Source organism: Micrasema longulum, unplaced genomic scaffold (assembly GCF_059751315.1).
Source record: "Micrasema longulum isolate JH-2025_06_02 unplaced genomic scaffold, ASM5975131v1 h1tg000611l, whole genome shotgun sequence".
Lineage (NCBI taxonomy): Eukaryota > Metazoa > Arthropoda > Insecta > Trichoptera > Brachycentridae > Micrasema > Micrasema longulum.
In genome coordinates, this window is record NW_028277807.1 from 1,509,179 (window position 1) to 1,581,267 (window position 72,089).

Genomic DNA, 72,089 nt, shown 5'->3' on the forward strand with positions numbered 1-72,089 from the left:
AATTGCTTTTATTTTGATACCTAAAACGTAGGGGAAGGGTGTACAAAATGGCATAGATTTTTTGTAAAATAGAAAAAAAATTCATTGCTAACATATTTAGTAAAAAATCTCTTTGGTTCAAAATGTACACTATTTTTTAACATCTTAGCACTGTTGTTGTAGGAAAAAATACAAATCTATAAAATAAAATCTGCAAAAAACCGTTTTGCCCCACCGGGTGTACAAAATGACATACGATATAAACTTAGATGGGATGATTATTCAACACTTTCTAAAAACAGAATTGATAAGTTTTTTTATGAATGTTAAAGAATTAAAATATTAAATGCACACTTCACAAACAAAAATCATGCTTTTTTTTATTTAAACCAGCACATTTTGCATGAACCCAGTTTCCACACTTTATGCATTTTAACCATGTTTCGTCTGGCTTTGATCTCGTATATAACTTATTATAATAAATGCATGAGCAGTCATCTTCATCGTCTGTAAGTAGAAGGTCTTCAGTGTCTGAATCAATAATCAATTTTTTACATATACCTTGTTTACACTTTTCCAGGATATGTTTTTTGGAACCTTTAGCTTTAGCCTCTGATATATTTGGAGTCGAATTCAAATGTTTTATGCACATAATTGCGAAGCATTATTATTCTTCTAAAGAAATAAAAGTATTAAGTGGGGAAAATGACATAGTATGTCATTTTACCCTACCGGTACATATGTTGTTTTGCCCCACTGCGTGAGTTTTAAAAACATCAAAAAATATCACATTGCACTTGCGTAAATTTTAACAAAATTATAGTTTTACATGAAGATTAACAATGACACAACATATCCGTTCAGTTTGTGTTGTAGAATAATACAAATAAAATAATAATAATACCTTCGGTGTCCGTGCAACAAATAAATTGATCTACTTCACAAAGTAACCCGCAACACGTCCTACTCGGGCGGTCGCCATAAGCGTCTTAAATATTGGTGAGTATTTATGTGTCGTACCAGTGCTCATTCTTGTGCAGGTTCAAACATGACCAAGAGTTTGGTTTCTGAGATATGATTACTATGTCATTTTACCCGCCTATGCCATTTTGTACACCTTTCCCCTACTTAATGTATAGCTTACATCACTGTGGAAAATTTATATCAACTGTTTTCACAATTTTAGTTAAATATATTCTTATTTTCTGTATGCATATATGTAAAAACTGTTGTTTTTTTCTTAAATAAATAAATGGACAGAACAAATTTTCGAGAAGTTTACTTTAATGTTGAAAAACTATAAAATATAGCACAGTGCACACACTTAAAATTCACAACACCACTATTTAAATTTAGTAGGTGCGCTTACGTTAGTAACATTGCATGGATTGTTCATACCTAATCGACTCAGTCAATTAAGTCACGATATTTGACGGTTGGACCGCTGTTCACCATATCCCACTGTAGCCCACCCTCCCCTACATGAGTCATCGACGTTAAAATATTTTAAATCAATATTTAAAAAGAATAAATTTATTTTGTATTTTTTTTTATCTAAACAAAAATCAATACAAAATAAGATTTTTAAAAGAGAGAAAACAAACGAAATAAAAATATAACTATTTAAAATGAATTTTTACTTCATTCCGATGAATCGATTCGTATATTTTACGAATAATGTATAAAATGTCAGCTAAATGACGTAGGTACTCATATAATCAAACGCCTGTGTAATTATATGAATATGTCATTAAAAATGTATATTCATGGTTATGTTTTGTACCTTCTTCAATATTTTTACATAACTTGTTTTTTTTTCTTATTTTTAAAATATGTTTATAAATGTACTTATTTATTATTATCAATATTTTATTTTTTTTACTTTTATTTAATTTATTATTATTATTCATTATATATGCATATTTGATTTGCAGTTTCTGAATGACTAACATTTCTTTATTATTAAATCAATTAAATTTTTATTAGGTTATTATAAATTACGTAGCTGTGGAAAATGATTTTCGACTTTTTTTACAATTTGAGTTTCGATGTACCCTTATCTTCTACATTCTACATGAATTATAGGTAAAAACTGTTGTTTTTTTTCCCCAAACTAATAAATAAATCAGTGTGTAATAAATACAAAATTACAAATAGAAAAACAAAATAGGACTCGAACAGAAAACCAAAAAAATACCAATTACATAAATTTATATCATCAAAAGTTACTAATTTATTAAAATGGAAAGTCACATTGAATTAAATAATATAAAGGTACCTACTGACTACCAACCTCGTGTTAAGTTTTAATTTTTATTAATAATATTAAAAATCATAAATTACATGCTAAGTTTTTTTTATGCTCATTAAACTCCAAAAAACATATTTTTAACCTAAAATGATAACAACAAAGACGGAAAAAAATCCAAGAGAAATATGGCAGACTAGGCATTTACAGGGCATATAACATGTCATTGGCCGCGAAAATAAATATCCCAGTCACTACAATTGTAGACAGATAAGTATTTAGGTACTTATTAAAGTGGAAAAAACGCTTAAAAATAAGAAGAATATGCATTAAAAAAAATATAACAATGACAAACCCCTTTATATGGTCCGTCTCCTGTAATATAAGCGCACAGCAAATTTTAGTCAAATTAGAGGTATCCTTTATTTTATACAGATTGCCATGAAATAATAAAACATCGCATTCACAATTATTTGATGCACTCAAAAGTTTTATGTTGGTCAAAATAGAGGTATTATAATTATTACTGTTTAAAATAAAGCATGTAACTAAGTAAATATGTACATTGTACGTACATTAATTTTTTAAAACTGAATAGTAATAACAATGATGCTCAATAATTGAAGTATAAAGTTTTTTATAAATTGGTTTAGTATATCAAATTGAATTATAGAATTATTAAAGAATTAAATTACAAATTTTAGTTACGTGAACTGAATATTGCTACAGTACTGTATTATTAAATTACTTAGTTACATTATGTTTTGACAATTTTTTTTAATGATTTTTTTATGTTGATGTGTGTTTTAAAACATTGATCTATGTAAATTTTTGACTTTCATGTCCCGACTTGCTTGAAAGTTCCGTGCTATCTCGGAAAGTTAATAATTGTGTAATAATGAAATTATATTTAATAATATTTGAATGGAAAAAGTACGTTTTATTACGGTTAAAAACACAATTGTAATTGCGTCACTCCAAAAAAATAAGTCCTGCAAACGGATTAACTTCAACGTTCGGAATATTGCGAGTATTCATATTTTAAAAGATATTTATTAGTCACTAGTGCTAGACTATGGCTAACAGTAGAGATGATGCATGGTATGATGATGTGGTGACTGGTGACTGACAATAGTAGCAATAATTGATGACGATACGGTGATGGCCTCTTGCGGTGTCACCGATTACGATTATTTCAAATTTCGACTTCAAAACACGATTGGAATTACTTCACGCTTTTCGGTAAAGAACATACCAGAATCGGCGGTCATCCAGTTCTCCTTCCCCCTCTGAACAATGTTGGCGAAGAGAGATGGAAGTATGACGCGATGACCTCCGGAACAGTTAGCTGATGTCAAGCGGCCGGTATTTTATTATGGTAGGCGGCGCCCAGCGGCCAGTTTGATTCTAACTCGCGAGAAGGACGGATTGTGCCGTGTTATTTTCGATACATTTGGATCAGGAATAACTTCATCTAATCAACATGACCACCATAAGTAAGTACACAATTTAACATTTCGTATTATAGAGATTATAACTATATTCGACAATAATTAATAAATATTAAATTCACAATATTTTTTGGTTGATATATTTCTACCCGCGCTTCAATAAAGTTGTTATTTTGTATTATTTTTCGCTCCATGTAAATGTTTCATTATTAAAAATACGCATCGCCACATACACTACAATATTCTTGACGCATGTTCTGCAAATACCGGCATCGGGTCTTTGGAATCCCGCCAAACTGAGGCGTGGTAGATGTGGGTACTAGATACACTAGAGTAGAAGCAAGAAGCACTAGCGGTAGTAGAACTACGAGAAAATACATTCCCGAAATAATCAAATATCAAATATTTTCCTCCGCTCATTTCCGCCTTGAGAACGCCCAATACGGACATTGATTTTTCACGACCTTGTTTTTCGATTCCTAGATTATACAACAGACGCAATATTTGGGCTATTAGTTCCCGAAAAGGCTCATCACAATGTGATCGGTTAATATCTAACATCACTCGTTTCAATAAAACTTCATTCTTAACTCGATACAAAATAATAACTTACAACATTTACACAATTTTTTTTTCTACAATATTTTTTACTTACGAACTTTGTTCAATTAGGTTCAGCTCGCATTAAAAAAATGTATCTCATCTATTTCGTCACCTATTTAAAATATCATTCAAATTGCTCTAAACAAAAAAGCTAATGTTTATTCAAATTTATGAGTCAGCACTGCTCTAACAAGAACACGTTAAAAGCGTTTCAACGATTTAGCAAAAATACCGTGTAAGTAGGAAGGTAGGTATGTGTGAAAAATTGACACAATAATATGCTGATTTATACTGATGAAATGAAATTCCATTAGTGAAATAAAAATTTCTACTATTTGCAATAAAAATAATTATAGTTATTTTGCGTCTTTTTGTTTATTCCTGTCATTATAATATAAAAATGTAAATAATATTGTTTGGGATTCCCCGATAAAAATCAAAGAGCGGGAGATAATAACAATTATATATATCTGGCGTTTCAGGGTCACACGTGACATGTTTTACATGGCTCCACTTCCCATGCGGTTTTTTAAATCCACTCGCGCCTTTTGAATAGCCTATTCAATTTGTACAATTATCGTAATCAAGTTGAATTCCTTTAACTAATTAGACTTTTATGGATTAAGATCCTCGGCGAACGAAAGAAGTGTTTATTTTCTTTGATAGTACTACCCATACAGAATAAAAATAACGCTAATGGCGCCCGAAGCCCTGAGGCTAATGATTTAGTGTTATGAGGAATGTCGGTAAATACTGCGTAGATATTTAAAAAATGTTTTTAGGCCGTATAGAGTACCCAGTAGGTACGTACACTGAAAAAGTTTTATTAGAGATCGGGGTGATATTATTTTTGTTATTCTCAATTTAGGTATACATGTGTTCTTTAAACCCTGTCTCATCCGAAACCGCGATGATCAGTATGGGCAAGAAGACATATAAGCATATTAAAAAAAATATTTAGAACAAAGAAAATTTAAAAAAATAAAATACTAAAAAAAAACAAATGGTTGCACATTCACATCCGAAACCGCGATGATCAGTATGGGCAAGAAGACATATAAGCATATTAAAAAAAATATTTAGAACAAAGAAAATTTAAAAAAATAAAATACTAAAAAAAAACAAATGGTTGCACATTCACATCCGAAACCGCGATGATCAGTATGGGCAAGAAGACATATAAGCATATTTAAAAAAATATTTAGAACAAAGAAAATTTTAAAAAATAAAATATTTAAAAAAACAAATAGTTGCTTACTTCTGCAGGGGAGAAGTGAGGGGAGCGCGGCGCAGTATCAGACTCCCCTCTTTCCCCTTCTCGTTTTACCCCTGCAGAAGTAAACAACCGTTTGCTTTTTATGATATTTAATTTTTAATAATTTTATTCGTTCTAAAAACATATTTTAATGTGCCAATATGTCTTCTTGCTCATACTGATCATCGTGGTTTCGGATGTGACAGGGTTTAATGAACACCGTGTACATTTCTTTATTTGGGATTAAAAATGTTTTCCACTTCTGTTATGAATGTCTGTCTAGTTAGTCTAGTAGTCCCAAACTTATATTTTATTACGCGGAGTCTCATCGTTAGGAATTCCAGGCTGGACCTTCAGCCATTGTAAATTACGCCTCATTTTTCATCCAAACAACAAAAACAAAACATCGTTATTTTGCCGTCCATGGCCATATACAAAGTTTTATAAGATTTATTACTTCGTGAGTACTCAATGAGTAAGTTATAATTTTAGATGTTACATAATTATTTATTGCCATTGTATTATTATTGATAATAATGATATCAGCAGCTGGGGCCTTTTAAAAATAAAACTCGTATTAATTTAAATTATTAGTCAAATGAAATGCCACTCTTCGGATTATTCAGGGTAAAAATTCAGTACCGGATCTCAGGAACCTAGAAATATCGTCCCTTTGGGCCTCACGATTTATTTTTTGTTGTTCGGAGTAATCTATTTTTATTTTTATTTTTTTAAAATTTTAACCAATCTAAATGTAATATTACATGTATATGAATCTGTCGCTCAGAATATTGCTTCCAAAACCACACAAATTTATAGATATAATATATTGAATATCTACGCAAAAGTTTGATTAGTAAGCGATTAACATTACATTGACAAAATAACAATATAAAAATAGTTAACCTTATTAATTGAATTGTCTTTTTTTATGGTTTTAATCTCCAGAATTGGTGTGCAGCAAACATTCGCATCTTCTATTCATTTCTGTCCTTAGAGGACTTTTTTAAAAACGTTAAACTGGCCACCGAATAGTGTAATAATAATCCAAAACAATAGTTTTCTTTGAAAAATTCTAGTTTTTATTAATTTGGTATTTATTATTTATTATTAGCTAACTGCCCAAATTGTACCAAAAACACAGCAGCTTCATTAGGTTCCATTGAAAATTGATTGCCTACTGTTTTTTATTTAGTAGGTTGATTTGGAGGCCTTTCACACCTGTCACTCGATCGTAAGTGCAGTCTACATTCATAATCTTCGATAGAATATGCAGTAGGCGTCTCGCAATGAATGCTGATTCAGCCCGTGGACTTGCGTACTCCGTATGGAGGCTATGAAATCAGACTCGCAAACGGCGATGACATCATGGGTCAGCCATATTTCTATCCAGGGGTTAGGAACACGAGAACCGTGACATAATCTTACTTCTTACTGCACCCAATAAGCGATACCCACTAACAACTGACAGTTTGTTTTCAATCGTCGCCGAAATCCAAATATAGTAGTAGGTACTTACTTATTTATTCTATAGTTGAAAGATAAACGCGTACACTGAAATAAATTAAGTGCAGTAGTGCAATGTTTCAAAAATAAATCGCATTGATTGTATTTTTGTTCACGTTTTTTATCGACTTCACAGCAATGTTTTTATAATTATTTACCTAAAAAATATTTAACATGTAAATCGCTTACTAACCAACTTACGACATATATTTTTACCTCGTGTCATCATTTTCTGTTTCAATTTAAATAAGGGCCAACTAAACTTTTCTTATAGATTATCAGGATTTTTTTATAGTGTATCTTTTGAGATGATCATTTTTTATTTAATTTTATTTAACTTTTTGTATATAATGTTATTTATACATTGGCGAGCTTATTGGCAAATGGCAATTTCTTCCAACCAACCAAAAAAATAAAAGTTTAATTTTTATAATTAAACTTACAGAACATATTCAATAGAAAAAAAAAAAAACTAAAATAGAAATAAACGTATTTGTTTATAAATCACATCAAATCAAAACTATTACTCAATGAGAAATAGGAAAAAAGAGGAAAAAGGAAAGGAGGAGAGATTAAGGAAGAGAAAGGAGATGTTTCTTCAGACGTGATTTAAACAAAGATAATGTAGTAATATCTTTGATGGTGGATGGGAGATGATTCCACAGTCGAGCCGTATGACACTATATGAGTTAGAGAAGAAATAGGAATTGTGGATGGGTATTTAAATAGTGCCTTGAGAATTAGAACGAAGAGGTACACCATGAACTGATAAGCGTTGAAATTTTTCACGCAGGTATATAGAAGCGTCAGGACTATGAAGTACATTGAAAAGAAGTGAGAGGGATCATCATTATCATTAAATAGACAATGTACTTTTCATATGATTTAAAAAATATCCGCATAAATCGGATTTAGCTTTTTGATAGGAATTCAATAAATATGTTTTTTTAATACTCAGCAGGTGTGCTTTTTGTAGAAGTATCGCAGTCTGCTTTGAAATAAAAGTAAGAATAAATTGATTTACTGAGTACCTAATAAACTAGAGTTTAAAACCAATTAAATTCGTTCAAACCTTAAATCTTTTTGCAATAATTATTTCGTCACTCTCAGGCCATTGTTTTAATCTTTTCGACCAGCATCATCAGTTGTTGTAACTGACACTTTTGAAACTGTTGTGATCTCACGGAAGTCGGTGTAAATAGATCACGCTTCTATCGACAAAATGTTAAACATCTTTGAAACAGAAACATGACGACTTACTGTGGTAGATGAGTCATAGATGTGAATTTTTTGTTCAAACTATCAATAACGTCTTTTGCATATAAAATTATGACAGTTCGCTCAAGGCTCATGTTATTATTTATTATATTGGAACAATTAAAGCATAGATGACGTAATGCGATGAGATTCTACTAGTGAAAATATACAATTAGGAAACTTCCATTTTTCTGATAGAAATCAAAATAATATATTTGATTTTATTGATTGTCAGGAGTTGCTATACCCTGTTGTAGAATAGTATGTAGGTAAGTTATTATTGTACCGTCACAGCCATTGCACACGCCTTGAATCACAATTACCCACATCTACTCTATGTATATTAGTGGGAGTAAATGTGAACAACATTTTTCAACTCACCGAAGACTTTACTGTATCAATTTCATGTTTATTTGGCAGTAACAATGCATTGAAATGCATTTGCGCCAATTAAGTATGTACAGTTATAAGTTATCGTGGTTTGTAACTGAAAATTGTGACCGAAACAAAACTGTAAATAATCAACGGATTAGAAAAACTTAGATTGTTCGATTAATTGAATTTAGTCGGAATTCAATCAGATATTTTATTATATTTATTTTATTTTATTAATTTTTCACGCCCATAAGGCTTTTACATACATGAAAGTTGTATAAAATATGAGTATATAAACAACATTATTAAAAAAATATAATATAAAGCAACAAAAGATAGAATAGTGTTTAGAAGTAAAGTTGGTATATAAAAATTAGATGAGTATATAAACAACATAAATTTAAAAAAAATACAATATAAATTGATAAAATATAGAACTGTATTTAGAAGTTAAGTTGGTTAAAAAAAAAAGCTAAAGAAATGCAGTTAAAGGTTTAACGCAGCTAGGTACATAATGTTATAAAATACAATATGAACAGAATATTAAGTTCTATTTGATATGGAACATGTACATTGATATTTAAAATTTACAAGATATGTAGATACTTATACCCGTATGCATAGACAAACCTCAAGGTGAGGAAAATTCATTCTATTGTCTTCACCTTCGGGTTATTCTCTGCATTTCAGATTATAATGTACTTTCCTCACCTTAAGTGTTGTCTGTGCATACGGGTATTAGTTATTTTGCGTGGATTTTAAACGTGGGTAGTTTATAACTTATTTTATTGCAAAAATATTTTCGGCTAAGCATGTTAAAATTTGCATTTTATAATAAGTTTTCTTTAATTGTTGAGAACGAAATTCGCCAAAATATTATTTTTGTTAGAAAAATGAATCTTTATTTTATTGAACACCTATGAGAGCGTCGAAAGAGCAAAGTTTGAATTCTACAATTAAGTACTAACGCGCAGTACGTAGGTGTAGATCAATAATGTTTTATACAAACTTTGGGCCCTCTACACCTTATTCTTACAAAGATTATAAATTACGACATCAAGATACGATCTCATTGCCAAGGGACATTAGGCGTAGTTCGCTCAATACTATGATTCGCGTTTCGTGTGTTACAATAACATATGAACGTTCCTTCCCACAAAAATCTTAGTAGTTATGAGTAGGTAGTAGGTGCCTAGATTACTTAGTAGGTAGTACAATCTAGATAATCCCTTTGCGTTTTAAACGAGAAGGCGATATTTGGATTTCAGCGTTGATAATCAATTTTTGTAGTAGATGTTGACAGCGGCATAATTTTAGAATCTCAATAGAATTTCGTTTGAAAATCTTTTAGCCGGACGCTCTGTAAGTTTTTAAATACCTCACATCCTCTTGAGAAACGACTTGCACTAAAAATACGATAAGATTAATGATTTTATTATAATCTCCGGCAGAGTGATGAACTGCTTAGAATTTTCAGTAAAAGTGAGGTTTTTGATGTTCGTTCACCTCAAGCAACTTTGGGAGCTAACACCTAACACTCCCAAGCCGTGCTAATTAACTTTTCGATCGTACAGAGAACAATGGTATCATTACGGGAAGTTTTTATAGACATAAAATTGTTTTTGCAAAAAATGCATGTTGTCCTTTCTAACGAAAAAAGCAGTCTAGGTTTCTAGTACCTACATAGCTAGTAAAAAATACAATATAATAATTTTTGATAAAATGAGGAATCGCCGCATTTAATAAATTAAACATTTGTTAATTTACAAAATTAAAATAAACTTCTCTGCAGAAGTTTTCTCTGTGGTTTTCTACACTAACCGAACTAAAATGACGCATTTTTACAAGATATAAACAAAGCTTAAAAGGATAGGCGGTGGCCTATCCTTTTGAAATTTTGGTAAATTCATATTTCAACGTTGTTTTTCTGTCACTCTCTAGCAAATGACTCCCCGATACTGTGCGGAAAACACAACTGCACGTCGGACTGATTATGTCTGAAACAAATTGACAAAATCTACGTTTCACTGTCCCGTTTTCCGCACCCCAAAACTGAACCGATTTGGTTGTATTTTTTTAAGAAAGTTTTTCAAAATTAGTTATTTGCATACCGTACGTCCAAAGACGGCAGATAAAACGACGCTTTTAAGGGTTTTTGTACGGTCCTACCTCCCATAAGAAACAATTTATCGAAAAAATAAAACGACAAGAACACGCTAATGGTAAACATGTATAGCGTGTAAATCACTGCTCTAGTACCAAAATACAGGGAGAAAAAACGGAAATACGTCTGTATGAAGAAAAATCTGACCGCGCGTGCAGTAAAAATGTATTTGAAGGAGTAACTTCACTAATAATTATTTAAAAAGGTGCTTCTCAAATATTCTTGCGGACTGTATATATGATTTATCTGTATTTTTTTTCCTCTTGAGCATAGGTAAAATTTTCTTGAAATTAAGAGTAATATTAAAAATACATTTTATTAAATATAGTACTGCATTTTTAAGGTTTTGCTTCTCGGATGATCAGTCCATTAAGCTAAACTTACGTAATTATAATCCGAGGCTTGGAATTCAAAGCAAACAGGAAACAATTATAATGCACTTTATTTCCATAATAATTTTTACTTAATTGTAGAAAATTGCAATCTTAGAATGTTAAGTGACTTCAAAGTGATGCTATTATTTGACCCTGTGTCAATATAGTTAGTGATAAATTAATTTTCATTCGAATCATTGTATAGTTCTCTATAATACCAATAATCTAGATTTGATTTCGTCTGTCCTTTATATTCGCCCACAGGAATTTGAGCTTTATTATCGTGGTATCAACGCTAAATCAGGGTAATTTTTGACTGTTAAAATTTAATGTAACAGTCGGTCACAGCTGACTATTCTATTTAAATGTTTCCTTTCTTCTTCTTTTTTAATTTTACTCGCTTACAACCAATATTTTTACGTAGATTATAAACTATTTCTGTAAATTTTGTGTGGTTTTTGTAGCATTAGGGATTATGTTTTACTACATTTCTATTACTCCGAACAATAAAAAAGGTGAGGCTCATAGGGACGATACTTCTGGTGACCGAGATCCTATTTAACAGAGGCGCGAAAAGCCGAAAACTGAGGCCCGTATGGCCGATTACGTGATGCCTGAAGGACCGAATTCACTTGCAGGTAACAGTCTGTTGCCTTCTAGTAATAATTTATTCCAGTATAAAAGGTGACTGGTGCAAGGCGCGCGGGGCCAATTTTGATAGTTAAAAATACGCAATACGTTCATTATCAATAAAAATAATCAACTTAAACGATATAAGCAATTTGGCAGAAAAATAATATTCACGTAATTGAATAAAAGTAAGAAAGTACATGCACAATTTTGTATTTTTAATCCACGTATTTGTCGGTGTGCAGCGTAACGTAACTTGTTTTTTGTGTGTTTATGTTTGTACATGCAAGTAGCAAGCGTACGCGAGTTTCACATCTCTAGAATAGTCCACAAGGTGGCTTGTTATTTTTCTCTCGTGTTTGCTAATGGACCTGTTGTTTTCTCGTTTGTAGATCTGTCCACTGAGGATGACCTCAAGTACACCTTCTACCCTGTGACGTCAGGCTGTGTCAACTTCAAGGTCAGAGCTGCAAATGATGCTCACATAGCCCTGACATCTGGGCCCGAGGAGACTTCCCCCATGGTAGAGGTAAGCTGGTATTTTAAAAATATTTTTTTATGCCATCTCGGAAGTGATCAAACTTAATGTAGTAAAAAAATATAACACCTCAAGTTTTTTTTTATTTGACGGTGAGGAAGTTCAGTGGTTTTTTTATATTTTTTAATAGACTATTAAACTAAGCCAAATTATAAATAAAATATGTATCCTATTATCGGCGCTATGATTTTTTAAAGTTTTGTATTTCTGAAATTACTCCGCATGTGACACTTATCAGTTCTTGGTCAGTTCTTCCGATTGGTATGTGACGGTAAGTATACCTGATATCTTTTACAGCTCTCATATCATTGGTTGATTCATATGACCTAGTGACGTCATTCAATGTAGTTCGTTTTGATTATTTTTTTCTTACGTTTTCAAGAAATTTTGCCTTACAATTGAATGCTCTTATTTTTACCGCGCGCGAGAAAGCATTTTTTTATCCCATTTTCCGTAGGGCTGAAGTTCCTTATTGTAGTTTGCATTAATTAACGGGTTGTTTAACCCGTCGTGTAATGCAATCTGTAAATATAAGTTAGACGCTAATGAATAGAAAGCAGATAGCTGCTAAACTGTCGATATGTACAGAAAAATAGAGCTACATATACTTGAATACTTTCAGCAAGAGAGTTGCCCTGTTATTAAATAAATTCTGACTTGCATTGGTACGGCTTCTGGGTACGTAAAACAGTGCATGAGATCTCGCTCTAGTATAATTATTGGGAATATACAAACTGACCTCTTTCAGCTTTTAGAAATGTTTCCTATGAAAATTTTGGCGACAAGATTCGAGGGTATTGTAATCCAGCATCCCTGCTAGGAATAATGATGGATACAATAATAGATCATTATTAGTTTCTTTTCAAGATACTAGTATCTCAAAAATCGCCTTTGAGGGACAGCATATGTCTAACGCATACCGAGGTTCCTCTCCCTAACATGGTGGTGGTCCCAATAAGGGGATTCAGTAAATAAGCTAGTCTTTAAAATATATTACAGGTTAAAAAATATCTAACATGACGGATATTATTCATAAGAGAGGGGGAGAGAATTTGAAAGTTTAGGCATTTGCAATTGTGACCTACGCTTATGCCTTATTGGTTGGTTTAAATGATTACTTTAGAACATTCACTTCATTCACGTTGAAAACATTTGATTTGCCAAGTACGAGAAATAATTCACCTTCTTCTTATTCTCCTTCTTCACCAGCCTTGTTCTCTCCACTGCTGGATAAAGGCCTCTTCCAAACGTCTCCATTCCTTCCTATCACCCGCTTTTATCATCTATGTTTTTCCACTATCGAGACAATGTCATCGACACACCTTTTTGTGGACTTTCATCGCTTCTTGTGTTTGCCTATGGTCTCCACTTAATTATTCTGGGTGTCAACCTGCCATCATTTTGCCTCGCCAAGTGTTCTATCCACTGCCATTTTAATTTTGCTGCACGATCCATGCTATCTACGACTCCGATTGTGCGCCTTATTTCTTCATTTCTTATTCTGTCTCTTAGACATACACCGAGCATCTGTGGCCTCCGTGGTGTAGTGGTCAAGTCGCTTGACACACGCACGGAAGGCTCCGGGTTCGATTCCCGGTGAGAACACAAAAAAATAAAATGTGATTTTTCTCAAGCTTGGGTGCTCTGTGATGTAATTCACCACTGTAATTAGGCCTCCTGGCCTGTTGTGGTGCAAAAAAAAAAACTGTTATTTATTTAAATTTAAACTGTCTTTCCATGGATCGTTACATGCATTTTAGTTTCTGGTTATTTTTCCGTGTCACAGGCATGGTTCCTAGTGCGTATGTCGTCACTGGCAATATACACGATTCATAGATTTGTCTTGTTAAGTATACTGAGACTTGTTTATTTAAAAAATATATCCTTTAGCTTGCAGAAAGTAGCCCAACTAAGCCCTATTCTTCTTGAAAACTCCGTTGTCTGGTTATCTTTACCAAGTTTGACTTTGTATCTTAGGTATATGTATTAATCAACCACATCGATTTTATTATTGTTAATGAAAATGTCTTTCCTTGTTGGACTCATAATCTTTGTTTTATGAATATTCATTTCCAAACCACCCACGTTAATAATAATTTTGTAAGCTCTTTTACTTTACAAAAATCGACAGATGTATAAATTGTAGAAATATGGATTCCGAAACACTGTGCAAAATGGTTTCTTTTATTCAGTATTTAAAGGTATTGCCTAAACCAGACAATGATAAGGTAAGTCTTGCCTCGACATCCATAAACCCATCTCATATATTTTTATCAAAACTCCTACTTGCTATTCTTGACAGCCCCCCCAGATAGATAAATGCAGCATTTGTCTAGAAATATTTATTTATATTAAACATATTGTAGATATCTGTCAGATATAAAAGTCTATAGAGGATTATAAATGTATTTAGTTTACAGAAACAAATAGTCGACAATGATATAATAACACAAAAAGATACGGTTTAAAGACAGACCAGCGAAGTTTCTAAATAAAAGTTATATATATAAATTGTGGTACAACAAAGTAATGTGTTTATGTGTATTTGTATGAGAGTAAGTGTAGAGATGTGTTTGTCTGTATTTGTGTGGAAGTAAGTGTTTTGGTGTGTGTTAGTGTGAACATAATTAAATAGCAAGTGAGATCGTATCGCAGCCAGAAAGAATGTGTCTTAATTTATTTTAAAATAAATTAAGGGGCGTGTTAAATATATCAATAGATGAAGAAAAAAGCATTATAGTGAGAGCAAGAACGATAGAGGAAAGGGTGTTGTGCATAGTTAGTGCTACAGATTGGCAGATGGAATAAATACTTATTTCTTGTCACGCGACCCCTTTCGCGTACGACATTAAGATTAATTTTGGAGAGTAGGTTAAAAGAGTCTACTTTATTATTTAATAATTGATATAAATAGCATAATTCAGATATAGTGCGTCTATTTTCAAGGGTAAAAATTCATTTTGTTTAGCAGATTGACTGTAAGTGCAAAGCGTTTTATTGTTTTTATAATCTAGGTGTTTAAAAAAATTTCGTTGAACATTTTTAATCCTTTCTATGTTTATTATGTATTGTGGGCTCCACACAACGGAATCAAACTCCAAGTTACTGCGTACAAAAGTGTTGCATACAGTTTTTAATGTGTTTGTGTTTGGTTTAATGCATCACTATTTAGATGCTGATGAGGGTACGAACGATAATATATAAAATCGCGTAGGGTGTTTGTGTCCTAGATCCCGAAAATCCACTCATGTTAGGAAATCGATGGTAGTTAACATTTGCATGTCTACAAATAGTTAATGTCAGGGTGAGTTTGACCTAGTTTTGAACCCAACCCGAAATTCCATTTTGATACATATCACTACAATTTTATCATGATTGAAGAGATTTTAAATATAAAAATAAAATTACAAATTAGGTAAGAAACTAATAAATTTGGGAAAATAAACATTAAAAAAATCGTCCAATGTGTTACCCGTAAACAATAAATTATTTGATAATGCCACATAAAAAATACGATTTTTCATTCGACTCCGCAAGATAGAGTAAGGTGACATTCAAATCGAGTTTTTTGTCTTACAGCAACACAAATTCTAGTGGACAGGGTGTTTTAAAATGTTGGTGGCGTAATTTTCAGATGGCAAAATTAAAAATAGCGTAAATTTGATACTCTGTCTCTGATAGATGTTGCTTCAATACTTGAAATTTATTTGGTGGGTTCCAATTTATAAAATATCTTATGTGATGATATGATAGAAAAAAATATTTTTAAATGTGTCTCTCTCGAAGCTGATGATTCCTGGGTGCTGTACTCATATTCTTTCACTGATTAATTATTTAAAATAGATGCTTACCCGCAAAGCTTATCTGTCAACTCTTTGAATTTTAAGCCGTCGCATTTTTTGTAAACTCTGTACAGTGTCCAATAATAAACTAGCTCATTTAATAAGTAATCACCAATCTACGAAAATTTCTACATAGTTAAAAGTTATTCTCGCACATGAGGTGTTATTTTTTGTCGAGTACATAGTTGAATATAGATTGATAGTTCCAATTTAAATATAATATTTTAACTAAAATAAAATATTTAAATAATGGTTGAATATGGGGTGTTTTTAAGCAACAAAAAAACACATGAACATAGAAATTAGACTTATGGATTAAATTGGAAAATAAAGACCAAATTTTTAGTGTTTTTTTATGAGATAATATTCTAATCAAGTTATTGATGTAATCAAGATATATAACATAAAATGTAATTGTATTTCAGGTCTTCCTCGGAGGATGGAAGAACACCAAGAGCGTCATCAGGCGTAACCGAGAGAAGCCTGACAAGGTGGAGGTCGAAACTGGTGGCATTCTGAACGGCGACGAGTTCCGTTCCTTCTGGGTTCGCTGGAGCGACGGTGTCATCATGGCCGGCCGCGAGGGAGAAGCTGCCCCCATCTTGTCTTGGGAAGACCCAGAACCATTCCCAATCAACCACGTCGGTGTCTCCACAGGATGGGGAGCCAGTGGAACCTGGATTATCGAAGGTTGTCAATTGAATATTATCTAACTAAAATGTACCCAAATGCTTAAAACATATTTTTATTTAACAGTCTAATCTTATAGTCAATGTGCGTTCGAGTCGAGCGTAAATCTTGGGCACTACCTACTACCTACTCCTCGCATTATTCTAAAAGCATTTTGTGTTTTTTATTTACCTAGATGAATTAGAAAGTAATATGAGAAATGCGCGTATCGGGACATTCGCCGCTTGGTTGTAGCGTAGTCGCTTGCTTGGTTGACACCCAACTCGATCGTACGACACACTTCATGACCAAAATACATTAAATGCACATTAGAATTGCGCACTCGCTTCAGGCTTTCCGACACAGTTTCATTATTCAAAATTTATAGACCGCGAGGAAATCGCCACCGAGGATGATCTCGTATACAAGTTTCACCCCGTAATATCCGGAGACCTGGAGTTTGAGTTCATGGGTCCATCCAACTGTCACGTCGCTCTGACGATGGATAGAGCCGAGACAGATCCCATGTATGAAATCATCCTGGGAGGCTGGGACAACTCCAAGTCCGTCATCCGACATCGGCGCCAGAAGCCTGACAAGGTACGGCGCAGTTCTATATGGAAGATTAAAATAGTCGGAATATGGAGCGGGAGCTAATCGGGTATTGTTGTTGCCGAAGGTGGTCGTGGACACCAGCGGTATCGTGAGTCCCGGGGAGCACAGGAAGTTCCTGGTGCAGTGGCGGGCGGGCAGGATCGTCGTGAGGTCCGGCTCGGGCGCTGGGGACGTCATCATGGAGTGGACCGACGAGTCGCCTTTCCCCGTGTCCCACTTCGGTGTCCGCACCGCGTGGGGCGCTTCCGGCCATTGGAGGGTGAAGGCTAGTGCGGCGTGCCAGAGAGGTTAGCCTTAGCCGCCCGCTATACTTCCTCCGCATCTCCCCGGCGCAGTGCGCCGCGCAGCGGGGCGTACTAGAGGATCAGCTATCTGCGAATACTCATTCTCGCGAGAATCTTAATTAAGCGCATGTCTAATTTATAATCAGTAACAAATAAACATGTTTTGCTAAAATCACGATCTTAGAAACCACCACATTTTTTGAATGCTGAATTCAATTACGAATAAATGAATAATATTAATACGTAATTTTATATTATTTGCAATCACGTCAAAATTAATTGAGTATATTATAAAAGCTTTACCTATTAATACACAATTTTTGAAAGTGTACTTTGTAATTAAATGCATGTTAAAACCTTTGAAAATGGGTATATTGTAACTACTAACTGACATAATTATATTTTAATTGTGAAAAAACAATAAATTTCCGTTTTGTTTTTGGTTTATTTTGACTTATTTTAATTTCGTCTCCTGGAGATGCTTTATAAAGCGGCTGATTTTGGAATGAATAACAGTTGTTCATTTTCTGTATATTGTATCATACATTAACACTTTTTTTTAAAAAATTAAACAAAGGTACCTAATTAAAATACAGTCAAAAAAGATGTCGCCACAACTATTTCAATATTATATATTCCCAACTACCGAGGCTTACAATCTGCACAGAAGATTTGGATTGAAGAATAAGTAATATTTTATATTTGAAAGCTAAAAACATATAAAAATAACCAAAAAGCACGCTTGAACTTCCGCTTATTTGACCAGAGACGTAATTTATTAAATAAAAATTCATCGCTCTATCATAATAATTTTATTACCTACACAAACAATATGCGTAGTTAGTGTAATCATGTAGTTATTGTCTTATGTGTATAGGTGCTACTTCTTTTGCTATCTATACATAAATAAATTATAATTATTTCATTATATTTACGTCTTCGTATTCATTCTACAGCAAAGCTTAGAACGTACCGTCAACTGTGGCAACTTTGCCCATTTATAGTAACAAGAAAATAATTGTAAAATAAATAAATTAAAAATAAAGAAAACTGATAAGCTGAGGTTTTGAAATGTTAATTTTTAATAAATTGATCAAATGGGCAAAGTAAGATTGACGGTTAAAGTTGACGGTTGCTAAAATTCGCTATTCAACCGCTTATTTCACAAAGTATCTGGGTACATTTTTTGCGCTTTTCTTGAATACTGCATTTTTGGGGGTTGATTTTAATTGTTTTTTCTGTGCGTAGCTTCTCCGAGTCACGCGGTGTCGGCTCCGCTCGTCATGGGGGGAGGGGGCAGCGGCGCGGGAGCGTGGGTGGCCGCCCAGGGGGGCGAGGTCCCAGCGGGGGCCGTGGTGGGGGGCCAGGACGGGGAGACGCAGTACGTGGGCCGTGCCCACCACGAGGGGGCCCTGATCCCCGGCAAGATGATCCAGTCCCACGGAGTGTGCTACGTCGCGTGGGGTGGAGCTGAACATGGAAAAGCCGAATACGAGGTGATTATTATTTTTAACGAGGAGGCGATTATTCATGATTTTTATCACCATCACATAACCCAGCAAGCTCCCCTTTTTAATTGTTTTTCTTTTTCAAAATACTATCAATAGTCATTAGTCTTAGAAAATAATAATCAGTCTTTGGAATCGACTCACACCTGTCACATAGGACAAAGCGACGCATCAGTAGTACCCACTTGTCTACAACTCATGATTTTTTTATCGTACATTGAAAACTAACGCATATGAATAATACACAAGACCTAATTAAGGGACCTAAATAATTTGCAATTAAAATTAATTAATGACTATTATGTCTCAAAAAACCAGCTTTTTGTAGGCAGCTGATAGTGGAATATAATTGACTTACAATCACATTTATATGTAAAATAAATACTAATGTAATGAAAAAAATAATTCTGCCTGCGCACTGCGCATCTCATAATATTATAATGATTAGGAGTGAGTGAACAGACACAATAATTCGATGTTATTTTTCTTAAATTTATCTACGCTGAAATTTACAAGTCAAGTGTTACGCGTCTCCTGGCTCGTTTATCGCCATAATTCTCTAATAAAACCAGATGGCGTATAGGGCACTGCATTTGTAATCCGATCACGGTGTATCTTGTTCATTATTTGAGTAAGAGTAATCGCCTTACATTCCTTACACGCCCTACATTCGTGTACACAGAGTGTGAAATAACTCACTGTGATGCTACTTGGGAAAACCTGTAATTGGCTTATTTGTTATTTGTTTTGTATTATATATAAAAGATAATTATAGCTGTTTGGTTATCCAAATAAATAAAATAAAATATTGCGGTGCACTATATACGGTGTATAAATACTATAATAATATAAATAATCATATCGAGACTGTATAAAGTAAAATCCATTTAAATATACGAAAATGTATTCGTTTGTGTAAAAAATTATAACATCTTCGTCGCTTACCTGTAATTGAACATGTTTAGAAAAAAAAGTTCTGATTTTATACAGAAAACTTAATTTTACTCTGTAGATAATATTGAAGATAAATATTAACTTCACATTGTTATCCGGGCCCTGGCATAATGAAATAATGCAGTGTACAAATAATCATCATTAAAATCAATATTTCATGTCCACCCTGCCAGGAATTTAACCTCAAACGTAGTGGGTGAATACGTAAACAACTACACAACGAAACAGAATTATCTCTAGTCAATTTCCTTTTTCATAGTTTTTACCCGAATAGTCGAAAACTCTGTCTAAGGTTCTGGTTCAATTTCGCACTCATAACTATGTTATTTATCCGCCCGGACACATTACAACATATTAAATCTTAATTTCTACATACAATAAAAATACAAATCGGATCATATTATGTAAAGGCATATAAAATTTAACACATATGGTCCATTCAAATCTAATAAACTTTCTTGTGCGTGCGTGACGGAACGTTTTTAAACAAAATACCTTAATATAGTGTGTTCACTAACAAAAACTAAATTTGTATTTTTACTTGGATCACCAACAGGCACTAACAAATAACAATATTACAGGCTTATGAAACATTCGAAAGCACTTTATCGAGTCTATACTGACAGAATGCATTAAGTCTTTACGGGAGGCGTCTTTTAAAAATACATAATATCGAGGCTATACTGACAGAATGCATAGTTAACAGTCTTTATATATTTAAAATATTTGAAAATAAAGGTGCAAGAAGTTGATTAACAAATTTATACTATGCATAGAATGAAGATTACTCTTTTAAAATTAAAAAAAAATTGTAGGAGAAATAATGCGATGAAAAAATAAAAAAGCTTTTAATATCGGAACTTGTTTTAATGACTTAATGCATTCTGTCAGTAAAGCTTCTTATATGTAATATTTACTTTTTAATATTAAAAAAAACAGAATTCCCGGGTTAATAAAGACAGCGTACGTAACTACCACAACCCCCCTCTCCTTCTGTATTCATAATAAATTAATGTGAAATCTGTAATTAGTCTTACTTTTTAAATTCTTTTCTCTCATCTGAGTTTGTTAAAAAGATTATGATTTCCATTATAAATAAATGAGGCAGGGTCAAATGGGAAACAGTGAAACAAATTTTTTAAATTTAATTTGCGAAAAATCTGTATTTATTTTTCAATAAACACTTTTCGAGCAGTAAATTAATTACTAAATGTTTGACCACAAAGATAATCCTTTAATTATTAATAATAGTAAATAAACAGTTTATTCTTTGGCATGACTTCGCTAAAAATAAACAACACTGTACCCCGGATCTAGAGGGCCCCAGAAAGCACGAATCAAAATGCTTTGCTTTCAATTTCAATTAATTAAGAGATTTGATTATATAGGAAATATATTTACTCACCAATGCTTAACTATTTCAGAATAGCAAAGAAGTTACCTTTTTTTTTAAATCGTTACTTCACATTTTTAAAAACAATATTTTGCAATTACTAAAAAATCATAAAGACTCTTATCAAATTAGCTGTGTATTAAATTATGAATGTTTAATTATCATTGTTGTAGAAAAAACAGTGTTGCAAGGAGGAAAAGTATAGGAAATACCCGAAAGGGTATACCCCGTGTCACACTGTTACCCACCTGACCCTACTTTTTTCGTCTAAACGTATTGTAATTTCTTTAAACGTATTTTTAGGTTCTCGTTGGTGGTCCAGCTAAGTGGGTGCCCACAAGCGGCGCAGCCATGCCGGACGGTGCCTTCCCTGCCGGGGAATCAGAAGACGGAGAACCTCTTTTCGTCGGACGCGTCAACCACGAGGGATCCCTCACAGTCGGCAAGATTCAGGCCTCCCACGGGGTCTGCTACATCGCCTACGGAGGCCAAGAACTCGGCTTCCAAGACTACGAGGTCCTTGTCATGTAATCGAGCCGATAAACCAACGGAGACGGTTCAAAACGCTTTAATTTCAACCGGATAAACCCGCTCGCTCTTGTAACAACATAGCTGCAATGGTTAACAAATATACCGTACAAAGGGAGGGGGTACTTTGCACCATCGGGGGTAACATTGCATTAAATTATTATATTTAAAAATATTTTGAAGACATAATATGTTATTGTTGCTATTAACTATAACTCTATGTTTTTACAAATATTTAATAAATTTCATTTTTTCTCTAGTTTGTGTTGATTTTCAATTCAATATGCTGCTATAATGCTAACACCGAGCAATCATCAGTCTGGGTAGGTCGTGCAGTTTTTTTTTAAATCTTAAAATAAATTTGTTCACATCTTCAATAATTTACATCATTCTAAAATTAGTCATGTGGTTTTACATGTTGAATTAAATTATGTAATGATGGCTTTGGAAGATGTCCGAAAGCTCGGGTTACTTCATATGTACATGCGGTATCTATATAGAAAACTACGAAATACTTAAGACCACAGTATTCATAATTATTTTTAATCTTCTCAAAAAAATCTAATTTTAATGAAAAGTTACTAAAAAGTAAAACAATTCAACCCCAGTTTACGGTACATGTTTTTTAAAACATAGATGAAAGGGTAGCTGTGAAATTAAAAACTCCCGATGAAAACTTACAATGCATAACATCAGCATGCATTAATGGTCGTGAATAAAACCTATATTCACTGCGTAATTTACTGATTTTTTTAACAAAAAAAAAATAGTTACGAGCTTAACATTATTTTATTGAAGCTTTCAAGAAAGCTTAGGAATGTAGATGCAAAATATATTATATATTATCATAAAACGATATATTTTTATGTATTTGCACTCTGTTGAATGTGTCCATTGCAATGTATAACTTTAAATTGTATGTTCGTACATTTGATGTGCCTTTAAGGTGCCTATTTAGTATGGCGCTGATCACTGGTGGATCCTCTGCCTGAGTGGTTTAAGTTCAAAAGACTGTCACAAATTATAAAGATTAAGTGAAAAAACACAATTTTTAATTTTTCGTTTGTTTATTTCTTGCATTTTAGCATTTTGTTTTACACAAAAGTATTGTAAAAGCAATGAAATAAAATTATATTAATTTATACACTTTGCTTGTTTTTTGCTAATATTGCAAATAAATGTTAACGTACAAGAAATTGGTTATTTTATTTTATTTCCCATTCGTTATATATTATATGGAATTTCATTATTGTTTGTTTTTAAATAAGAAAAATAATTCGGAGTTTTCTTTTTGCATATAAATATAAACGTAAAAGAAAATGTAAGAGTTTTAAAACGCGCATTCGAAAATTTATATACACACCTGCCTAGTATGTGATTATATTACGTCCCCATAAAAACTAGTCGGCAACAAAAGTGTCCCAGTATGTTTCTCAAATAAGATTTATTTCCAATCATTAACTAATATCAGTGTTCAAAGGAAAGTGAAGTATTAAAAAAAAGAAAAACAATTCATGATGTACTCGTATGTCCATTTGTTCAATGGGTGTGGATCCGAAGAGAGAAAAGTGTTCGCAAAGGTTTTTTAAGTCTAATATTATAGTGTTAATTCAGTTTTGGGTAATTACGTTAGGCTTACAATTTTACATCGATTTTACTCGAGTGCCTCTTACATCTTTTAATTGTCATTTTTTTGTTCATCTTTAAGATATTTTATACTAAAAAGAGCGAAATGAATCATTCTAGTCAAGGAATAATTTAAATGTATTATTGTGATGTGCAAATACAGACATTTAAATTGTACAAGATGAAAAGGTTGCAATCGCTTTGATAATTTATAATTTACGTAAAGCTCACTTGAACAATGGATGTAGTTAACTTATTTTTTTTTCAAGCTGGTTGCTATAATTATTAAAACATTAAAATAATTCTGCCCTAAATTACATCGTGCCTTTGGCGTTTCTTATATGTCGGACATGGGTCTATTATGTATATTTAGTATGAATATCATATTTATTGATAAGGTAAATCTTAGAAAACATTTACGCAAGTATGTGGTAATGGGAGATCATTCTCAAAAGAAGAAAAAAAACCTCTTCATGATGGCTGGTAAATTTATTTACAAATAATATGGCACAGTTTTATTATATAAATGAGGTGAAACGCCTACATAAGTAAACTTATATTAGAAGTCAAACACTGATTTGAGTCTACTGAACACTTTATTTTATTTTTACAAATTACAAAAGTTTCTCCTTCTTAGGGCATTTTAAAACGTATGTTTCATTCACACATTCGTTTGAAAATGCCCTAACAAGGAGAAACAATTGTCACGAAATTTTTGTTTTTATATTTTCTATATTATATTTATATATTAGTAAAGACAAAATAAAGTGTTCAGTAGACTCAAATCAGTGTTTGATTTCTAATATTATAAGTTTAAATATGGAGTTCTACAAAATAAACACCAAATCAATCAATCAATATCTACATAAGTATCTGAAAGCAATACGAACAAAAAAATGTAATTCATACATATTTTTAAAAACTCACGTAACAGTACTTTAGGTACACGTAAAATGTAAAGCATAGTCCGTTTTAATTTTTGACACACCTTATCAAGCCTCGTTTTATAATTCGTGTTCTTGGTTAGTTTTCCTATATTTCATAAATTTTTTTAAAATTTTATTTTTTGGATTTCTAACGAAGTAAATAAACGCAAACGGTTTAATGGTTGAGGCGAAAAAATGAAAGAAACTTAGAGTAAAGGAAACAAATGGTGGAGCGTGCGAATTGTTTAAAGGAGGAGTTTTAAAGCGGTTCCAGTCCTCTTCTTCTCCCGCGAGAAGGAGGTGGGTACACGCCAAGATGGAGCGAGGTGCACTCAGCACCAAATATAGGCAGCACAGAAATAGAGACAGTCGAAGAACAGACATCGAGTCATTGCAGTCTTCCTTCGTCGCAATTATTCGACGAAGTTTATACATTATCAGCAAGCCGCACACCGTAAACACCACAACGGGTATCAGAACTTGAAAGATGGAAAGCAATATTCGCATGCTTGTCAAGTAGTCACTATCGGCGAATGCGCAGATACTAAGACCCGATCTCGTGTCAATCGTTGTAGACAGAGCGAATTCTGGAACGCTCAGCGACGCGGACAAGATCCAAACGAGAATGGCGGGAATTATTACAGGAATCTTCGGCGACTCGTTCCCTCCAGCATCAGCGGACTTCGTGGGCGACGAAGACTCACTCCTCGATACGAGGCTGTGCCTCGAAGACTTCATCTCCGTAATATCTTCCAACAACTCTTCTTCCCCGTCTCTCTTTCCCGTCCTCAGCGCGAGGTTGGCGCTGGCGATGGAGTGGAAACAGAGGATGATGAGGAAATAGACGGCCAGAGTTCCGGCGAACACCTCGAACCCCAGGTAAACGGAACACATTTCAGAGCCGAAGACCCAGGATGAGAAGTTGTTGGTCAGCATCTCGGGGACTGACACGATGGTCAGTAACAGTATATCAGATGTTGCCATCTGCACCAGCAAGGAGCTAAGACCTGAAAAATAACAGTAAAATCAAAAACATATTGTATTATAAATTTCGTTTTTATAAAAAGTTTTTTGAGAATGTAAGTTAAGAATGAAACAATCATCTATGTCAAACAAGGGTTCAGTTACTTTCATCATCAGTGGCGCTATCGCTCTAATGTCACTTTCCACATTATCCAGCCATCTTAATTTTGGCCTGCCTCTGCTTCGTCTGCCTTCCGAAGTGGTATTATAAAGAATCTTTTTTGGGGTGCGGTTATCATTCATTCTGTACACATGGCCCAACCATTGTAATCTTCTTATGTTGAAGAATTGTGCAATGTTTGGTTTGCCATACAGTGCCTCTAATTCACGATTAAACCGTCTCCTCCACACTCCGTTTTGGTTGACAGCACCAAATATCCATCAGTTACTTTACAACGGATAAAATAATTGAAGAAATATGGATGTTTAAACAGGCAGAATGGTGAATGTTATACAGCCGGTAAAGTGGTTTAAACCAGCCAATGACAGGTTATTTTGATTTAAATTTTATTTGTTTTACACGAATATTACAAAATAGAAAATCTTAATTCAAATATATACAAATAATTTAAAAAAACCAATAGAATTAGGTATATATATAAATAGCACAAAGGTATACATTATATCCATATAATATTATTTTAAAGTAAAAGAACAGTGTAACGAAAAAATTCCTCAATGACGTGAAAAATATCAATGTTCAAAGCAATGTTTTCCAACATAGATGTAGTACCGCCAACAGGCATAACCATTGGCAGGTTGGTCCTGTGTATTGGAATGTGGAACGGTCGATGTTGACTCTGTCTAAGGTAATTATCCTGAACGTAGAAGCTAATAATTAGTTTCAGGGTTGTCGACAGTACCGTGCAACAATCGAAAGAAATGCGTAGTTAGATACACATCCCTTGTGGTATTTAAAGTGCTGTAACCAAGCATACCCTGGAGAAACTCAATGGAATAAAGCAATGGATAATATCCGCACGAAAGAAAGAAAGAAAAGAAATCGAAGATTTTTTTTCTGAACCCTCTCCACCATAATGGTCCCCAAATCGAGCCACTCTCAAGTCTACTTCGCACCGAATTCTCAGTACTTTTGTACTACCAAGAACCCTGGCAGTACGCAGGACGAATTCTAACATATTTAAACTACTGCGATCTATTACGATCTGATTATGAAATGTCAGAAAACTCACAAAAGTAATGCCCAGATCTTTAACCTTCGAAGTTTGCATAAGATTCTCGCCATTCATTTTGCAGCGGAAAAAAACATTTTTTCATATTATCTTCTCAATTTTTTTTTGTTGATAAAATCATTAATGGTTCCGTTATCCACACCCAATTGTGCATGGTCACAATGGCACTTCAATCACATTGTATCAGCGGTCATTGGTATTGTAAGGTACATAAAGGTAAAATAATCAGTTTCACTTTTCAGACGCCAGTCCAAGGACTATAAAATGTCGCAGTCAAAAGCCATATTTCGTTTGATCCCGCTGGGAATCGAACCCGGACCCAAGGCATGGTTGGCAAATATATTAACCTAACCATGAGACGGACTAATCTCCACTCGATTTTCCTCTCGAGGATTTTTAACTGATAGTCTCCGTCGAGTCGGAAACACTATCTGGGCCCCGACTACAATTGAAAGTTAACATTTATCTTCAATTTTATCTACAAAGTAAAATCAAGTTTTCTGTATGAAAAGCAGAATATGCATACATTTTTTTTTTTCTAAACATGTTTAATTATAGGTTACCGACGAAGATACTTTAAATGTTCATGCAAATATACTAATTTCCGTACACAAATATCGGTTTTTCTTTATAGACAGTCGAAGATAACTCTGTTTACTTCCCATTGTAATCGGGACCCTGGTTACATACAGAATTGTATTTTTTTTTTATAATTACTCTGACTTTACACGAGAAAAACACAGGTACAAAAAAACAATGTCAATCTAGAGTTATTGAGTTATAGTTGTATACATATTTTTTTATTTTTTTTTAAATAAATATTTGCGTTCTTATAATTTACACAAATATTTAATTTTCAAGGCCATTTTCAACGAGTTGTAAATAACTCACTATTAGAAAATGGGAATCAAGTTGGGGTAGATTGGGATTCGAACCACGGATCCGTGAGTCCGAGACACTAGCCACGGGACCACAACCCAATTCTATATTTGGCTTATTAAAGAATAATAATAAATGATAAATTGAGTAATTATACTAACCTAATGAGTCGAAATGTGCAAAAAAATATATTTACAATGAAGTTCACTTTAACGTTCAATCGAAATATCGATTGAAAATTCAAATGACTTTTTGTATCATAAATTATTCATGGAAAAGGGATAAAAACGTAGGAAATAATATTATGTAAAATATAGGTATAGGTTGCTATTAGGTATTATTGTATGTTATTTCCTAAAATTATATTTATTAAAAAAATCTTACCGCTGGCATTTTTTTTCAGAAAACTCTCGATAACAAACAAATTAGACACTACACCAATTCCGTTTACGCATATTAAATATGAAATAAGAGCTTTAGTTGGAACTTGCGGAAATCCGGTGGGAGAAAGCTCTATGTGAAAATCCGTAACGTTTAAACCCAAGTCACTTTTGTTATATTCGGAAAAAGTACCGAGTAATACCTCGTCGGAATTCGGAGAAGAAAAGTTAGCGATCGAAGATTGATTAAGGGTATCCATAATTAGGATTGTAATTTAGATACATTGTGCCATGGCGCGGGACTCGTGATGAATGTAGAGGTATCGAGACTAGTGACACACCAAGAACATGACTTTGTCAGACTGTCTGAGGAGTACCTCTCCCCCTCTGCCTCTCCTGCCATCCTTTACCAGCACATGGTCATGTTTCGTTTCTTCCTTTTTTATATCACTCCTCTCTCCCGTTTCGGCAGCAGCTGTAGACGCCATAAATCCGGGAACACTTTATACACGTTATCGGACATAAAGGGTGTTTACACAGCTGATTGTTACTATCATTCTCTTGTGAGAGAATGCGATACACTGGCTCTGGCATCTTGTAGAAGATTATTGCCCCCATTCTCAGTTCAGAGGAATATTTCTGATTCACACGCGTTATAAATGGAATATATTGCGACCAGCATTGACCGTAGGTACTGCTTGCTCATTTTACAACATACATGTACGCATAAAAAAAATAATTATGAATTTTTCATACGAAATTCCACAAAGGATATTTTGAAATAAATATTTATTTTAAAGTGAAGAACCGTCTATACACTGCAAACTTGTTCATATAAAAAACTGTTTACTTCTTGGAGAGAAAATTCAAGATCAGAAGACAATCAGAAAACTTTTCTAGTCATTTCTAAGTACCTTTACATTGACTAAAATAAATTATTTTTACGTATTTTTATATTTGTTTATATATTACAAAAGTACAAAGAACAGAAAAAATAGTAACATATTCCGAACTCCTTGAGACCAAAAGTCCGGTGTTAAGTTGAAATTCAACATAACGGAAAGTAGAAGCATACATATTATTTTAAAACAAAAATTATAAAATAAATACTAATTTCATATAACGATCTGTACAACCCGCAGCATTTTGCGGAAACCATATTATGATTGATGATAAATAAATAAATTTATGTAATGTCTCGCTAATGTTTAAAATACTATTCTTAACTCTTTGGTTTAAATAAATCTGTAGCTCCAATTCATATAGTAAAATTATACCGAGTATTTTTTTAAATCCAACAATCTGGACAGTGAAATGGAATTAGATGATTTTTCATTCAAATTTGCCATGTTGTAACATATCTATATATTTAGGAATGGCATTAGACACGAAATAAAATAATATTATAATCAATTCATATTTTCACTCTCCTGAAAACTACAAAAATCAAGTAACGCCCCAATGCCTCTGACCCAAAGAAATATTGGCAATAACTCTTCTGTATTTTGTTACAAACATTACAACAACCGTGCATGTGGCTGTAAAACACGATGTATAATAATAATAAATAAAATAAAACAAATTGTGGGCGTCGTTTAAACGTCTACTTGTAACTATGGCACTCTTTTGATATTGTATACTCTAATCTCGTGTCTATACGCTACATGTATAGCTAACTACAGTGTAAAAGGAATTCAACGAGAATCATTCAACAAGCGTCTCAAAACTCAAAGAAGATTAAAAGTTTACCGACGGTTATTTTGGTATTCATACATCACACCGAGTACATATTCCTTCAAGACTATCTACAAGCTACCTTGGTACTTGGTAGGAACACTTGAGAATATTTTAAATTGTCATATTGTACGCATAGAGATAAAAATTGAAACAACCCACGGTAACGGCCATACCGACGAACTATGTTTTAAATTATAATGAGTTTTTTTAAAAACTGACATATTTTACCATGAAATACCGTAAAAACATAAACCGTAATAGCGGAAAAAATGAAATGTTTTATCGTGTGACAATGATAGTAAAATCATAGTGAAGTAGGTAGGTATATTATAATATGTGCATTCTAAATAGTAGTATTATTAATAAAAGTAGATAATACTACTACTGTACTTTGATAACCGTGTATCAGTGGCGAATGGTGATTTTATTTACAGGTAAGCTATAAAAAAATAATATATTTGTACCTACATGGAAGGTACATAATATAATGAAAGTAATATATACTATAAACTGATATTTTTCTGTGGTTCTGTGTGATACAACAACTCTCATCCATAAAATCAACTCAAACGAGGTAACTATGTCATAAATTATATTATATAGATATATGATCCATTACTTTCATATATAACTCATTAAAAAATAATAGAACTATGAATTCAGTCGATATTAGGTATTCAATTGAAATGTCAACTGGCCGGCTAAAAACGGCCGCTTCGAGCGCCATATGTCCTGCAATATGACGCATAAAAGTAATTATGGTCTTATGTCAAAAGTACCATCTCAAAGAAAAATAGCCTTTCTGAAATAATGTTTGAAATACTATTTTCTAAATCAAAAGTAATCTGTAAGTTTTATCTAGGAGAAAAAACCCGCACTGGGAAAAAATAAACTGGAATAATTGGCTAGTTTCTTGGCTCACCGCAGGCGCTGGGCGCGCTTTCTTAATATTAATATTTATATTAGGATAAAAATACAAACGGTGTAAATGATTAAAAATAAATGGTAATTATTTATTTGTTTTTCTGTAAATAAAGTAACAGTAAAACATTATTATGGTTAGTCAAATACAATGGTAAGCTGCGCATAATCGCTTCTATACACAGTTCGCCCTTGCCGTGTATATGGTTAGTGGAATATATTATTATGTATTTGTGGGGTTGTGGTTTAGTGACTGGTGTCGCGAACTCACGGATTAGGTCCAAAGTTCCAACCCCGCTTAACCAACTTGATGATTATTTTTTAATAGTGATATTTACAACTCGTTGATTATTTTTTAATAGTGATATTTACAACTCGTTGAAAATGCCCCCCAAAATTTAAATATATTGGTAAATTATATGAAGGCAGAAATTTATTTAAAAACAAAATATACGTATTACAAATTATACATAAATAACTCATCATTTTGCCAAATTTGTTTTCGCCACTATGTGCCATTGAACTGGTTTGAAACTGATTTCTTTTCACCTTAGAAAATCGTGGGAACTGATAAAGAAACTTTCGAATATCCCCAAATAACACTCGAGTAACGTTAATATAATCAGTTACCTAAATCTTAATACTTCTACATTCGCGCACAATCGAGTGCGTGCTGCGTGAGGAAAATGTTATAGGCATCAAGATATTACTTATTTAAAACAATATTCATAATTGCTGCCCATTGTTTTATTATGAAGTATTTATTGTTTGACGAAAGGTGTCCAGTATTTTAAATAAAATGTATTGACAAGTCACGTCCTTAAATACAATGTTCATACCTAACTGACAAATTTAGTGACTTCAAATATAGGTAGGTACTATGAAAAAAAATAAAACAAGTACATACTTGCATCAAAAAGTTGATTTTTAATATTCCTGAAATAAAATATAATATACTAGCTGACCCGACATACGTTGTCCTGCCTGAACGTTGGCTTGCCTTGGAAAAATACTTTTTATTGATAAGTAGGTACCTAGGTACTTATTTAAGTTGTTTGTGATTAAATTCAAAAACTAAAAAATGCTGATATTCAAATATTAAATTTAAGGAGGTACTTGTTTATTATTGAATTCCAAAACATTAAATAAATATTTTTTCAAATATGGCATTCTTTTTGTAAACGTCCAACTCCGGTCTTCTCACCCACAGAGGGGTGTACTTATGTAGGAATACGATTTTTAAAAATGTATTGAATTTAATATTATAAAAAATCCAGTAAACATAAATAAATGGGTATAAATTATAAGGAATTTAAGGAAAGAATCTGATTGAGATCCATAAAAAACAAATGCTGTTTTAAACATTCAAAAACAAACTTTTTTTATACGCAAAAAAACAAAATCTTTCCATTTTTTTGTCAATGCATTCTCCTCGATACAACCCTGGTAGGTCGATGAATAAAACATTTATGCTCTTTACTTATTTTTTACACATTAGATTGAAGATTTTAATATCAGCGCAAAGATTTATATTTTTCTGAAAACAGCACGTAAATCGGTTAAGCCGTTAAGGAGGAGTACGGTGACATCACACGTCTAGAGGAATTATATATATAAAGATAGCCTATAATAAATAAGTTACATAATACTACAGTTAAATAAATATATAACAATTTATTTTCTACACATCTTTTAGGAATGATTTGAGACATAAGACATTACATACTTGTATACCCGTATTATAGATTGGAAGTTGTAATGTTTTATTCGTATGTATTTCATAAAACTTTGACCATGAATCGCAATTAAAGTTTTAACAATGAATTAATATAATTGTACCAATTAAAACTAGGACAACATGCCCAAAAAATCGTGCAGTGTTTAGAAAATAACCATCATCATTTCATTTCCGCACCTAATGGTGCATAGAGCACTGCATTGGTACACCAATCGCAGTGTATATTGATCATTTTTGCTACATGAAGGTAAGATGATCAATCTTACGCTTCAGGTACTAGTCCAGGGACTATGAAATGTTCTATTGTGAAAACACACTTTTAAGTAAATATTTCATATCAACCATGTCGAACCCGAGACCTCTGGCATGGTAGGCAAACGCGCTGACCATTACACCACGAGACCGACAGTTATTTTTTTCTAAAACGCTACGAAAAGTTTTAGCCGATGTATAAAAAACTGTCACGGAAATACTATTATTAAAATTTATCTAATTATTTATTACGGCCTGTATTGCTGTAATCTGTAGTTAACTTTATGGTCAATAAATAAAAATATAGTGGCTTTTCAGGTTATTACTTTAAGATAAATAAATATATTTATATTTTTTTTCTTTATGTTCAATTTATATGTTAAAGGTAATTTATGCAGTTTTTGTAAAATATATAAATTTAAATAAAATGCCTCATTATTTCAACTGTCTTTTTTCCTCACTTAGCATCCAAAAAATTCTCATGATCCGAACGGGGGGACCAAACGACCCCAGCGCCTACTTGTATATGGCGTCAGGAGAATAAAACGTTGGAATTGTTTATGACCGTGCAATAATTTATTCATGTTTTCGCGTACACATATTTTACTCATTCATGTATTTTATTCATTTTTGTTAGTTTACCAAATGCAAATGTACATAAAGTGAAATTGACCCTTTTTTAATTTACGTATTTTTTTTGTTTTAATATTTTAAAAATAAACTATTTTAAAATTTCCAAACAAAAACATGAAAATGCTTCTTTCTATTATTTTCACGATTACAAAAAATATAGGGCAAATAGCATTAAAAATACTCGAGTTATCGAATTAAAATCGTTCTATGGGGGATTCGAATCCCCCCTTCGGTCCGGCTAGGTTAAATAAACATGACTTATATTAAAGAGACTGGGAACGCCAATTATTTGAATAGGGAAACATGACGTTTTTTTCCAATTTTAAATTAATAAGGGTCTATAAAATACTGTCGAGTAAAAAAATAATATTTTTTACAATAAAAAAAATGTAATATACATGAAGGTAGATGTAGGTAGCAGTAAATTTTGAACTATGTTTGTGACAGTTTAAATTTAAGTAGAACGTCGTCACAAATCTTGACGTCACAAAAGCCATACATGTCGCGTATTTGTAGGGACATATTTTTTAATAATTTATTTTTCAATGTTATGTATGAAAACATTTCTCCACAATTTCCATATTGATTTTAAAAACACAATTAATATTTCTTAATTCATTTAATATATTTTTATCGGTATTCGTCGTATGTGATATTTAACTATAAGTGTGTGATAGGAAGGAATGGAGACGTTTGGAAGAGGCCTTTATCCAGCAGTGGAGAGAATAAGGCCGAAGAAGAAGATATTCCTTATTTCAGATTTTGAACAAATCTGAAAAAAATTAAAAAATTTAAACAAATTAAAAAAACAGTTTCAAACAATTTTGAACAAATTTTTGATTTGAACATTTCATTTTTGTATGTTATTCGAAATGATTTTATTTCACTGCCACTTTGTGGTTATAGCTCGGGTATCGACCCGAAATACATACACCTACCGAAATGAAAAATGCGAATAATTTAGTGTTATCATGTACTGTCATTATTTTTTATGTGAATGTTAAGTAATTGAAGTCACTTACCTAAATATGAGGGCTCAATAAACTAACCATTTTGTTTTTAGATATTAATACAATATTTATCTTCCGACACAAGGTATGAATATGCATTAAAATAGACGAAAACATATAATTTAAAACGGTGGAGCAAAATAGAAATACCCACAAAAAAACTCTGTTAGTATACCTCAATGGTTATTTTGATGTGAATAAAGCATAGGTAATCCGTTTTTGGTTTCAATTGTTTTTATTCGCATTATTTTACTAGTGCAGTTAGAAAAAAACCATCGGAAAAATTATCGTTACCATAATTATTATTTTATCCGGAAACAATGGTACATAGGGCACTGCATTAGTTCTCCGATTGCATTTGTAATGCATTTATTTTTAAATAATTAAATAAAGTTGTAGAAAAAAAATTTGAACACCTAGTTATGACTTAATTAATAAACAACATACTCGTATATACAAAAATAATTTCAAAATCTAAATATTGTTGTAAAACCCGCTTTCCGATGACACTCTATTTACCTATATGGATGTTTGTTTTTAACAAAAACCATCCCCACGAAACGATGCGATAGACCCAGCATCCCTAATCTCTTTTATCAATTCATTAAGGGAGAGTGGCCTACGAAATTCTAAAATGTGATATTTTGATGGAATATTTAAGTAGTAGTAATATGTAGTAGTCCTGGCCAAATTTAAAAAATATTTCGTCAAAATTTGAAAAACTTTTTTTTAGGGCTCAGTATCTTTTGTTTTTTTATTCTTATCTTGCAAGTTAGTGGAAAATATTCTCAAAGATCATGAAACGGTCAATATTTAAATAGATATTTAACGTATTTGTATATATGGTACGGCCTTATTTTTTAAGTTATCGTAATGCTTAAATCTTCTTCTAAGTCTCAATATCTCGTTTTTTTTAATAATACGTTTTGTTGAATCATTATATCGTATAAACTGTCGCCATTTTAAAGGTGTAAAAATCCTATACGAATCTTCATACAAAAAAGCCAGCCAAAAAGTGACCGTATTTACATTTATGACATTTATCGTATTTACATGATTTATTTTACTCGTATTTACATGAGTAAAATAAATCATGTAAATACGATACCCAAATTCCATTTGAATTATGCATTAAAATGAAAAATGCGTTGAAAAATCTCCATGTGCTTAAATAGCAATAGGAAAATTGAAAACGAGTCAATCTTTAACTGAATCTATGTATGATTTTATTTTGAAAAATACACACATTAAAAAAAATAAATGTGAAAACTCGATAAAGAACGAGCATGGAATTTAAATTTCGAACGTATAAGTATTTAAATTATTTGGGTAATTCAATTTTATTCTGAGTTAGAAATGATTCATTTGCCAGGTATCTATGCGACCCTCGGTGCAACGTGAAACTGTGTGTTCAAAAATTGCAATTGTATGCGTTAGTAGTCTGGAACCATTTTGACGAAATTTATTCTCCGCCCGGGCTATGTCCTTTGGCTGACATCTTAAGTCCTTTACGATTCAGATTATTATGAGTTGCCTGAAATCTTGTTTTGGGGAGTCTAAAACCTTCACCTCTCGTTGTGGGATAGCGATGAATTTAGTTATTACGCTGAACGTTACTGAGCATTTTTTCGGGGAACGATTTTTTAAAAATTTAAATATTAATACTCATGTATTTAAAATTACTCTTTGCTTCACCGAAAGCAAATTTAGTACCGTCAACATAATTATGTTGAATTTTTGTTTATCTGTCACATCTCAATATCGTCCTCATTCCCCCATTCTGAGGTTTCTGCATGACATTATACTGATTTGTAATATACCTGAAGGTAAGTTGATTAGTTTTACGGTTTAGGCATCGGTTTAGGGACTATGAAACATTGCAGTGGAAACCATAGCCATCTAGTCGAAAACAGTTATCCAAAGTTCTGGTTCTATTTCACACACAGAACTGTATTCTTCATCCGCCCAGACATGGAAGTTACTGTTCGTTGATTTCGTAAAATGTGTTTAGTGTAGATTTTGTTAACGGCTTGAAATAATTTATTTACGATTCTTACCTATTGTACATGTATGATAAATAGATTCTCCCCTATGGTCCGCTTAAACTGTAAATTATTGTAATAACCTGCATAAAGTGTATCATATTATCATTAGCATGCACTAAGTGGCAATGTCTGACTACAGTTTCCAGCTCCTATATAAATTACAAGGTTGGCGATTTAGAGTTCAGTCTCAAGTTCGGTCACCTTTTTAGTTGTTCTTCCCCAGGATTAACTTTTAGCGACATTTTCGACAATTTTGTGATCTTTTTCTTACTGGATAATGTTGACGTCTTTAAATTTAATCTTAGTGATTTACGTAGTTTTTAATAGTTATGAAGTTCAAGGATACTATTCCAAACCACAGGTATTATTTACTGGCTGACGTTTTTTTTATTTATTTTTTTATTAATAAATTTTATTAAAGGTGCATGTTATTTTAAAATTCTATACAGATCTACTTTATACATCTAGTAAATGTTATCACTGTAATTCTCCAAAAATAGAGACTTAATCTTGTGCTTGGAAGGTGACTTACACTGTTGTAGTTGTTTATTTATAAAAGTTTATATAATTTTAAATATACGAGTACACGAGAAACAAAATAAAAACATAGGATATATAAAGAAAAACATAAAACAATAATACATTCATACTAATTAAAATTTAATGCAGTTTTTACACGTGTTCAAGAAATTTCTTTAGATTTACTTTAAATTTATTTATGGATTTATTATTTTTAATAGTTTTTAGTTCATTGGGGAGATTATTATAATTTTTTACACCTAAAGGTCAATTGAAAATAAAAAATATTAAAAAATAAAAAAAACTCTTAAAATATTTTTTGCAGGAGAGCAGTTTTACCCACACCCGCACACTGTTGGTAAATTCAATTTCATTCGCAAAAACAAAGGCACAACTTAAAGTTTACTAACTAGTGCAATCTATTTTTAAATGTTTTCAGAAATAACAATGCCATAACGATCATTGTGTTTAATTAAATTGATTTTAAATTAAAAAATAAAACAGTAAACATTGTCATTTTATATTTTTCAATGTATTCAGGAACATTTCTGCATACTCAACTTAAAAAAAAACTACAATTTTGGTATTGTGCCATTATCGGCTCGGGTGCGAAATATTTAGAAAAAAATATGAACAAAATGATAGCAAAAGGGAGGCATTTACAAATAAGGATTTATGGCAACAATAATTGAAAAATCGTTCTCTCGAAAACGCTTGAGGAGTCTCCAAAGATTAAGTTTTGTAAAATAAATTTGATATTATTTTTTTATTAAATATTTTTATTCATTTGCTTGTAAAGCAATTCGTTACCTCAAAAAATTACAATAACCATGTTTCTCGTAGTGTCTTTGTGTAACTTATACTGTCTACATATGCGTGATAGAGGGTTGTAATATATATTTTTTAAAATTAAATCGATCTACAGGTTATTAAATAAACCCTTATGGATTGGTATATAAACAGTTCATTAAATTAAGATATAAAAAGTATGTTGAAAATGACATAAGTTACATGTTGTAAACAACATAATATAAGAAAAAATATACAAAGCTCTTATTATTATTTTGGAAAGAGAAGAGGCAAGACATTGCCTTGTCTGCAAGTTTCATCTTTCGAAAAGTGAGTCGATAATTAATATTTTATAAAACTTTATTTGCTGTAGGAATACATAACCGAGCTGTTTTTCGACACTCCATTGTAAAGCCTAAGTATTCTTGCTACATTAGAAGAGAAATGCTGAATATTATTATATCTGCATTACGTAGTCGCAAGTTAGCGTGTATAAATATTATTAATAAGAGTAGTTAATCATTTTATATAACTAGGTAAGGTCTATTCATGATGAGAATGGACAAAGTAAGGTCCATCTTCAAGACTATATAGTTTGAAGAAAGTTAAACGACCTTTTTAGTTCCCCAGGCCTGTAGGATAGTATTAGTATGCAAAATAAATATGTACGATAAGTACCATTCGGTAAAATGAATTAATTAATTTTATCGTAAACATATGGTTTAAAATTCTTAATGTACCATTCGCGTAAATGCATTTTTACTATCAATTATATCTATTGTATATTCGTACATCTTCTGATTTTTCTGGTGCCTGTCGGGTCCCCCCAACGTTGGCGATCACTGCAGCGAAAGCATTTCTGTCCTGCGCTACTTTTATATTCCGCAGCCAGGACGACTGCTTATTGATGTATTCGCTGTCGTAATTTCTGGGAAAATATGACCAGAGTGATTTTTCATTGCCTTTTCTGGTGGATTTTTCTGTCGGGGTTATCTTTCCTTAGCCGGTTGGTTCTGGTTTGGAGGCGGCAGAAACTCGCCTTTCATCCTCTCATCATCTGATGTGATCAAAGCGTTATGAGTGTGATCCCATTGCCCAGGGCTCGCGACGTGTTCGCTAACGAGTTGGACCAGTCAGTAGTGTTGCCGGTGGAATGCAACTGGGCATTTGCAGCATTTTATAGAATCACACCCTCCAGCAAGATGTGACTCACTGTGACCCTACTAACAATTCGAACCCCAATTCGTACATAAAAATACAAAATAATTTAAATCGGGTTGTAGTCCCGCTGTAGTGTCGTAGACTTAGAATATAGGTCTGAGGTTCGCTCCTAGCCGTATTGAAAAGTAGGAAAGTAGGAAAAAGAACGTAAATATGTCTTTTTTGTAAAATACGTGTTGTTATTATCCAATACGGATTATTATATAACGTTTCTACATTCCATTTTTCGACATGTATAAATTTTTATTATTTATATTTTGTATATTTTTCTATTATTATTTTGTAAATTGTTTTGATTATTTGGCATATTGTTTTGATTATTTTGCATATTGTTTTGATTACCTGTATATTGTTTTGATATGTAAATAAATATTTTTGATTTATATATCGAAGAGTCCCGACTTAACACGGAATTTTCTAACAAGTCGGGACATAAAAAACATATAATTGTGTCTATGTAAATTTGTGTATTTTGTGCATTAAATAAAAAAAATAATACACTTTTAATACTAAATTATAAAAATACATTTTTACCTAAACTTTCGATTTTGTAATAAAGAAAATTAAAGTTACATTTTTAATGTCTAACTATGTATTTACCTATTTAATAAACATTTTAATTTCCAATACTTCTTGTTACCGTGTGTTTAAGAATATCCACGAATTCATGACAGTCCCGGAGTTGGGATTTTATTTTGGGACAGCGAACAGAGGAGATGTATCAGAGTACCAGGTAGTTTATATGCCAACGCTGATGGTGAAATCTCCACAGACTGATGAGGAAAGGTATTCAGGTGGCCGTGGTGAAGAGCCAGTGCCATACGGGTTTAATGCTTTTGGAAGGTAAGTAAAATAGAGGTATGAGCGAACCTTATCGAAATGAGTTAACAAATTACAACAGAGATGGAGAACATTTAAGAGAAGGGAATATTGAAGTCCAGGCATTTACAGAGCTTATGACCTGTCATTGGCTAGTTTAGGTGGCCACTTTACACATCGTGTAACATTCACCATTTTGCTTTTGCCTTTGTTTGAACTATTGAAAATGATTAAACGTAAAAATAATACTTTTGCTTTGAAAGTTTGATGATTTTGACATAGTATTCTTGAAAATTGATATCTTAGTATTGTATATATTTTGCTTTAAAAAACGGATGTCTCTCTTTTAAAAAAATATTGCTAAATTTTAATATTTTATTTCTTCAAAAACGTTTTTAGGCAAGTACATTTAAGACTTTCTCCAAACAAGAACCTCGTAGCTCCAAACTTTAAACTCCATAGACGGGTGTCTGAAAATGGAGAACCTGAGGAGTTGAGATTTGATAGTGGCTTGGACTGTCACTACCTTCATAGGGAAGCAGATTCCGTAGCTGCTATTTCACTATGCCAAGATAAAATCATTGTAAGTAGGATTGGTTTTCTGAATTGATTAGTACCCAAGAATAAAGTATTCTTTTCCACAAATAAAGTTTACGAATTAACATGGTAATTTTTTTTTTAGCATGGGTTAGTATTTCTGGAAAATTCAACGTTAGAAATAAGACCCCTCAGCTCTCGTCTCAAGTCATTTGTCAAAATGCAAGAAGCTTTGGAAGATGACACTCCCGACGGGACAGTAAGAGTACTCGAAGGAGTTCCTCACATCGTTCGGAGAGCAGCATTAAACCCTGACACATTTGCTGATGATTTTTTACTCTTTCCAAGCGAATTAAATTCTTTTGTAAACACGCAGAAGCGAAGGAAGCGAGATGAAAGTAATGAGTTTGGTGCTTATGAAGAAGAGCTGTTCCTTAACGGGCGATCACCCCAAAATTCTAAATTTACAGTAGAACTTTCAATGTTTTTTGATGAAGCTGGATACAATATTTTCGCTCCGTATTTAAACAACAATGATAAAGAAATGCGAGACATGCTTTTGGCTTATATGAATGGGGTAAGTAATAAAACTGTAATAAATATTCTTATCTTTATTTTGGTACAATATTTTAAAAGTATTTTTTTTTCAACAGGTTCAAGCGTTGTATCATCACCCGAGCCTTGGTACGTCAGTAGAATTAACTTTAGTCAGACTAGACCTACTGAAGAAGCAGCCGTCGGATCTTCCCCATTATAACGGAGAAAGAGGATCACTTTTAGACTCTTTTTGTGCTTATCAGAAGAAAATTAATCCTCCGGGAGACTCGAATCCTAATCATTGGGACATGTCTTTATATGTTTCTGGGTGAGTTTATTTCTGAATTAAAAGCTCTTTAAATAGCTAAGTATACAGTTTTAGACACCTCTTTTGAAAAATACAAAAAACTCTTTGTTTAACAAATTACAACAGGGATGGAATCTTAAAGAAGGGAATATGGAAGTCTAGGCATTTACATAGCTTATGGCATTATTTACAGAGCATTTACCATCTTGCCTATGTTTGAATATCCATATTTCTTCAATTCTTCCATTTGTTGATGTTTGTGAAGTTAAAGAGCTGAAACCTTTATTGTTGAGAAGAAATTCATCTGACTCTCGAGGGGGTTAAATCCAGTCTTTTGTCTACAAACTCAAATATTGTAACTCTTTGTTTGTTGTCATAAAGTTGCACTTATTTTTTGTTGTCTTTAAATTCTGTAGTCCCACGTTTTCTTTAATTGCTTTTGTATGCGTCAATACTTATAAATACTTGGGAACGCAGAATAGTACAATAACACCATTATATCATGCTCCCATGGTATTATGGTGTTTTGTTTCGTTCATTTTTGAAGAATCCAATAATATCCGGTGTTGGCGACGCGACATTCCCAAATAATGTGAATGGGTACAGTATAAATAGAAGTAAATAAACATGAAGTATTAAATATTTTCGCATAAAGTAAGTATACTTCCTTATACATGACTGTTGTTTCCTACAGCTACAATATTTAGATACAGATTTTTTGATACTTTTTCAAGTTGGCAGTAATATTTTTGATCTCCAATACGAAAATTAAATTTGAATTGTTAAAGTTGTCAAGCTTAAAATACTTGCTTTTGAAATAGTACTAAACTTATTTATTTGTTTTTTTTTTGCGAATTCTATTATTATACTATTCACATAAAAATCGCACACTTCATCAATTTTTTTTAAAATTTGCAGACTTGATTTTTATGCTGTTGAAAATGGACGTAAAAGTGGTGTGACAATGGGGTTAGCTACAGTCGGAGGAGTCTGTATTGACGAGTATGCTTGTGTTATTGCTGAACTTGGAACAACCAACACTTTTGGAAAACCATATCCTTCAGCTGGATTTACATCCGTTTATATATTAGCCCACGAAATCGGACACAAGTGAGATTATCTTAACAATATGGATCTCTGCTAACAGTATTCACAAATAAGTAATCATAATATTTTTGATTTTCAGTTTAGGAATGCATCACGACAGTAGTGGTAACTCCTGCCCAAAGGATGGTTTTATTATGTCGCCATCAAGGGGCACAAATGGAGAAACTATTTGGTCAAGTTGTAGTGCTGACGTTATGAACAAACTTAGGTAAATACAATGCAATATTACCACTAATTTATGCTACCCTTTAGTATTTTTATGATAAAATGAATTAATTTAATGTTGCAGTTCATACAAGTGCCTTTTGGATAAACCTAGCAGTCACTCGAAGGAATTAGATCATAATCAATTTAAAGATTCTCCTGGACAGATATGGGGAGCTAAACGACAGTGCGAGGTTCTACTCAGGGACAAGGACGCTAGGGTAAGCCTAGCAGGAGGAACACTGGCTGATATCTGCAGGCAGCTGGACTGTAAAACTCCTCACAGAAGTGGATACTATCAAGCAGGACCAGCGTTGGAAGGAACCGACTGTGGAAAGGGATTGGTAATTGATTATAATCATTCTTCAAATACCTACATCCTACACACCTACCTGCACATTTTAGTTCATACGGCAGTCTTCTTTTAGTGGTGCCAAGGCGGAAGATGTGAGAAGATGATGATTAAGAAGCCGAGTATGGTTCAAGGAGGTTGGAGCAAATGGGAAATTAGTGAATGTAATTCAGGATGTACTCTAAAGGGTCAGGGTTACCAGACTCGAAGAAGAACTTGTGATAACCCGAAACCAGTAAACACGGATGACGGCTGCGAAGGAGCCTCTTACCAGGTCAATCTTTGCAAGGATGAAAGGGTAAAAATGTTTTTTTATAAATGCCGTTAAATTTATCACGAAACGATAATAAGCATGGAAGTTTTTTTTGTAGATGTGTAGGAAGAAGAAAAGGATTTCTGTAGGCGACTATGCAACTAACAAGTGTAAAGAATTTAGTAAAAGATTGCCGGAACTTGACCCTAATGGATCTGGTCTTCAAGCTCCACACGAAGAATGTATGTAGATACGGGACGCCAGTGTTTTTCTTACACTAAAGAGTAATTGTGAATATCGTCTTGACCACACCATTACATTGCAGCTCGTCTCTGGATGGCTTGCGCTATTTTCTGCAAACGAGCGGACACTGGAAGTTACTATACCCCACGTATAGACCTTAATGATCTTGGAGTGGATCCTTACTTCCCCGATGGCACGTGGTGTCACAATGACAAGAAGGAAAATTACTACTGTTTACAACATCATTGCCTGCCCGAAGTAAGTAAACTGAAAAAGGTTCTTCGTTCCCTTGACAGTACATTGGATTGTTTATTTTTAAAATGCTTATTATCTACACAATTCACATGTTATTTGATCTCGTAATTTATACATTATTTGCTTTCTAATTTCATACTTAAAAATAATATGGTTGTAGTATGTACGTATTTTATTTGAATGTGCGAGTAAATTAAGCTATATTATACTATTACAAATAGGTACTTAGTTTTATACTCAGAGTAATAATGCGCGACTCGCTTATAGAGATGCTATATTACGAGGGTTGCTACTTAAGTTTTGAGATATGGCAACACCAGTGTGAATATGTTAAATCTGACATTGTCATTGTAAAGTTTGCCATTTTTAATGGTAAACGCACTCAGAACGTTATGTCATACGCGTGATATTTGTGTTGTTTACAGTTACTTGAAAAATTAATTTGTTAAAAAAATGGAACAAAATCGTGAATATTTTCGTTTGATTTTCTACGTGGATTAAACCAACAACAGTTTGCCGATCAACTCGCTGCGACTTTTAGTGATGAAACACCATCTTGAACCACCGTGTTTCGCTGGTTTTCTGAATTAAATCGTAGTCGTAGTTCGTTACAGGACGAATTTCGTGAAGGTCGTCCAAAATCGGATGTTGTGTCAGAAAAGATCGATGCTTTGCGTGAACTGATATTGGAAGATCGTCATGTGACATACCGTGAGAATGAGGCATGCTTGAGCATTAGTTCCACTCGCATACATTCAATATTGCATGAACATTTGGTCGTCAAAAAGATTTGTTCGCGTTTGGTACCGCATAATTTGACAATCGCTCAAAAAAAGGCTCGTGTCGATGAGTGCAAACAAATGTTTAAAAAATTCGATCGCGGTGCTTTAAAAGACGTCTATAAGATCGTGACAGACGACGAATCATGGATATATGCATATGAACCCGAACTAAACAACAATCGACTGTATGGGTGTATCAAGACGTGTCAAATCCAACAAAAGTTGTTCGCGCACGAAGCACTTCGAAGCAAATGGTCACCTGTTTTTTCGGAATAACTGGACATGTCGCCACCGGAGCGGTGAGCCATTGAGCAACGTAGAGCGGTCAATTCTGAATGGTACGCCACTATTTCTTTGCCAGAAGTGTTCGGAAAAATAAGGGAAACCAATTGCAGAAGACGAATCATTCTCCACCACGACAATGCAAGCTGTCACACATCAGCTCAAACTAGTGAATTTTTGAGCATTCAAAACATCGAATTGATGGGTATTTCGCCGTACAGCCCTGATTTGGTCCCCAATGATTTTTTCTTATTCCCGCATATTTAAAATAAATTGCGAGGTCAACGTTTTTCGACGCCTGAAGAAGCGGTTGATACGTTCAAATCACATGTTTTGGGGGTACCTCAATCGGACTGGAAAAGGTGCTTCGAAAATTGGTTCAAACGCATGCAAAAGTGTATTGATCTTCGAGGAGGATATTTTGAAAAACAATAAAGCCATTTTCGATTATAAATATTTGTTTTTACTTGTATATCTCAAAACTTAAGTAGCAACTATCGTATTGCATTTCGTTCTATCGCATGAAACAAAGGCGCTGTTTTTTGTTTGTTTGGTTTTTAGTTTAACAACAGATGTGAAACGGACGGTTTCGTCGCAGTGCTTGAAATTCTCGACCTGATTACCTGCGGCCCATTGTTTTGCTGCAAACTGTAGCTAACTTCGTGATTGATAATCCTAGAATGTTTTTTGTCCGTTTGGGCGGTTAAGGCGGCTCTATAACCGATAGAGCGTTATTACTCCGAGGTTTTATAAGTAAATGGCAATCTGCAAAATTAATTAGACGAAACTGATTTGAAAACGATTTTATACGTAAAAACTAAAATAAAAAATAATATAAAAATAATATGCATCCATACCTAGCGTGGAATCAAAACCTTATTAACATTGACAACCTTTTTGTTGTATGTTTATAAATAAATTTATGTGAAATATTTTTTTGATCCATAGTTCATTTATATCGCACACAAAATTAAGTATTTTTTGTAATTTTACCGAGAATCGAACTAGGAATCTCTGTTGCTCGAGGCAAACGTCGGCGTCGTGGCGATTAGACTACGGGAGGCGTCTTTTAAAAATACATAATATCGAGGGTATACTGACAGAATGCATTAAGTCAACAGTCTTTATATATTTTTAAATATAGGTGCAAGATGTTGATTTTAAATTATTTGCTTTGCCTAGAATAAAGATTACTCTTTCAAAGCTTTAAAATAAAAGAAAATTGTGGGAGAAATTATAAAAAAGCTTTAAATGCGATTATCTCGGAACTTGTTTCAATTACTTATAGTATTCTATCAACAAAGCCTCGAGATATATGCATAACGTCTTGAAACAACTGTTCTTATATCCAATTTTTCCCGCTGCCCTCGCCAACGACCATACCATGTTGAACACACCGGTTCTCGTCCGATCACCGAAGTTAAGCAACATTGGGCGCGGTCAGTACTTGGATGGGTGACCGCTTGGGAACACCGCGTGCCGTTGGCCCCTTTTTTTCATACACCGTAAAATTATGAAATACTTTTATTTTAATAAATTATACCGTACACTTACTCATTTATTATTTATACGTAAAAATAAGTAGAGTTTGTGTTGTCAACAAATTGTTATTATTATAATCTCTAGCGGTGATTCTAAACGAAAATATGAAATTAATTGTTCGGCTTTTATCATGTATTATTGAAAAATGTAATTTTTACGTTTATTATCAATGGAATATAACTTACCTTATTTTTTGTTTTGTGCACCATTTTGTGAAAAGGACCTTAATTGTAATTTTATGGTATTTGTTACAATCAAATTAGTGTAAAGTTTCCGCAAACCAAGTTTTGTAAAATTTCCATTGAAAATAAACGTAAAAATGGTATTTTTCAATAAACAATTATTATAGCGCCATCTATGAAAATCGAGTTTAATATTTTCGTTTAAAAGGCCAATGTCGTAAATCCCAACATTTCGGCAGAGTAATTTTACAGTTATTTTGTGACGTTATAATAAACTGTTTAAGGCATTTGAAACTATTTTCAATAAAAACCCAGTACCACAGATGTATGAGTTATAAGTATACAAAAAAAAAAAATACGTGTATTTTTTAATTGACATCACCACTCGACAAAATGTTGGCAAGAAAAAAATTAAATCCGACATTGGCCCTTTTAGTTAGACCCAAGATATAGAAACAGGTATTTGAATATATATATTTAAAAAAATAAATTATTTTATTTTTATTTATTCGGAAGTTCAACAAGAATACATAAAATACATACATTTTTAAAGTAAGCATTACTAACGTTCTTTATATATATTCTCAATTATAGAACTCCACCATCTTTCATAAATTATATAAAATAAGTGTGTAAAATCAATTTAAGAAATAAAAAAGATTTTGCGCTACGAATGGTAACAGAGATGTTTTTGGCAAAAAGTTATTAACAATTCTGAGCGTTTGTTGATTTGTAAAAGACGTATAACAAAGTAGGTGAAAAAGGAATTGTGGGGCGGGTTTGAAAAGTACGGAGTGAACAATAAACTTACCACCATGGTTTGAGATCTCAAATGGTGTACCTAAAGGAGGGATGTGTATGTGAAATGTTAAAGAGTAATAATGCGCGTCACTAAGATGATTTGGTCATGTAGATCGACTGAATGTAGACATAATGGAAAACGACATATATGGTGAGAATGAATGGTAGCGTAGGACGAGGACAACTAAGAAAAAACAAATGGCATGATCAGATTAACCAATGTCTGGCCATGTCAAAACCAGACACAATCGAAGGGCACGTACCCATGACAAGATGTATAAATGTGGAAGAAGCTAGGAATGGATGTCAGGATTGACGGGAAATGAGGATGGTAGTAGTAGGTAGTAATTAGTAATACATATTTTATAAGGAGCAAGCCACAAATATTTGAGGTACCTACTTAAAAAAGCATGCTTAGTTATTTAAATGCGGTCGCTTAGACGAATGTGGGGGAAATCAATGTACGACAGGGCTACGAATGGTAAAACCATGCGATAGTGCCAATCTGAGATAGGTGTAAATTATAAGATTAAGAAAGGGTTACTAAGATGGTTTGACCATATAGAACGAATGGATGACAAAAGAATGGTAAAACCGATATATATGGCTAGAATAAGGAAATATCACATACTACGAATACCGAAAAAAATATACGAAATGGATTTAGAATAATTGTATTTTCAAAATCAATATGGGTATTGTGGAGAAATGTTTTCATGCATAAATGTATGTGTTTGGCCTTGGTTGTTGTGACGTCAAGATTCGTGATATTGTTCTGAACAAAGTTCAATGGCCAGGAACAAATAAACATGAATCGTGACGTATTAGGGGCGTGGCCAATAGAATGACCGTTTTTTTTTATGCTTCTCATAATTGGCAAAAAAAAAATTTTTACTGGACAGTATTTTATAGACCTTTATTACTTTAAAAATGTAAAAAAGTGATATTTCCCTATTAATGGAAACGTAGGACGAGGATGACCAAGAAAGACGCATAGCATGATCAGATAAATCAAATATCAAGTCTGGTTACGTCAAAAGCAAACACAACCGAAGGGCATGTATGACAAAATGTATGCATGTGGAAGAAGCTAGGAATACATGTCAGGTTAGGCGTGCATGGGGGTCCATCCTCTCTGCCTACCACTATAAAGAAATAGCGTGATGATAGTAGTAGTTTAAATAAAAAAACATGACGTATCGACTAACCTAACCAACGACGATTGGTGTTTTTGTTTTTTTTGGGTTTGGGTTTTTTATAAATATATTTTCTTAGGCATCGTGTGCTATGCAGCTGGCTGTTGGGCACACCGATATGAGTGGCAATATTTCAGGCGAATTATTTTAAGCGGATAAAGGCAACTTCTCCTGGCTCTTGTTAGAGCATATAGGACATGCTCGACGGATGCGCTCCCGGTTCTAATGGCTTTGTCCCCTTTGGACCTGGAAGTACAGCGACGGTCCGCAAATTTCCAATTAAAAAGAAAGCGCTCCTCTGTTATTGGTGGCGTCCGTTTACTCCCAATCGAAGGAATGTCTCAATCGGATATATTTTTTAAAACTTTAAATGCTCATTTTGATGCTTGGCAATCGCGATGGTAATCCTCCCAAAATGGGAGAATCCCATTTTGGGAGGATTACCTTTACCGTATATAGGTAGTAGGTAGGTACCTACCTAAATGAAATATTGGATTATGAATTATTTTTAGAATTGAACTTAATAATGTTTTATCTTGAGAGGAAACGCGGTCTGACTTTTCTTCATACAAACGTATTCCCGTATTTTCACCCTGGATTATGGCAATATAATATTTACCATCGGTGTGTCTCAATATTTTTGCTTTATTGATGAATACCTTATTAATGGAACTTTAACCATCCAAAAACTTATAAAAAGTCCAGTTTTATCTGCGGTCTTTGGGTGCACGGTAAAGGTAAAACATGAAATGTGATCCCAACCTGTTTTTTTAAGATCCCAGTATTTTTACACTTTAAAACGACACAACACGGCGTAGTTGAATTCAAATCGGGAGTTGCGTACTGAGTGACGTCTACAAAGAAACTAATGGGTCAAAACGTAAAACTACTCTTTTAAGAGTAGTTTAGTCGCCTTCTGTTTGATGCGCGTATGCGGTTTCTGGACTATTTTTAATTCCATGAGGTACAAATATAATAACTATTTTTGAAAAACGCAAAACATACGGATACAGAACATTTTATTCTGATACTTAAAATTGGTTTGGTTTTAAGGGGAAAACGGTACAGCGAAACGTCGATTTTGTCTATCCTAACAAAAGGTCTGACATGCAATTGTCTTTTTCGCACTGTATCGGGCGGCAACTGCAAGACAAACAGGAAAACAATGTTCAAATACCTATTCATCAAAATTTTCTGTCATCATAATTTATGTAAGCCGAAACACAAAAATAGTAATCTATACGTACATATCTAATCTGGACTAAATACAATAATTGATATAAAAAAAACAAACAATCACGTAGTTTCCCCGTAAGGGTAAGCAGAGAGGATATAATGCCACATCACTTATTCTTTGCATACTGATCTCGCTTCCTGTTCATTCATACATCTTCTTATGAATGAAGGGATGCGAGGAAGAGATTATTTCGACTTTTAACATGTCCATCTTCAATGTATTTGTAGGATTTGGTTTTGCCATGTTTTTTTCGGTCTTCCTCTATTTCTGCATCCATGAACATTCGCATTGTAAATAGTTTTAGTCGTTCTTTCGCTGTCCATTCGCTCTACACCTCCAAACCAATGCAGAGCTCCTTCTTGATTTTGTTGTTAATGCTTATCTCAGTCCTACATAATGTACGGATCTTAACATTTGTGCATCTATTGAACATATTTTTACTTCAAATTCACCCGAGAGATCGTATTTCGACAGCATTCAATTTTATTCATTGAATCTATATACGAATATGAACTCAAATCTAGCAATTGCAAAGAAAAAGAAGCAGTAGTTTTAAACTTGAGACCAAAAATAGTTCTCAATGCTGCCGAAAGATGGTGCTAGTAGCGTTCGCACGGCGCTTACGAAAGTCACCAAAGAAAACACATAGCCCCAATATTTACACCCTGTTGTTAACTTTGCGCAGTGGCGATATCGTAACCAATGAGGTTTATCCGAGGTGCGATTATTGCTAGTTGAAAACTTTTACCAATACCCCGCCTTGTGGACGTGAAATACCGTCCGCTATGGCAATTTTTGAAAGCCTGTAATGGGCTGCTTAGCTTTTCATTTTCATTAGATACATAGATACGCAACTATTTAATTACATAGTACAAAAGTACTAGGCTTGCAATCTTTCGTTACTTTTGAGTACTTGGAACGTTTTGAATTAGTTTTAAATACATAATTTATAAGTACTTGGTACATCATCACAACACTTCCACTTATTTATTTGGCCAATTTCCCCCAATAATGGGCATCTTCAGACTTTAGTAAAGTTACAACATTAGTTTACATTAGGGATAGGGATAGGGATAATCACACATTACATTACCAATTGTGTGATTATCCATATCCGTACTACTTACGTACTTACAAGTCTATTTAGGTTAAGAATATTCAGATGTAGAGGTTTTTGTTTTTATTTGACTTCTTACGACTTTTTGTCTCTGGCATAGCATAGCCGGAGCCCCAGCTTTGCCAATCCTACCGATTAAAACTATTAAAATTAAAAGAATCTATACATTTTCATGAATATAATTTGCGTATGTTTATACGCCGAAACCTCTTTTTACACGGTAGGCACGTTGCATGCAGTACCGTGTGAAAAAAACGGGCGTAAAAAAATACCTGTAATAAAATAAGGCACAATGATAGCTATGTTTCACGACAAAAAATACTTTAAAAATCGTTACAAATGTTATTCACCATCAGTCTCATATTACGTTTAGTAGGTACGTCAATATTTTGATAGGAAATGGACCACAATTGCTCCTCGACATACCTGAAAACCGTTTTTTAAAACCGAGGGTTTTTTCTATCGGTTTCGCCCATATTTAAAAAAACCTTTTTTTTGTCAATAAACAAATTAATTTTCAACATTTCTTTTAAATAAAGCAAGCTTATTTAATTTTGCTCTAATGCTTTAATTGTGAGTGTAGAAAATTGTATTGAAAGCTTATGTGGGATATTATCATTATTCTTCATGACAATATTGCAATTAAATGAATGCTTGCAAAACTGTGTTGATTTTCTTATATTAAATTCAGTTACAATAATCCGTTTTTGAAAAATCATGAGATGAAAAAATGAAAGAAATATAAATGTTCAAACATGAACCAGGCAATGAAATTCTTATTCTTTAGCCCTATTATTCCTTTCTTTAAAAATCCATCCTATTTATCCATTTCACTTTTATCCACACCTGTTGATGCATAGGGCACTGCATTGTTAAACCAAATGCAGCGTATCTCAATTATGTTACAATAAGGTGGGGGCGATGATCAAGTAAAAGCGAAATTTATTTGAATAAAAATGCATCTTCGTCGGTAAGCTCCAATTGAAAAGGTTTAGAAAAAAATTGTATTCTTTTTCTATTTTCCATAGAAAAAGCTTCATTTTACTTTATAGATAAAATGGAAGATAACTGTTAACTTCCCATTGTAATACGGGCCCAGGGCCCCGATTACAATGGGAAGTTAACATTTATCCACAAAGTAAAATTAAGTTTTCCGTATAAAAAGCAGAACATACATAATTTTTTTTTCTTTTAAACATGTTTAATTACAGGCGACTGACTAAGACACTTTAAATGTTCATGAAAATATACTCATTTTCGTACACAAATATCGGTTTTTCTTAATAGACAGCTTGCACACCGCACACCGCATCTGAGAACATAAGTCTCCTTAGCAGTCCCCACGTACACGGAAAATTTGCTCGTTGTCAAACGAGAAAAGCTGCCCTAAGGAGCTCTCAGAAATCTGGTAGCCTTAGCATCTTTGTGCTGGAAGAAAGTAGTCCAGAAGTACTTAATATGTACTTCATTGGATTAAGAAAATAGGGATTAAATTGATTGGACATGATCAATTCGCCGAAATGATTACAAAACTTTTTAAAAGCCTTGAAATTCTTTTTGGAAGCCACCAGATCTGTATATCCGACAGGACCTATAACAGGGCCATGGAGAGTAGCAAGAAGCTCCATTTCTTTATAGACAGTCGAAGATAACTCGGCGGCCTCCGTGGTGTAGTGGTCAAGACGCTTGACTCACACACGGAAGGTTCCGGGTTCGATTCCTGGTGAGAACACAAAATTAAATGTGATTTTTCTCAAGCCTGGGTGTTGTGTGATGTAATTCACCACTGTAATTGGGCTTCCTGCCTGTTGTGGTGCAAAAAAAAATACCAAAAATACAAAAAAAATACAAAATACAAATAACTCTGTTAACTTCCCATTGTAATCGGGGCCCAGGTCCCAGTCTAGGGAGAACCTACAATTAAAAAACAAATATTTCGTGTCTCAAAAATCGAACCGGTACCCCAAGCATGATAGGGAAACAACTCCATTTCCATTGTATTATATATAAAAGTAAAGGCCATTCAAATCTTTAAGGACCTTTTTTTATGTGTGCGTAACAGAAAATAAAATAATGAAATGTGCGTACTAACACAAATAAAAGATATGTAATTACTTTGGTTCACAGGCACATATAATACAGGTCACTCAACATTCGAATGGACTGTACTGTGAATTTATTTGTAATTTTTCCAGTCTTTCAAGTTCTCTAAGCTGTGGGGTACTCTGGGCGAAGACGTGCCGCTGCCGAACAACGCGCGGCCCCACACAGCGGCGCTGCCCCCCGCCGTGCAGCGCTACCTGTCGCTGGGGCCCGACGGCCGGCCGCTGCTCACGAGCCTGCGCCCCGGCCAGGCCCCGCATCCCTTTGAGGAGGACTGGACTGACCACGACTACCTAGAGCTGCCGGCCTCCATAGAAGAAGACAACATTATTTGATTTATTGAGATTGTTTAATATCTACCTCATTGCCAGCTTTTTTAAGTAGAATGTATAAAATATCCCGAGCAATTTTTTATACAATATTTCCAGTTTGTTTGAAGTCCAAATGTTTGTAGACAAGTATTGTATTTTGCATAGGTAACAATCTGGATTTTGATCATCATCATTTACTTATTAGCACCCTGTCTAGTAAAGCATATGGCACAATGATTAGGCTCGCACATACAAATGATTAAGACATAAATACAAACATCACCATTATCCGAAAGGCGGTAAAAATCTAAGAATTATATATTTTTAGGTTATAAATATAATATTTTATAAAGGAATCTCATAAATCTAGTCAATTTTTAAATTGTGTTAGTTAAAATGTCTAAAAATAATGCTATAAATATTATATGATATTTATTGTCTTTAAGTAATGGTATTCAATATTTTGTATATTTAAAAAAATGGTTTATTATAAAATAAAAATAAAATTTTATTCATGTAGAACGAATATTATTATTTCAATAAAAAACATATCACCAAACATTATTGAATTTGTTGAATTGGCTACAAATTATTTTATCTAATGTTCCGATTTTGATTTTGACAATTATTAGAATCAAAATAATAAAATATTGAAAATAGGTCTTACTTAAGTTGAGTATTAGACCCTTACAAATATAAATATTTTAATTATTTGTATCACATTATTTAAAGGTGGTGTTTCCTGATAAACTAAAACGCGAAAAATTGTTTTCAAACAACGGAAAAATATGTCCATATAAAATATCAAATAATATAATTTATATAATAATTAATAATTAATATAATTATTTTTATAATTTATTTCACATTTTTTTTTTTATTTTTTTTTTCAAAAAATATTTACAAAAAATTCTTAAATTAAAGTCCTGCTGAGTTGCATACATACAACTCGTCAGCAGGTTCTTATAAATTACATTAATTATTTACACTTAGCCTACATTATTACATAAAACATTTTAAAGCAGCTCACATAGAAATTCTTTATAAATCAAATAATTATGCTGATAATTTTATATAAAACATTTCAAATGACAATGTCCTAGAAATGAACCTATACTTTTACCTAAAGTAATACACAAGTAAATAATATGTCTCTATGTTTTGTATCCGTAGCAATATAAACACTTACATTAGGTCATTTTAATTTGCGAATAATGTACCTACAACAATTCATATACTTTGAAATACAAATAAACATTGTTTTGTTAGATCTAATAATAATTCCCAAACGAACGCGGCACCAGCGATCCGTGAAAATAATGTTCCTTCTAATAATTTATGTTTCCTCTATGGAATAATTTTCTTACTAGTTACATTTCAAGCTGTGTCAGTTTTTCCATTTTTTATTAGTTTAAACAAAAACCCATAGATGTCGGTAATGTAAACATTTGAAATAATTTTAAAGAAACTAAGTTACTAGGTGGTTGCATTTTGTGAGAAAAACATGATTACTTCTTATGGAGATTATCCACTGGTCTTCATCAACATTCTCGAGGACCGGTTTTATTATGCGATACATCATGTGCAAAAAGAACACAAATTTTACTCTCATAAAGATGAGCACCTTCTTTTGACTCTCTTTTTAAAATATTTAGCTACCTCGATATTATCGTGCATTAAAATAATTTACCAAGCTATAAAACAAATTTAATTGTTTTGTTTGCGACACGTTTATGTAGCTAATTATTTTGTTTACCGTAGTAAAAATTCGGATAAGTAGAATTGTATAACATAAACTCTTTTAACTAAGGAAAGTTTAAATGATTTATTTACCTATAAATAATATTTACAATCAATAATATTTATTTACCTATAAGATTACATACCTAGGTACACATGTTTGTGCTTGTATTGCACAAATGCTTGAATTTCGTTTTAAAAAAAGAAGATTTTGCCGCGGCCATTTTAATGTCAAATTCGGCCGTTTTAATGCCTTAAAATAATGAGAACAAATTTTAGTTCAATATTTAGTATTTATATGAGAATCGATTTACCAAAGTTTAGTCTAAATTTTAAAAGGCGGAATGCCTGCGAAAAGTAATTATATTTTATTTATATAAAAGTTTTATGCAAATAGTTTAACATAAATACCTTTAAAAAATATTATTCTTAAATGGTGAATGTTTCTTTTTTTTTTTAATTGCGCGGTTTTGAAAAAACAGAGTTTTCAAATGGCAAAACCGTATATTTTCTAATATTTTGTGCGTTTTACCACATTACAGCCTCCATTTATAAGATCCAATTTTGTTTTTTAACCTATTTAATTAGATGTTTAATTATAAAACGAAAACATTTTTATAAGTCAATAATTTAATTTAACAGGATATTTTGGCAGAAAAAAATGCATTACATTTAGAGTTCTTATGCGTTATTAAATGTAATTTACTATATATTTATTAAAAACCTACCTAATCCTATACTTCTAATCTCTACGTGGGTACCTAAATTACAATAATCGGTGAAAGCATATTTTTAATAGATATATTCGCGTCCTAATGATTTACTAAAGTATTTCAATTTGACGGCCATTTTCAGTACATCATAAATAACATTCTAGGAAACAGAAATAAAGTTTTAGTGGGGCGAGACTCGAATCTTTTATGCAAAATCCACAACACTACAATTTAGTGAGCGCAGTATTAATCTATGTTGAAATATGTATTTACTAACGTTTTATGCGCAAGTCAATAATTATTGAAATCGTTGAATTAAATGCACCCAAGTGTATTTTTTTATGCTGATGTTTTTATTTATTTTATTTAATGCACACAATAGCAATATTTTATCATAGCACAATTATAATTTTCTATATCCCGACATGTTAGAAAATTCCGTGTTAAGTCGGGACTCTTCTATATATAAATTAAAACATTTATTAATATACAAAACAACATACAAAATAATAATAAAAAAATATACCCTCATAATAAAAATTTATACACGTCAAGAAATACAATGCAGCTAAATTATTTAATAATACTTGTAATGTGTAATTATTAATTAATTGCAATTTTAAAATTCGATTCGGTAATTAATTTTGATAGTAAAAATAACTACAAAATAATTCAATAAAATAATAAAAGTAACCCATCTGTATGGTAAAATATGTAATTTAATAAACATATTAACAAATAATTTTATGCTTCGATTAGCAATAGTTAAAATACGTATTCACAAATTATTAAGTATCACTGCTAAGTTTATTCAAATATGATATACATATATACGTATATGAATAATAATGAAAACGGCATCGGTATTAAATATTTATTCCTGAAGAAATTCTATACAGTGGTCTCAACCCCTCGACAAAATCCAGTTATGGATCTTCATCTTAGATATTATAGACATTGTTTTGGAGAACTTATTTGAAGAATTTATTTACAAGAAACTTCATTGTGGAACTCCATAAAGGATATTAGAATCCTGACTTCGTACAACTCCCCGTGGTTTTGGAGTATTATTGATTGTGACCTATGGGTAAGAAAATCCTCTAGCCACATAAGCGCCTTTTCTCTGATACCAGTGTTTCTGAGTTTTTTTTACAAGCAATAAATGAGACACAGTATCAAAAGCCTTGGCGAGACCTAGAAATACCATGATAAGTTTTTTGCCACTATCAAAACTTTGGGTAAAAGGTTACTAATTTTAGGAAATTAAACAACAACAGTTAAAACCAACCATCACGCCGTTTACTCGTAGGTGTAAGTAGATAGAATAGAACGCCACACCACTCTGTCTTTGTATAAAGACTTCTCTTGCTCTACATTCATACATATTCGTACGCACGCCGATTATTCCGACATTTAACGTTCAGCTTTAAGCATTTGCTGAATTTGGTCGTGCAATTTGGTCGTGCGTCAATATTAGAAACGTAAATCATTTATAAAAATCTCGAAAAGTTTTAAAAGAATCTAAAATGTTTATCAAATCCTCCTGATATTCTGTGGGTCGAATGTCGTCCCTAGTCAATAATGTAGGCGGATAATGATTGGCATTGAGAATTTAAATGGTGGAATTTAATACTTTATTAGTATGGTCATAAAATTCGAAGTGACGCTTAGAAAAATAAAGCACTTTGCATAATATAGATAGCATTGGTTTAAAAAATAGACGATGTTTGTAAACTACGTTATTTCATTGATATATTATTCAGTAGACAACAACTAAAACACTATACTAACTAAATTGCATGTGCATATGTGAGGACATAAATATTTATATATTCCTTCGCGTAATGATGGTATCGGCCGAAAAAATCTGTCATGGTTGAGGAATATTTGTATGTGGATAAAACCAGGACAGGACCGCCGACAGCAGAATGCTGAAGATCGGATGTGCACGTGCAGCTCTCAAGAGTCCTCAGGACCCATTTCGGAGACATTCCAGAGATTCAACAAATCTTTTACCGTATTGCGTAGTTACATATTTTTAGATTGGTCGATGTTACCTGTAGTTGTAGTAATACATGTTATTGTTGTAAAATAAAGATATTACTGAAACGGTTTAAATAATTTAAACGAGGTGTAAATAATACCTAAGAAAATACAATGTGTGTACATTTAGTAATTGTTTAAATTTGTTGCCACGTGGAAATAAGGCTTTTGTCTGTAAAGTAAGGTAATCATACGATTTGCCATTATAAAACACCGTTCTTTCAAATCAAAATTTTCATTACTACCGTAGATAACGCCTGTTGAAATTTAGAATAAACTTGGGTCGGTACATTAGTACTTATATAAAGACAACGTATGACGAATTGAACAGGAAAGTGATTAAAAAACCTAAATTTTCTTTTTAAAAAAATTAAAAAATTGAATCACACAAATTTAAATGTATATACCTAAAATTCTAGACTAAAAATTGCCATAAATAATCTTTTTTATTAATATTTAAAATTATTTAGTTCAAACTCAAATTTTGGTTGCAAATATTTCATTTCGTCAGTACGTTTTTAGTGCCATTGAATGAATATTTTATTATAAGTAAGAAAATCGTATGATTTCCGTACTTTTTTTTATCAGACAACCGCTCTCATGGTGTCTTTATTTAAATAGAAAACTCAGATTCTTAAAAAAATTAATTATCTATGTACTATATTTTAGAAGCAAGTAGGTATTATTGATATGGATGTTTTGAAGTACCTACTCGCTTGAATTTATTATCTTGGATCTTGTTGATAAAGAGAGATTACCTCACAGAATATTCTCACACAGAAACTGGCCTTTGGACATGTTAATGTATTTTTTGAATAATTCTTAATTAACCCAGATAATCAACCCTTTCTGAGGTGGATATTTAAAATATTCAATAAATAAAGTTCAAAACATTTTTTTCCTCGTGTTGTTTAGCGCCGAGAACACGATAAAATCATTTTTTAACAATTATTTATTTTTATTACGGTTATTTACAATTTACAATAAGCTCCCACAGAATTCTCTTCATATTCAAGTCCCGACTTGATGGACATAAAATCCGTGTTAAGTAGGAACTCGGGACATACAGATAAGACATGTAAAATAAAATTTTAAACATAAATTAATCGATAAAATAATTTACAATTATAAATGACCTACAATTTCTCTGCAAAGATAAACATATTTTAAATTAACTAAATAAATATTTCAGTTCTTATCATTTGTTCTTTTTTTTATTTTACGAATCTATCGGTTCTTATTTGGGCAAAGCCTGTTCCAAGGAACAGATATGTTGCGTTCAAAAATAAGATTATACTTATATGAACGTATTAACTAAGGTGTAAAAAAGTATTAAATAATAAATACCGATTATTAAATAAATTTATCAATAGGTTATAATTGTTAACAAGTTTTCTGACTCCTTGCTTCCTATGTCAATCAACCATTTGCCATTTTTTCCCCCAAAACATCTTCTACTTTCATATTTCCAAATACAAGGCACTAAGTTATACCTACAGCTTTAGTACTAATATACCCAATATAAATTTGGAGGGCATTTCCAGCGGGTTGTAAATAACCTATTAGGAAATGGGAATCAAGTTGTAGTAAAGCGGGGTTCGAACTTCGGACCTCTGATGCGTGAGTCCACGAAACTAGAATAATAACGGGTCTGATCTGATATACGATTAAAAAAACACTTTCAGGCATTGCCTAGTAAGACCTACTCTAAACAAAGAAACAAAGTGATCACTTAAATCAGCAAACGATAAGTCATAAGCTCTGTAAATGCCTAGACTTAAATATTTACTTCTTAATTTGTATATTATACTTAACATATTGTTGTAAATGATCTATATTTCAAGCAATATTTCATTTGTTGTAAAATTAATTTAGAAAAAACGTTAAAATATATTTTGGTCAGCAATATTTTGAGCATATAATTAAGAATAAATATTTACAGATAAGGTTTTATGTTAACGGTAATTGTTTTACAATATATGTTTTTTTGAACACGCAGTTCTTTTAAAATATTTCTCGCACTTTCTCCAAGTCAAGTATTAGAATTTTCGTACGCAGTGATTGTAATAATTATTTGTTTAAGTTGTCACTAGAAATGATAATCACAAAAATATGTGATCCACGTGTTACGTCATTTTCCTGACAAGTATCATGATAGCAGATATCAGATAGCAGATAAGGATTATTGTAGATTAGCAAACTTTGCATTACTTGGAAGGTTGTGTGATTCTCACTCAATCAAGCATTTAGAAAATTCTAGAATAAAGAAAATTTTGTTTTGTCTGCCGAGTGCCTACTGCCTACACAATTGCATTAATTATAACAACATAATATATTTTGACGTACACAATATTCGCTAAAGAGACGTATTCGCAAAGGGTCTGCCTTAAATCACAAATGATGTTAGAATTAGAAAAGAATGAAAATATTATACAACCTACCACAACTATTTAGATAAGTACCCATTTTTAAAGTTATATTAAACCCTAGTAAAATAAGTAAAATGGTCCTCAAAACTGACATATTTAGTATAATCATAAGAACTAAAAAAACATAGATAATTAAAAATATGTAATTTGTTAACCATAATGACTCCCGAGGGGGTGAAATCCAGTCTTTTGTCTACGAACATTTGGACAAACTCAAATATTGTAATGAAACCAACTGGTCCAAGAAGAAGTTCAAAAATTGAAAATTTTCAGGCGTAGCCTAGTATGTGAAATAATTCAGTCAGATGAATCTCTTCGCAACTATAAAGGTTTCAGCTCTTTAACTTCACTAAAATCAACAAATTGAAGAAATAAGGATGTTCAAACATAGGTAAAATGTTGAATGTTACACAGTGTGTAAAGTAGCCACTTAACCCAGCCAATGATAGGTCATAAGCCCTGTAAATGCCTTGACTTCCATATTCCCTTTTTTTTAGGTATTCTCCATCCCTGTTGTAATTTGTTAATAATAATAAGTGTTTTAAAGGTACTAAGTACCAATACAGTGTTATATAGACCATTAGGTGCAGAAATGAGTTTAAATGAAATAGATTCAAGGAACTATTTTATTAATATCCTCAATTAATATTATTTGATACCATAATTAACACTTTAGACCTATACATAATAAAATTTATGTATACCGAAAAATATTTTTAAAAACGCATAAGATGATGATAATAATTTAAACAAAAAATACTCATTTTTAATTAAAGAAAAGTAACCACTTAAAGCGTAAATCTGGTTTAGAAACAACAAAACCAGAAAAGAACGAATATATATATAACTTTATACAATAACGAAACGTTAGTTATAATAATTAACACGTAATTATAATAATTCAATTTTAACGTGAATTTAAATACTTAGGAACTATCAGAAAAAAACTCACCAAAAACCTGATAGTGCTTAACTTTTTGCTCCCAATGGCGACGCGACGGTACAAATTTGTCCAGGTGTAAAATACCTCATATATTTATTTTATTATTATAATTTGCCGTAACTAATAACTGTCAGTACACATTTCGACATTCTTAAGTAGTTTCGGCCATTTTAAAGTATTAGTTCCAAAAAAATACTCCTAGGCCCTGGGGATTAGTTTTGCGAAGCTTTGCGTTTTGTTGTCAAACGTTTGGTTGGGTAAAATTACTACTCCTCTATAAACCTCAATTTCATAATAATAAAAGCAAGTAAGTTCTTTTAAAAAAAAAAATTGTGGTTTTATTGTAATGCGGGTTTTTCGTTTATTTTTATAAATATATCGTATTGGAAAAATAACAACTTTTTATATTGTAATTCCCCGACGGTAAAAATTTGCACCTCTGTATTTTTTTAATATCAAGAGTTTAAAAAATATAAGTAAAGGCATTTAATGCAAAGCTATAAATAACTTAATTTAAAAATAAAAAGTTCAAAAACTCTACTAAATCTATGGTCAGAGAACAAAGGGTTAACAAAATATAACATAAACGTAATCTCATAATTATGATAAATTTTGACAATTTTATAGAATTAACACTCAGGGAAACAATAATAAAGTTTTAATATCTTATAAACGAGTATGTATGTAAACAAGAGAATGAAAAAATATGAGAAAAATAATAATTTACTCATATTTTTCAATAAAACAAATGTTTTAAAACAAAAAAAGAATAATGAAATTAGAATTTAAAAAATACAAATGGAGATAGAATGAGTCTACACGCTTAAGTTTAATACAATATTACGCTTTTTTTATTATTTAAAAAATCCGTAAGAGTTATATAAAAAATATTATACTGTCTGGGCCCCGATAACATGGAAAGTTAATACTTATCTTTAATTTTATCTAAAAAGTAAAATTAAGTTTGAATTTGAAAAGCAGAATATGCATACAAATCTTTCTTCTGAACATGTTCAATTCTAGGTTACCGACGAAGATATTTTAAATGCTAATGCAAATAAACTCATATTCGTACACAAATATCGGTTTTTCTTTATAGACAGTCGAAGTTAACTCTGTTAACTTCCCATTGTAATCGAGGCCCATGTTATAAGTCTGTATGTAGCTCATAGTCCTTATTAGCTAAAACAGCAGATTTTTTTTCTCGCACTCTCTAGCAGAAAATATGTACAATTTGTAAATCAATTTTCGTTCGTAAATATTTTTGAAGGTCCCTCAAAACATTTTTGATAAAATGTGATTTCACAATGCCCGTCACCCGAGAAAAAAAGTGTATGAATGGATAGGATAGTTTTTATGAAAAATGTATGGTGTTACCTGTGTAATAATAAGTTATTAAGTGAGTAGGTACGGGTGTAGAAATACTTGGTTTCAAAGAGAGGGGCTACACTTGCTAACTATTTAATATTTATAAGTGGGAGATCTTTAAAAACAGATTACGTAAAAGAGAAAGGTGAATGAAGCCGAAAGGATATACATGTATTAGAATATCATGCCTACGTTATGATTGATGATGTTTATTAAGTTTGACTATATCATCGTCATCATCAAACCCTGATTCAAAACTAATGGTGCATAGGGCACTGCATCAATAGATAAAATGTATCGTATTTCGATCATCTACTACAGACAGTCAAGGGAGTCAGTCTTACGCTTCGGGTGTCAGCCCAGAGACAATAAAATACAGCAGTTTAAAAACATCTTTTAAATAAATATTTCATGTAGACGCCCTTAGGAATCAAACACGGTACCTCGATGATGGCAGGCGAACACTTCAACCACTACACATCGAGACGAAAATATTTTTTCAGGACTTAACCGAGAGAGGCCATCATAACTCGTCCAGGATTCTCTAAACATTTTTAATAACACTAATGATATTCGGCAGATTTATATATTGCAATTTTTGTGAAAAATTCCCTTAAGAGCGCTTTACATTTTTATACGTAAAATTCTTATTGAAAATTGAGAGTGCTAATACGGTACAGTACCCGGCATAAAGTACATTCGGCTTAAGAAAGAGACTCCTGGGGTGGTATTCTGGATCTTTTTTACCCTCGAGAGAGTGGATTTATTTGAAGATTTTTATTTTTTAATGCGACGGCATTTTGCTTTATATATTGGCCTCACTGATGATTTAACGTCGAATGGTGTGTAGAACTGCCTCAAAAACGGAAATAAAACTAGTACGGTTTGGTCAATTCAACCTAATTAAGTGTTAAGGTCGCAATAATGTCCTAAATGATAATCATCTTGTTTGATTTCACGTGTTCATATTTTTGACGTTTAATCATCAGTGCGGCCATTATATAAAACAAAGTGTCGACGCATTAAAAAAATAAACATCTTCAAATTAATCACTCTCTCGATCGCAGAGAAGATCCAGAATACCACCCCTGGCCTTATCGGCTAATTTCGGCTTTGTATAGCGTTGTCTTTGTAATTTCTTTTACTTTTTTACTCCTATTTTATTTATTCAAATTTAAACAAAAATCAACAATATCTAGATCGCGCCAAACTAATAATAAATATAAGTGTATCGGCGCGTTTATAATACAAATAAAAATGACAAGTCATCACTAAACATCCACGTTACAGATACCAGACTCGTGCGACAGAGACGACGCTCTACAAAGTCGGCAGTCTCTTTCTTTACTCTTAAAAAAACTGTGGTAAATAATCCCTTTGCGCACGGTGATGTAACATCGTGTTACCACAAGCAAAAGACGGAATATTCAAAATTTCAGAAATTTGAAGAAAAAAAACATGGAGACATACTGTTTAATAATTCATTTTCCATATTTTTTACAAAGAAACGTATAATTTAGCCCTGTTAAAGCAAAATAAATTAAAAATCACAAATACGCCGCTCATGTTACGGGCGTGCGTCACTGTCATCAACCGACTGAAGACTGAATCTATTTTAGACAACACCCGCCGCAGAACAGCGTCTCTGTCTTCCTTGTCATGACTTCTATCTTCGTGCTCTCTCTTGTATGAGGTATCTGTTTAGATGTGTTGCTGAATTAGCGGACATTTATTCTTCGCGTAGCAACGATAAATATTTTTTGTATTGACATTTAGCATATTTATACAAATTTTACTATTCAAATCGGATGTGGAAATGTTCATTTGAAGATTACAAAAAATACGGATTCGTCATTAAAAAAAGTAAGAGAGATATATCAAGTCTTGTGTCCTATGTCGACTAGTGTGACATCACAGTCACACAAGAGTTAAGCCCGATGTACTTTATTAACTGCCCGATACTGTGTACTGTATATGATTTGAAAGTAAAATCTGTTTTAAAAAAATTATCTTGTACATTGCCAATGACAGGTCTAAACCCTGTTAATACCTAGATCTCAATATTCCCTTCTACAACATGCTCTTCATCTCAGTTGTAATATATTAAGTTTAATCATATGTTTTTAAAAAAGATTTCCACAGTCAAGCAACTTAGCTTTGCGAGTCTTGTGCGCACTGTATTTTAAATATGATTATATGAATGGTAATATGTGCCCCGACTTAACACGGATTTTCTAGCGAGTCGGGACAATTCACAGGTATGAGTCGTTCCTGATTGTGTCACTATAAACGGTTTCTTTGTCCCTGTAAAATTTATGTACAATGTTATTAAAAATAATCAATAAATCTTTGAGATAAATGCAAAAGAAGAAGAGTGAAAAAATGAGGATAAAAAATGACATTAATAAACGAGGAAGTTTGGCCCTACGGGAAATTCTATTCTCGCGCGCGGTAAAAATTAGAGCAATCAATTGTACGGCGAAGTTTTTTGAACATGTAGGAAAAAATAAATAAAAAATTATCTATTTTTTATGACGTCGCTAGTTCTTTCGAATCTACCAATGATAAGAGAGTCGCAATAGATTTTCGGTTTACGGTATATACGAGAGATCTTAAGACGTCACACGCGAAGTAATTTCAAAAATTAAAAAAATCACACCTGCGGATAATACGATAGGTATGTAGAAATGAAAAAAAAACTAACCCAATTTGTTTTTTAGCCTAGTTCAATAGTCTGTTAACAAATAATAATAATCCAAAAAAATCTCTGATCTTCCTCATTCAACGAATACTTGAAGATATACATACCGAAGATCAGAATAATCGACGCAAGTGTTCCGAAACTGGTCGGCATTCCCTTGGGTATGGGTAAAATATGTATGATTTTAAATAAAGTGTAAGAATTAGACTACGCTGAGATTTTATTATCATTATAAAGTATTTATTAAAGTAGGTACTAGTAGTGTAAGCTATCCTTAACCTATTTTACACACACACACACACCTTACGGCAAGGTCATTAGTCTTACGCTTCAGACTTCAGGTACCAGAATATAAAAATATTTTTTAATTATTTGTCCATTTTCTAACTCCTTTTGAGAATGAGTGATAAAAACTGTGAATTCTATTGCAAATGTTTTTGGTTCTATTCCCGGCTTTTTATGTTTACAAGTTTTATATCATTAGTTATTTTGATAATTTTTTTCTGAGAACAAAAATGTTCAAACATTATTACAAATGATTAAAAAAATAGTTAAGTGAAGTGATAAAAAATATAGCAGAAACATACGTATTTTTGTGACACAATACATCTGTATCGAGTTAAATTTTTTGATAGTTCCACATTATTTATATTTTTTCACCACAATCTTTTACAAATGGCTTTCTTTCGTGGTCTGGTATCTGATCAAAGTCAAAGACTGATTATTTTACCTTCATGTAAATTATAATTAAGGTATGGACCAACCCAAAATGAAATATTCTACAATGACATATAAGGGTAAAAAGAAATAGGTAGCCAAATGAGCTAATAACTGCATAATTCCATTACGGAATGAACATATTTTTAAACCAAGTTCTGGGCTGGTATTCTGAACGCAATTGTAGCGCGCTGTAAATGCGTTCGGATTACCAGCCCTGGGCTGGAATTCCGAACGCGTTTACAGCGCGCTATAATGCGTATTTAGTACGTAAAAACGCGCTATACCGCGCTATAATTTCGTTTAGAATACTAGCCCTGGTCCCATGGCTAGCGTCGTGGACTCACGGATATTTTCTTTAAAAAATAAATAAATCAATTGAGCCAGTTTGTTGTCTCGTGGTAGTTGTGGACTCCGCATCAGAGGTCTAAGGTTGGCTCCCCGCTGTACTGCTAGTTATTTTCTATTTTCTAACACGGTTATTAAAAGTTTAAACAAAATAGTCACCATACCAAAACATTTAGGAATGTAAAAAGAATTCAAATAACGTTTCGAAAATAAAATAGGAGCTAAATATGTTTTTTTATGAATACGATATTTTTAATAATTAACAAATTAATTAAAAATCGTCACGATTTAGATAACAAATTGAATTCTTTATTTTGTGTTCAGGTACCTATATAGTATTTTCAAACATTTATTTTTGATCGGTACTCGAATTTCAATATTTGAATGCGACTATAGAAAAAGACTTTTGAAAGAAATTCGAATTTCCCGCCCGAACTCTACCGTTCTGTTTATCACATTCGAAATGTGTAAACATCAACAAAGCGAATGACTGACATTGATAAAACAGCGTATTGGGAAATATCGCATTTCTCACTTTATCTCACTGTTACATCGCGCAGTAAGAAAGAGACGTCTACTTAGATAAAAGCTATACTCGTTCCACGTGCGACAAGGACGTTAACAAAGGCGCTTCGTGAGCTGTACGCTGAAAATGTACACTTTTCATTTTGGGAAAGAAATTGAATGCGACGGAAAGCGTGCAGTGTGCAGTGGAAATTTCTCGATGTAATTAGGTAAAATTTGCTAGGATTGGTGGTGTTTATGGGAGTTTTTAGGTTTTGTCGGTGATATGGTGGGGGGATAGTACGAGGCACCAATGGCTGTGAATCCACCAGAGATGGAAGAGGGAGTAAGGCGGCAGGCGGTAAACTTGTTAACAGTTTACTCGCGGCAACAGTGATCGCCCAAACGTCCAACTGATACAACTAATACAAAAACCTTCTGTAATTTTATTAAATTGCTTGTAACAGCTCTCGCTTATTGGGCGGATAAACAGACTATTGATACGGTTAAAATATTTAATATAAGCCTAGTTCACGCACTTTGACTAACGTGTTTCGACGAAAAGTTCATATCAACATGACTTCTGAGACATCTGACTGGGGATACACAACCGCCAATGGTAAGTGAAAATTATTATATTGTAGAGTAAATGCCTGTATTTTCCATCTACACATTTTCAAATTTTAGGTAAATTAATAACAAAAATGAGTTTAAAATTTATTTTTTTGAATAATATTTTTTATACTTTCTTATGAAGCCACGTTGTTTATAGCGAATTGTCCAATAATTAATTAAATTGAATTTTCTATTCTCAATGTTTCCCTTACACGGGCACAGAATTATTAGTAATCGAGAATTTATTCTCAATCCATCCCTTTCTTCGCTTTGCCGCTCAATCACCGCGATAAGCTCTCAGCCAGTTTTTTGTTGTTACAAACCACAAGTTTGTGTGTGTGGGTAAACTGTTCGGTGTATGTGTGTTCGCCTTCCGAGGCAATTTTGCTAGTGTGAGTAAACGATATCCAAAAACAGGCGTATTGATAGAGTTTTGTCTGTGTGTTGAGTGTTAAGACTGGTCGTCTGTGACCGATAAATAATACATTGTTCGATACAATAAATGTTCGGAGTGGGAAGAGAGTAGTGTGTCGCGTTTGGTATTTTATGTTTTGACCGGATAGTTGTTGCCTTTCTGTCTCGGCGCTCATTTCTGGATTGGGAAATTGTTCGGAGCGGCAGCGCGAGGAAGGAGGCATCGGATTTTGAAAACAGAACATTTCTTCGTCCGCCGATTGGCGGTGGTAGTTCGCGAAGTATAGCAGTTATACTCAGGGAGCGCGAGAAATTCTACCAGTACACTCTCGCCGCCATAGAAAATTCCTCGATCATTGCTTGGAGTTACTTCCACTAAGCGACGTTGCAGAAAAAAGCGACGCTGTGTTGCCTACTGCCTACAGTGTGTGTATGTGTTTTTTCGCAGAGCAAAGATGCTCTCGCGATTCGCGATCTGCTTCGCTGACGCGGTGTTTGCGTGTCTCGACTAATTTATAACTATTGCCAGATCTGTCTAATATCGCTCCAATATTAGTCCCGATGTAGTTAGGTACCACTTGTGTTATAAGCCTCAACTAATTATTATATTGTGTCAACTGTCGCTGGGCGCTTCTTTCCTTTGTCGATCGCTGAAAAGCCTGAAGTCTGAAGGCACTGAAGCGCTGGCGCTCGCGCTGTCGGACAGTGCGTGAAAAATGAAAATTCACTATGCCTAGTTACGGCGCAGTTGGCCTATGTGAACCTAGCGTCTAGTTTTTTTTATGAATTAAGTGACTTTGACCAAAATGACATGCATTGCGTATATTTAAAATTATGTGAAGCGAAAAAAACACAGAACATTTTTAATGCTTTTTCCTTACTACTAGAAAAATAACGACTGATTTTCTTGTCTGTTTCACGATAGAAAATAATGTAGACCTTAAAACCAACACAATCGTAGAAGTCATCACGGTATCTTATACAAACCTATCTAGGCACTGATGTTTGACTAAATAATTGCGCAGAAGCCGTATAAATATTTATCGGTTTGTCATATTTTGAGCGAGACACTAAATGTCTCTTTATTTTGCTTTCATTCCGTCGTAAAGCATTTCGTATGAGATTATTATAAAAAAAGGCTCGTCCATGTATATATTGTACAATGCATATCTTGCGAAATGGTAACCGGCTCGATTCCTGTCAAGTTCGACGTATCTGCGAATATCACGCCGACTTCACTTCACAGTCTGGTGACTACAAAACCAATGTTGTTATAGATGTTTTGCAGTTTCTGAATGTATTCAGCTGTGGGAATAATTAATCAAATCACTCTGACTCAGATAGGAATCTGCGTCATTTATCAGATACTTTTTTCCGAATGTAAAAAGTAAAATACAGATTTTGCAAGAAGTACCTACCTATCTACAAAAAGAGGGGGTGTGAAGTTAATTTTTTTTTCTAAAAAAAGTCCGTTTTTATTATTACGGTATTATACTTTGATAGTTACAGGTAATGTCAACTTCGCATTTGTAATTTCCACGTCGGAGGTATTTCACATGGAACAAACTGCCACTTCCGGATAAAAAATAAAATAAAAACGTTTCTCGTTGAGCTGCACTGTCGACTAGAAGGGAAGAAAATACAAAATATAATACGAGTATTATTATTGAATCTATGCAGTTGTTGCCGAGTGCAATGCACCGAACCACTCTCAATCTGAATTCAATTCACACACAATAACATTACGTATACGATATAATAGTATTACTGTGCGCAAATGTAATTCTACCCATTCGCTGCGTAGAAAATAAACTTTGTCTTTTATTTATAAATTAACCGAACCGTAAATTATCAGCTAGCACGATTTGCCCGTATGCCGCAGTTGTTTGATAAGCCAATTATTTTTGAATACAGATTAACTTCAATAAGAGATGACCCCATATGGATTTCTCATTACTTTGTACAAACACAAGGTTTTAAATGTAAGCCGTCGTTGAATACAGATTATACTTAAATTGGTCAAAGTTACAGCTGACAATCAAACACCTATCCATCTACAGTTCTACAGTCTATATAATGAACTTAACATTTATTACGCATGCAAATAACATGTACATTGATTTGTTGCGAATCGCATACGCTTATCGGACCTGACCCCTGAAATTGATTTCATTATTTGACTCTCAACAAAACTATATTTAAAAAAAATCGATAGTGATAACGATGATAGAACGGCATTCATAATAATGAAACATTCTCAGCATAGTTTTTTTATTATTATTTTAACCACTTTCTTTTAGAAAATAGTAAGAAAGACTCAAGAATTAACCTGACATCGGTAAAAATAGAATAATTTGTGCAGCAAATTTGAGCAACATTTTTTTTTCAGGGAAACAGTACAATATTTGATTATTATTCCGGTTTTTATTTACCCTCCTACCTACCTGGTGTAATATCTATAATCCCTCATTTTAGTTAGACATGTTTGAACAAGAACTTGCATCTTTAAATAGAGAACCTGTAAAGAGCCTTTGAAAATAGGTATTCATTCACATGGTAAAGTTACTGACAATAGGTAAAAATATACATACCTTTATATGAAAACCATTATATAACGAATGATGGATTTTTGGTCTGCAATATGAAATATACTCATTAGGTAGACTGATAAAAAAAATACAACTGGGCAGGCCCCGATTACAATGTGATACATAAATATCGATATTAGTTTAAACCGTCTCTGTATACATACCAATGCAGATAGCCGTTCATAATCGAGGCCCTGGTATTCCAAACGCTCTCGCGGCCGTATTATCTCGTGTATTAACATACAAAATACACGAGAAAAACTGTTCTTGTGCCGCAAGAGTGGTTCAGAATAGCGCCCCTGATGTTGTTACATGTTTCTCTATATATATTGCTAAATAAGTTGACGCTAAAAATTCATTTACCCCTCTATTAGATTTTCTTTATTAACATGCCTACATGAGGACAATTTACGTTTTTTTTAGAAATAGCTTAGTATTATTCATTTTATAAAATGTTCACAATAATGATTCTCCTTTAGGCGTATCACTTTGGCACATTGATTTTCAAATATTTTTGCAGTACCTATTGAATTTCCAAATATTGCGAAATCGGAGAGTAACGTGTCAACGCCTAATGATGAGTAATATGTAGGAACTGTTGGTACTAAACAATAATTCGTAGAACGATTAAGTTCTATTAAAGACACCAATTTCGACCATATTTTGGTTCGTTGCGTGAGAAATTCAATATCTAGAAATAAAGTACTTGTAAAATGTACTTCTATGTGCTACACTGCGTAGTGTAAGTGTACTGCCTGCTTTCGACGTTTAGTGATAAGCAATGAACAATTTCATAACATCGCTTTTGATGCTTCATGTTTGTGATTTGTCATTTTCTATTATTACCTTCGAGTTTTCAATGCCTTACTATAGTCGGGATTTTTCAAACCACTGAAATATTGAATATGGATAATACGTCTATATTCCAGGGTATTGTCAAACATGACAACCTTGTTGACTCAAAGGAACCCTGATAAAAAATAATTTATAAAATAGACCTGAAATCTTTAATGATATAAATTACGTAGTACGTAATTATAACATTTTGGTATTTATATATATGCGTTATTTTTTATTTTACAAAATTGTAATAGCTGGTATTCAATTCAATAACCTTATTTTAAACAATACATGCATTACAAACTAAAATTTAATACGTACAGATTATAAAAAGACAGCAAATACATAAAGAGACTCTTGTCAAAATAGTAGGAGAATCCTGCTCCGGAAAACCCCTTCGGATACATGTTCCATGGAACAGATCAACATCCAGATCGATGTTTCCGAGCCGATATAGTCTGACGATTGGAGAATTTACCAAATATTAGTGAAATTATGGATGAAATCAAGTAATTCACCATCTATTCAATATCATTATGACTAATTAATCATCTTTTAAATAAAATTTCACGATTAGGTATCTTTCCGTGTATTTATTACATACTAATATTTATAGCATTCAGTAGATACTTGTTTCAAAAATTTCAACATAATTTGATATCAAGTTATTTCATCTAATGATTAAATATTTCACAACAGACAGACAATAAGTATTATTAATTTTTCAACACCCATGGGGGTTTAACAAGGGTGATTAAAAACAAATAATAGAAAAATACTCTTTGAAAATAATTACACAAATTCTAAATACTAAACAAAAATAAGAGACAGAAGAGACAAATTATTTGGGACGTGTAAAACGGATCGAAATCATCACTGTATTGATTTGCAAGC

The 72,089-nt window shown here is 32.7% G+C and overlaps 3 protein-coding genes and 2 non-coding genes across 6 annotated transcripts; 4 read left to right on the forward strand and 1 right to left on the reverse strand.

Annotated features, from left to right (window-relative positions):
- The first annotated feature begins 3,625 nt into the window (after positions 1-3,625).
- LOC148280162 (uncharacterized) lies at positions 3,626-23,369 on the forward strand. Of its 2 annotated transcripts, XM_088228872.1 has the most exons (7): positions 3,626-3,723; positions 12,235-12,371; positions 16,648-16,912; positions 17,280-17,491; positions 17,571-17,793; positions 19,039-19,286; positions 21,949-23,369. In XM_088228872.1, exons 1-7 carry the CDS (start codon positions 3,711-3,713, stop codon positions 22,174-22,176), a joined length of 1,326 nt encoding a protein of 441 aa, XP_088084998.1. In that variant the 5' UTR covers positions 3,626-3,710; the 3' UTR covers positions 22,177-23,369. The 2 variants fall into 2 exon arrangements, with proteins under 2 accessions (XP_088084998.1, XP_088084999.1); XM_088228873.1 differs by lacking the exons at positions 17,280-17,491; positions 17,571-17,793.
- A 900-nt stretch (positions 23,370-24,269) lies between these two features.
- On the reverse strand, positions 24,270-28,846 carry LOC148280163 (uncharacterized). The gene is made up of 2 exons (XM_088228875.1): positions 28,205-28,846; positions 24,270-25,732 (listed from the first exon to the last, which is right to left on the reverse strand). Exons 1-2 carry the CDS (start codon positions 28,458-28,460, stop codon positions 24,804-24,806), a joined length of 1,185 nt encoding a protein of 394 aa, XP_088085001.1. The 5' UTR covers positions 28,461-28,846; the 3' UTR covers positions 24,270-24,803.
- A 7,872-nt stretch (positions 28,847-36,718) lies between these two features.
- Positions 36,719-53,384, forward strand: LOC148280164 (A disintegrin and metalloproteinase with thrombospondin motifs adt-2-like). Its single transcript, XM_088228859.1, has 12 exons — positions 36,719-36,897; positions 39,718-39,908; positions 40,284-40,467; positions 40,567-40,998; positions 41,075-41,286; positions 42,184-42,375; positions 42,452-42,580; positions 42,662-42,920; positions 43,005-43,226; positions 43,300-43,423; positions 43,507-43,682; positions 53,014-53,384. The coding sequence occupies exons 1-12, from the start codon at positions 36,814-36,816 to the stop codon at positions 53,254-53,256; spliced, it is 2,448 nt and encodes an 815-aa protein (XP_088084985.1). The 5' UTR covers positions 36,719-36,813; the 3' UTR covers positions 53,257-53,384.
- Positions 46,113-46,231, forward strand: LOC148280165 (5S ribosomal RNA). The gene has a single exon (XR_015822690.1). It is a non-coding gene; the product is annotated as a 5S ribosomal RNA (ribosomal RNA).
- LOC148280166 (U4 spliceosomal RNA) lies at positions 50,375-50,514 on the forward strand. Its single transcript, XR_015822691.1, has one exon. It is a non-coding gene; the product is annotated as a U4 spliceosomal RNA (small nuclear RNA).
- Positions 53,385-72,089: the final 18,705 nt, after the last annotated feature.

Excerpts from the sequence above, each read along its gene's own strand:
- LOC148280164 (XM_088228859.1), top strand. The coding sequence starts at position 36,814 with ATGTTGACGTCTTTAAATTTAATCTTAGTGATTTACGTAGTTTTTAAT. Across the intron at positions 42,376-42,451 it reads GCCCACGAAATCGGACACAA|TTTAGGAATGCATCACGACA; the intron begins GTGAGATTATCT and ends TTTGATTTTCAG. Across the intron at positions 43,683-53,013 it reads AACATCATTGCCTGCCCGAA|TCTTTCAAGTTCTCTAAGCT; the intron begins GTAAGTAAACTG and ends TAATTTTTCCAG.
- LOC148280163 (XM_088228875.1), bottom strand. The coding sequence starts at position 28,460 with ATGGATACCCTTAATCAATCTTCGATCGCTAACTTTTCTTCTCCGAAT. Across the intron at positions 25,733-28,204 it reads TCTGAAAAAAAATGCCAGCG|GTCTTAGCTCCTTGCTGGTG; the intron begins GTAAGATTTTTT and ends GTTATTTTTCAG.
- LOC148280162 (XM_088228872.1), top strand. Across the intron at positions 17,794-19,038 it reads TAGTGCGGCGTGCCAGAGAG|CTTCTCCGAGTCACGCGGTG; the intron begins GTTAGCCTTAGC and ends TTCTGTGCGTAG. Across the intron at positions 19,287-21,948 it reads ATGGAAAAGCCGAATACGAG|GTTCTCGTTGGTGGTCCAGC; the intron begins GTGATTATTATT and ends ACGTATTTTTAG.